A 72089-nucleotide genomic window follows, 5' to 3' on the forward strand; every position below is an offset into this window, starting at 1 on the left:
CGAGGAATCGTGTGGATTACAAATTTTATTGTTACAGGGATTTGGTGCGTGAGTGAGAAGGCCATAATAAAGCCTGTCCGCTTACCAACACATAGTATATAAGCCAGGAAAGTCTCGAAGGGACACCTGTGAAGACGAGCAGGACTCCATTCCCTGCAGCCCTCACATCCTGGAAGCTGAGGCGCCTTCGCACGGACGAAGACTGAGGATGACGGCGAAAGATGTGCTTTTGATAGTGTTTATTTATATGTGTTTTTATATTCAGGAAGGTAGAGGTACCGACACTCCTAGCTGTGAGGTATGCATTAAGACTACGAGAACAGGTAACCATATTTCCCAAACCCTAATTTGGCATTCACAATACGAGTGTAAAGGAGATGTATCGAGATGTAGATACTTAAATATAGACTATAGTGTGTGCCATTTAGGAGTAGGAGAACCTAAGTGCTTCAGTCCAGAGTATCAACCTCGTACAATTTGGTTGACTCTCAGGAATGGAGATCCTCAGGGGACCCTAATTAACAAGACGGTGTTAGAATCCGTACATTCTTCGGGTGTTCTGCTATTTGATGCGTGTAAAGCGATATCGAGTGGTAGAAAGCCGTGGAATGTATGTGGGGATCTTAGATGGGAGAGGACGTATGGGTCTAATGATAAATATATTTGTCCCAGTAGTAAAAATAAATATGTAAGTCCTAGATGCCCAAATAAAGACTATAACTTTTGCCCATATTGGTCTTGTGTGGGGTGGGCGACTTGGGGACAGACAGTAGACAAAGACATGATAGTGACTAAGTTGCCGACTAGCCCATATTGTAAGTCTATGGAATGTAATCCCATCCATATACTTATAAATAACCCCGATAAGTTCTTAGACAAATATGGCAATTTATTTGGGTTTCAGATATACGGGACGGGTTTAGATCCTGGGACATTATTGTTTATAGGGATAGAGACTGATACGGTATCCTCCCAAACTCATCAAGTATACCATTCCTTTTATGAAGAGATGAGTATAGATAATAAGATCCCCCATAATGCTAAAAACCTGTTTATCGATTTAGCCGAAAGTATTGCCGGTAGTCTTAATGTTACCAACTGCTATGTGTGTGGAGGTACTAACATGGGAGACCAATGGCCTTGGGAAGCAAAGGAGGTAATGTCCGGTTCTGAGGCAGTTGACCAATTAATATCTACACAAGCCGATTATCATATGAGTGTTAGAGGTAAATCTGAGTGGAGATTAAAGACCTCCATCATAGGTTATGTTTGCATAGCAAGGAAAGGAATAATGTATAATACTTCTGTAGGAGAATTAACTTGTCTAGGGCAAAAAGCTTATGATGATGATACAAAGAATACAACTTGGTGGTCGGCTTCAAATGTCTCAGAACCATCTAACCCGTTTGCTAGATACGCCAATTTAAAGGATGTGTGGTTTGATTTATCCATCACATCTACCTGGAGAGCCCCAGCAAATTTGTACTGGATCTGTGGTAAGAAAGCCTATTCGGAGTTGCCACAGGACTGGGAAGGGGCATGTGTGTTGGGTATGCTCAAACCATCCTTCTTCTTGTTACCAATTGAAATAGGTGAGACTTTAGGTGTTAAAGTGTATGATGTGAATCATAGGAAGAAAAGGGGACCCATAGAGATAGGCGCCTGGGAAGATAATGAATGGCCTCCCCAGCGTATCATAGATTATTATGGGCCAGCCACGTGGGCTGAGGACGGTACCTTTGGTTACAGAACCCCTATTTATATGCTCAACCGTATTATAAGATTACAGGCGGTGGTTGAGATTATTACTAACGAGACATCACAAGCGCTCAATCTTCTAGCAAAGCATAACACCAGGATGAGGACAGCAGTCTACCAAAATAGATTAGCCTTGGATTACCTTTTGGCAGTAGAGGGAGGTGTATGTGGGAAGTTTAACCTGAGCAATTGCTGTCTTCAAATAGATGACGAAGGGCAAGCAATAGCTGAGCTTACTAGCCATATGGTTAAACTAGCGCATGTGCCTACTCAGGTATGGAAAGGGTATAATCCAAGTAGTTGGTTTGGTAGCTGGTATGAGTGGTTTGGAGGGCTTAAGGCAGTGGTAGGTGGAGTCCTACTGATTTTAATGTTGTGTCTACTCCTGCCGTGTCTTATACCCTTAGTAGTTAGGTCTGTGCAAAGCCTGATAGAAAATATTGTGTTGATTGGTTAAGAGAATGTGCGGGTGGAGCTTAATATGGGAGGAGTTATGTGCCTATATAAGGAGCCTGCACTATTGTCCGGGGCTCAGAATTTGCTGTATTTTGGTGACGCTAGTCCCTCTGAGTCCCGATCGGTGATCCAATAAAGAATCTCTTCCTTCCTGAAGAAACCTGTGTCCATCTCTCTGTGCTTGGCTTCCGTCAGTTTCTCCGGTATCAGTTTTTCATTAAAATGAGAATTGACACGAAATGAAAGTGAAGTACAAATTTGAGACCAACATAGCGAAATTGGAAGCAGAGCGGACTTGGAGAATTTTTCTAATGCTCATATGTTTGCCTTCTATTTAAAATTCACTTTGAGGTCCTAACAATTCTCACTTAAGTAAATAACCTTGTTAGAGAGAACTGGACTTTGTGGGTATCTCTGTATTGCAGCTCCGTGTAATCCTCAGTGTCTCTTGTTGTGAGGGATAGTTATAGGTACCTCCTTATTGTGCTTAGCTGTGGGGGTCATATCTCTATATTTTACTTATCTCAGCCTGTTCAAGAGATATTTTTTTTAATCTACCCAGCTTTATGTAATTAATGGCGATCTTTGTATTGTGTGCAGCTCTTCATTATGTAGCTCTGTGTTTTGGTATCTCGTTAATAGATTTGAGTATTGTATGGATTTTTCTATATTAGAGCAAGTTCTGAGTATTATATGTGTAAGGGAGTGAAGTACGAGGTTAAGAGGACAGGTGTCACAGGGAGATGGTTGCTACAGTTAAATGGTGGAGTAATATTAGGGGGCAAACATGCAGATACAAACACTGACACACATAGCTGCTCAGACACACATGCATATACACAGATAGAAACACTGACACACATGCAGATAAAAAAAATACACACATACAGATTTACAGATAGAAACACTGACACACATGCAGTTGCACAGGCACACAGATAGAAACACTGCCACAGATACAAATATATACACATACCTACACATCACAATTTTAGCCACTCTCCAGTTTTTGGTGCATGAGGGTGGCTTCTGCTGGTGGGAGTTAGGGGCTTACTCCTTTCCTGGCCCGGGCCCCTTAAAAAATGTTTATCGGGTGGCCCTGAGAGCCTGGGCCACTTGATGCGCCCTCTCACCCTGTGGTTTCCAACGTGAAGCGCCATCACTGACCGTGACTCTTATTGTTCAATGACACAGTTGTAGGTGTCAAGTAAACAATAAACCCTGCACACAAGTACCGTGTTAATGCTCAGGCCATACAGCACGGGGGTGCTCCATGCCAGACGGACACCACTGAATCCATCGGTAAAGTGTTCCAAATGTTGTATGTGCCATCTGGAAGCAAATTTTTTAAAGCCTGGTGATTTATGTTGAATGCAGTAACTTCAGATCTGAGTATCTTCTGTGTTTTCTCAGTCTGATTCGGCAGTTTTGGGCTATATTTAGAATTTACCTGTATTACACATTGATAAGAATAGGTGGATTCCAGCCTGGAGTACCCTTATAAAAAAGAGAGTGCATTTAGATATGTTTAAGTCAAGGTTTAACAAATCAATTTGTTGCCATGCCAACAAAGAAATGGCTCCTGTCTCTGCTGCCAAGGAAATGCAGAAGCAAAGCACCCTTTCCAAATGGTTTAACCAAAATGTGCGTGCAGGACTTCAGGAAAGCACATAGGCGAACCGTTGCAGGATTTTCTTTGGTCCTCGGCGTCTGGTCAGTATACTCTATATAACACTAATGGTTTTAAGTATATGCACCTTATTCATATTGTTGTTGTAATGCACTTCACTGTCGTGAATAAAATGAATGTTTTGCATAACATGGTGTTCTATGGGTTTCTTGTATAAGGTATGGATTGTCCTAGTGCGGTAACAAGCCTTATTCCTATTTAGCGCCTGACACTACGTTCATGGTTTTACTAAATAATTGAGAGCTTGCTATATTTTTCTTTTGTATCCCTCTTTACTACAAGGAGGACAGCCATTGGCTCTACGGGGCCCAGATACATTATAGAATACACACACACACACACACACACACACACACACACACACACACACCTATATGTAGATCTATATATGCATACATACACACACAGTGAAGAGGGAACCCAGCATTCTCCCCCCCCCCCCCCCTCCGGCAGATCAAACTCTGACAAACTCTGGTTGTCCGAATGTTGCCGCAGGATACCATGGTAATACTCCATGTGGCAGATATGCCAGGCTCGCTAGGGAGGACATGCCAGAGAGGGAAGATGGAGTTCGCAGGGCCACCTCTTCACTATAAAAGCTGGTGTGCCACTGAGACACTAAGGAGTGTAATGCCCCTTGTCCCTGCTCACACATAAGAGGCAGGACAAGTGGAATGAAACAAAAATAATCAAAACTTTAAATTAAATTTAAAAAAAGAATACTTACTGCCCACAGAACACAGTCCCCTACCCTAGCCAGATTTACACTTAAACACACTGCATCCTTGTGGGCAGACTCAGGGTATGCTCAGTGGGCGGACTCAGGGGTGTGAGGGCCCCAACATTTCTGATGGCAGCACTGACTACAACCAATACAATTCAGAATATGTTTTAATTAGGGTTAGACAGATTATTGGTTTTACCGATATCGGCCGATATTCGTTATTTTCTGCAATATCGGTATTGGCCAGTAGAGATACCGATAATACATACCAGGACCGCCGGGTTGTCCTGGAGGGCCGGCAGCAAGCTGTTACTTACCTCCCAGCAGGTCCTATCTCAAATCTTGCGAGTCCCGCGGCCGCAGAGCGTTGAGTTAGGCAGGGAAGCTGAAGGGAGCTGCTGGGAGGTAAGTAACAGCTTGCTGCCGGCCCCCACGGCTCAGTACATGCTACTGGACCACCAGGGACTGTCATATCCCCCCTTTCTGGCCAGATAACAAGCAGGGAGGGGGGACAAAAAAATAAAAATATTAAAAATACAATTAAAATAAAAAATGCATCCCCTGCCCATTTTACACAAATTACATCTCTTTACTACACACACACACTACACACTCCCTGCATTCACTATATACACTACACACTCCCTGCATTCACTATATACACTACACACTCCCTGCATTCACTATATACACTACACACTCCCTGCATTCACTATATACACTACACACTCCCTGCATTCACTATATACACTACACACTCCCTGCATTCACTATATACACTACACACTCCCTGCATTCACTATATACACTACACACTCCCTGCATTCACTATATACACTACACACTCACTGCATTCACTATATACACTACACACTCACTGCATTCACTATATACACTACACACTCACTGCATTCACTATATACACTACACACTCACTGCATTCACTATATACACTACACACTCACTGCATTCACTATATACACTACACACTCACTGCATTCACTATACATACTACACACAAACCTCCATTCATTACATACACACTACACAAACACACGACATCCACTACACACACAGCTCCCCTGTCTAAACACACTGCATCCACTACATGTATCATGTATATTTTGTGCATTTACCTTTAGAATTCGTTTATTTTAAAAAATGGTAAATGTACAGAATATAGGCAAGTTATCGGCTATCTGCCTGAAAGTTCACAGATTATCGGTATCTGCTTTACAAAAAACAATATTGGTCGATCCCTAGTTTTAATGATATGAATGACCATTAATAGCGCATGGAAATTGCATAAAGTGTCACAATGGCATGGATTCACTTTTACAAAGAAAGGCCTTGTTTGGCTAGTTGAAACCTGTGATGTTCCTACTATATGTTACTAAGCATTACACGGTTGTAACATAACCGCAATATATTTAATTAAAACCTGTTATGTGAAATTCTTTGGATTAGGTTAGTCACTTATAAACACTGACCCTTCAATTTTCCTACAAAAATGCCCACAAAACACCACATTTTCCAGAAAAAAAAAATTAAACAGTATCTAGTTTATTAGGTATAGAAAGATTTTCCAGAATTTACAAACAACCACATTGCTCATTCCAGGGAAATTTGATTTAAAGAGTTCAGCCAAGTTCCACTTTTTTTTTTCTTTTCTTTTATTATTTTATTTTTTTTTTCCCCACAACTTTTTCCCCATTTTTTTGTTTTACAATATGTACAATGGAAGACTCTTGATTTCATATTTTATTTTTTCTTGTACCTGTGCAATAAAAAAAAAAAAAAAAAGGTTTTCAAACCTGTGAGTAGCGTGTAGATGGGGTCTTCAAATACATAAAATAATCCCTTTAAGTGTGCTGTAGCCGTGTCTGGCACTGAGAGAAATAAGAGCATCACTTTAAGGCAGAGGTAGGCAACAGACACCTCTCCAGAAGTTCACCAACTACCGCTCCCATGATCTTGAGCAGCCAAAATGATTCACGGGATTTGTAGTAGGCCTACAGCTGGATAGGCTGTAGTTACCTTTCCCTACTTTAGGGAGTGCAAAACTGTTAGATCATTGTTATAACCGTCACTAAATAAAACTGAAAATAACAGCCCTAGTAATCTAGGACACATTTTCAATTGCAATCTTAAAAAGGAGAATAGTACCCAATCTATATAAGTATTAGCCATGTTTAAGCATTTACCCCAAATCTGTTTACAACAGAATAGCTCAAGGTCCAACATCAAAATGATGTGCTCTAGCAAAAGGGAAAAAAATAAAAATAAAAAAATACATGTATAAATCAAAAACCTATGTTAAATATTTAAATTCTCACCAAACATTATTTAACAGTTTTTTCTTTAACGTAATAATTTACAATGACTTGTAATACAGTTTTTTTTTCTTGTAATCTTCAGCAGCAACTTAAATTGAATGAGTTGTGAAAATATGCAAGCAGTAAGTCTGTCCACACCAAGGCCCGGTGCAGAGTGTAGTAGAGCATTAAGATTGACTGCATGGGTGAAGTAGATCAGACTCTTCGTTGTCCAGACGTCACAGTGCTTTTTGATTGGCACAACAAGGAAGGTGCGGTTCAGTCAATTGACTCCTGAGGTTTGCGTGTAAAGTAAACAAAGTGAACTGGATACAGCATACCATCTACTGAGGAAGAGGATGTGAGGTCTTGGTTGTGATGTGAAGGTTGCGGAGTCTGTAATCCCGTGAGATTGGAGGGGAAAAAAAAATAATGTTCTTTTTCTGAGATTTCAAAGCTTGTTATTCTAGAATTAAAAAAAGAAAAGAAAAGAACATTTAACTTGGCAAACACAATAAAACACAAATATAATAAATACTAACAAACCAAAAACATGCAATAGAACAATGACCAAAACAAAAACAACGCATCAGATTACACGTATGAGCTGAGCAAAACCTGACAGATATCAAGATATTCTCATCGAAAAACAGGGTTTAAAAAACAAATACTGGGAACATTTCCCAAGACAAATCTAATGGCTTTTCCAATAATGTCAGAATCTAGTTTTATCATTTTTACCTAAAATTCATCCTTTTCACCTTTGTGAAAGGTGAAGTTTAACATATTAGGACATTTACCAAGAAAAGATTATTTATTATTTATTGGGAGCAAAGTTCTAAACTTTGAGAGGCATGTATTGATTTCTATAGAGACTGCTCTTTATATAGCACTATGCCCTTGAAGAGCACCTGTGTTGCCTTCATATATGTGTCTGCTGCAAACTCTAGTCAATAGTCCCTTCATTGTGCAAAGATTGACCACAGTTTATGGGTTGATCTTCATCCTGCCCAGTCAGTTTGACATGCAAAGGATCTTGCACAATTCCAGTTCTGAAGGTGCAAGCAATACAAAATCGAACATCTAATCTCTGCGCCTTTGCATTGCCTTGTCATTCCTCCAAATGTTAAAGGGTTGTGAAGCAAGTTGGCTTTTCACACCAGTATGTACTTCAGATGCAGTGCCATCTAGTTCTCAAAATGTTACTGAAAATGGATTCTGTGGACCAATCATTCACAACACCTCTATTAGCAATGTCTGCTTCTGAAGAACGGTTATGCGCTCACTGACATTAAACTGTTCATAAAGCTGGCAATAAAGTCCTAATGATTAGTCACAAAATACATTTTGAACTTGTATTCAAAGTATGATGCATGTCAAAGAAAACTACTGTAAGCAGTCACAAGAAAAATGTCAGTGAACTGCTGGAACATAAAGGGTTGCCAATATACAGAAAGTAAGCAACAAATCTATAATCCATTGCACACTATCACTAGGGGTTAATCACACGATTTCTAATCACACCTAGAAAACATTAAAAGAACAGATCATTGCAGTGAGCAGACATTTCTGAGCTAGTGATAGTCAATTGAAGCAAACAATGCAGGAAGGAAAGCAAACAAACAATTGCTGCTGTCACCAGTGTCAAACACTCCTTGAGAAGCACTAGGTATAGCAATCAGAGCTCTGTCTGCTTAGATCACAGTCTGGACACACCATTGTTTCTCATCAACATTCAGATTTCCTTAACAACCTATAAACCAGCGCTCAACACAACAGGGCTTAGTGCAGAGAATCTGGTGCTACAGTGAGCTCAGCTAAGGATCATTTAATGTCACTGACATCACTTTTTGGCAGACAAGGAAAAAGGGAAAACCTGTGTTTAATCTATTTCCCACTTACAGCCAGCATTCGCTGGAGTCCCCAATAATACTGTTTTGTGGTCGGGGCAGAACATTTTTGTTGGATTACTCAATCCTTCCTTGTAATAAGATCATGTAGCCGTGAATGTTATAGTGGGGCGAAATGTTTGCATTTATATAGGGCCAACTTATTCCGCAGCGCTTTAAACAATTATAAAATGGGAAAACAAATGAGACAATTACAAAATGTTACAGGAATAGGTTGATGAGGACCCTGCTCAAATGAGCTTACAATCTAGAAGAGGTGGGGTATAAAACAACAAGAAGGGCATCGAAGGGGATTGCAACTAAGCAACAAGGTGGGAAAGTAGTAGAAATCGAAGGTGTCAGTGGAGTGTGGCTCTTTAAGAGAGACAGGTTTGTGAAAAAGAAGTTACTCTGGAAGCCCATAAGCTTTTCTTAAGATGTGGGTTTTGGTGGAGGGCATTCAATCAGACAGAAGAAAGGGAAGTGGTAACATGTTCTATGAGAGCAGAGAAGAGATCAAGAGAGGAGAGATATCTGGGTGTCATCGGCGTACAGGTGGTAGCGAAATATAAAGAAATTAATACGTTTGTCAAGAGAGGCAGTGTAAAGAGAAAGAAAAAGGGAACCAAGAATTTAGCTTTTGGGGACTCCAAACAAGACAGGATGGGAGGATGTGGTGTGATTAGAAAAGGAGACACTGAATGAACATTAGGAGAAAGTGGATGAGAACTACAGAGACCGAGGGAGACAGGTCAAGAAGTATTAGCACAGAAAACTAGCCTTTGGTTATAGCTGCGATAAGATTGTTGGTTACTTTAATCAGAGCTGTCTCAGTAGAGTGGAGGGACGTAAGGCAGGTTGAAGAGGGTCAAGGAGAGAGTTGGAATTGAGAAAGCCAAGTGGGTAAAGACAAGTCTTTCCAGAAGCTTTAAGGAGAAGGGGAGCATGGATATGGGATAATAGTTGGAAAGGGGAGACTGGTCAAGTGATGGCTTTTAAAGTACAAACGTAACAAGTTTTAGGGGAGAGGGGAAAATGCCAAAAGAAAGAACAGTTGAAGATATGCGTTAAGGATGGCACAAGATGGGGGAGAGAAATATAATAAGGTAAGATTGGGAGAGATCAAGTGGACAAGTGGTGGGGCAAGAGGAAAGGAGAAGCATATTCACCTGCTGTTGAGTAGCTGGGGATAAGGCCGGAAGGGTAGGAAATGCATGTACAAGTGAGGCTAACAGAGAGAGAGGAGTAAAGGGGGAAGAATTCTTTCCTAAACCGATTAATCTCGTCAGTAAAATAGCACACGAAGCCATCAACTGAATGTTAACTTTGAAGGGTAGCCTCAGAATAGCAAAGTAGAAAGTTGAAGGGGATTATGGGAGCATGAATGAATGAGAAGAAAAAAAGTATGATAGTATAGCAAGGGTGAGAGCTGTGCTGTATGAACGCAAGATGAATTTATGATGGAGAAAGTCTGACACTGTGTGATACATCCCTGCAGATACGACTGGCTAAGCATCATGGGAAATTGAATCAAACATATGCAGTGCCAAGATTAACCAATGCTATAAAAGTTCAAAATCACGTCACAGAGAAAGGCAATTTCAGGACTTAAGATGCAAACTGGAAAAAAATAAATGTATTGCTACTGGTTTTAGAGAATTATAAAAATGTTAGATTCTACACTTTCACAAGAGAATGCAAAGGAGAATTTTTTTTTTACTGCAGTACAGGTTTCACAGAGGTCTGCAGGAGCACCCCCACTATAAGCTCATGCAGTATCCCAGCATTCCAATGTGCTTGGTGGTCTTAGTCCTGTGTAATAAGAACATGAAGGATGGAATCTGCTAAATCATTTAATCTTCTCACAGTGAAAATTGTTGCCAGTGCTTAGCTTGCTGTTCAAGTGTTAAACCAAGCCAGATAGGTGAATTCCATCTAAGACTTGCCGGTAGATGAAGAAAATAAAATCTGGTTTCTGTGAAGGAACAGGTGTACAAGCCTCTGGGCAATAATGGTAGGTGTAGAGTCATTTGACAATATATATATATATATATATATATATATATATATTTTTTTTTTTTTAAATGAAAAATGCAAAACACTCAATTACAAAATAAGTTCAGAGTGCAGAATAAGTATTGAATGCAATAAAGTATAGATGAAAAACTTGGCACTCTGCTGAACACTAAGTGATTTTTTATGACACCATCAAATGAGTGGTAACATTTAAGCCCTTAAAGCATGCAGCATATTCCTTTGCAATCTAGGCAATATCAGGACTTTACTAGCCCCAGGAGATCAGAGATCTAGAATTACTGCTGCTGGGGTCATAAGCAAGTTGGTTACCCATAAAGGATCAGTTACCAGATCTCTTGGGAACCTACATGCTCACTGGCTGAAGAGAGATGCTCGCCAATACAAACATATATTCCTAACGCTATAGAGTTCTCCTCCAATCAAATGCGCTCTGCTTGAAGAACAGAGTCTCACTTGGATATAGCAGCAGAATCACCCTCTAGTGTGGCAGTCAGGAAGGGAATCTACAAAATGGCAATGTTTTGTACCCAGACCACTTTATTGAGCTTAAGTGGTCTGTGTGCCTACAGAGTACATTTAAGGATAAGAAGTGCAGTACAACGGTTATATGAGTATACTTTCTAACTCTCTGTATTGTACTCCCTAACCATAAATCTCAGTGTATAGAAGCCTTGCAGCTTCTGGTCAATCGATAACCAACTTGGACACTTAAATTTAACATTTCTATATACGGCTTTACAGAAAAGAATGTAAAATTATCATATGTACGCAAGTATCATAACAATCTGCCTCAATACAAAAAGGCCAGAAACACAGCTGCAACAACACTCCAACAAGCAAAGTGAAAATAAACAGTATGCTTTCCTCTTTCCGAAGAAGCTGTAAAAACTAAAAATATACATTTCTTGAACAGCAACAAACGTAATGGCCTCACACCAATGACATTACGGATCTGCTGTAGAAAAAAATAAAACATTTTTTTAAAATACACACACACATATATATATATATGTATATATATATATATATATATATATATATATATATATATATATATATATATATATATATATATATATATATATATATATATATATTTATTATTTTCCATTTTACGTTAAACATATCTGCAAGTGGTGTTTTCCATGGATCATTCATCAAGCCTTTTTTTGGAACACACCAACATGAGAAGAGATACCTGCTGAAACATCAGGGAGGTAATCATTCATGCAAATATTGGCACAGATATCATTGCAGCAGTAGGGATATCATCCAACTAGTAGCAGTTTGGTTGAGAGGACTGGCTTAATGAACCTTAGGCTAGCAGACTAAGACAATGTTTGCAATATACCAAAATCTCAATGGAAATAAAACTGTGTAATCCATCTGTCAGCAGCTGACAACTATAACAGGACCAAGGAAAAGTAAACAGTTTGGCTTTGAGAGTAAGAGTTAAATTGTGTATTATCTGTGAGTCACCAGACATGCATGTAAAATGTGGGCTTCCACTCTGCCCCACAATTCGGAGAGAGAGCTAACGTCATGTCTGGTTTCATCTGGATATCTTTAGAAGTCTTGCTAAAGTGATTATTAAAGCAGTAGATCAGTATATGGAAAGCTCGTTCTGAGCAATGGTTTGTAACAACCACTACAGCAGGATTTAGTGCACGTCCAGAGATAATGTCTGCTATTAATGGAGAAATGTCTTCAAAAGCACAATCTACTAGCAAGAGCACTCTCCTCTGTATATAGAAAACTCCAGAGATGCTTAACCAATTGACTACAAAAATAAAACTCAAATCCGTGCATAAACGAAAAACTTCTGTATTTACCAAAATAAAAGGTTATTTGTATAAGTTACATGGTATACCTGGACTTGGAATCCTGAGAGGTACTGAATTATAAGCTACATGCCCACAGTATATTTTACATAGATCATTCAACCAGGTTACATATTCACTCTGGTTCAGTACACAGCCTACGGTCAGCCATGCTACATATTCACTGTGTTTCACTACGTTCGGCAATGCTACAAATTCAAGGTGGATTCAGTGCATTGCGATCTACGTTCAGCCTTGGTACTCATTTACCATGGTTTCAGTACATTCGGCCTTTCAGCATTATTTGGCCTACATTCGGCCACACTTCCTATTTTATTTCAGTATATTTGGCTGTGCTACGTATTCACTATGGTTCAGTGCATTCGGCTACACTACTTTAACCCCTTAAGGACCAAACTTCTGGAATAAAATGGAATCATGACGTGTCACACACGTCATGTGTCCTTAAGGGGTTAATGAACCAAACAGTAAACCAAGTTGTCTGGCAAGGAGATTGCTACCTGTAAACATTATATGATACATACCCTCCCAACTTCTCTTTCCTTTTGGTGGGGTTTGCTCTTCACACTAACAGTGAGCTGTGCAAGGTGTTGTACTAAACAGGGAAGGGATGGGAATTTAAGTAATATGCAATCCTCAACCTGGAACTCTATTTTGCAATGTCCACCTGCAGACTCTAGACACCATGACCAGTTCAAAACAGTGAAGTGGTGGTGGTGCTCAGAGTAACCCTTAAATAAGGATTATGTTTATTTTGAATGGTGCAAATTGTTTAAGCACCAACATAACCCCAATGACCTTAAAACCACTAATAAAGCTGTTTTGGTACATAGAAACTGTCTCTTTTCTCAGACAAGGTGAAAACCTGTCATTTCTGAGACACTATAATATTTAAATTTGGCTGAAAAACACCTCATATGGGGGTCAGTGGTGCATTCAATCTAAAGGACCTTGGATTTTCTTTAACCCCTTAAGGACACATGCCATGTTTCCCTTTTATTCCAAAAGTTTGGTCCTTAAGGGGTTAAACATCTCCACGTTTAGCGTCAACGTTTAGTTAATAGCAGATTGGTCAAGTACAGCAATTGTCATGCATGTGGCATAAGGTCCATAAGGTTTCTAACAGAAAATGTTAATGGACTTAACCAGAGACGACCAGAATTGATCTCACTAGGGGTTGATTGGGTTGCAGCAGTAGTGCGACTTGGCATTGGATTACAGGTTATCTGCTTCCTACAACTTTTTTATTTTAAACAAGTTTTAACCATGATCTAAAGTAAATATAACATTTATTTACAACGTCTGTGTTTCTTTAAAGTTTAAAATTCTCAACGGCTTTCAAAATGCATTTATCAAATTAAATCAAATGTTTTGTAACCACCAGCCACTGAAACAATACAGGTGCTCGCTGCAAAACACTGGTTTAAAGACATCAGTAGCAAGATAAACAGAGAACACTGACAGGCAACAATTCAGCTTTAATTGCTCACAGGAAATTCATATTTCATCCTCATAAAGAGGGCAATGACCATGGCACTGGAGGAATAGTCATCTCAGACTGATGTATTACACATCGGTGCAGCATTTAATATTGGACTGACGTGCTCTCAAAGCATGTCACCAATTCAGTGACAGAAGGTGAATTGTGCAAAAAGATAATTCACTTTAATTACAATTACTCACATTTCAGACTTTATCATCAAGCACTGTGCATTTTCATATGGAAAATAACGTGCAACCTCCCATGATTTCTGTAAGTGCTTTATAGATGGGGTCAACTCATCTCTCTAAAAAGTCATCAGTCATTGTCATACTGCCTCCTTTATTGTGCTGTGATGTAGCCGACCCAAAGTGCCATTCTGGCATTTCGATATTATACAGTCCCTGTACGTCATGCTTCTGGAATAATGAAACAATTATTGTTTTAGTGCAATTGCACTATAAATTCACTAAGATACTTCCGAAAGACAACTTTAGAGCTAATAAGCATCTGAAAAATAATCTTTAACCCCTTAAGGACCAAACTTCTGGAATAAATGGGAATCATGACATGTCATGTGTCCTTAAGGGGTTAAACTTGGGGGCTGTATCTAAGGTATGCATAAACCAATAACGGAAGATGTGGTTATATGTTAAGACCTGCTTCAGGCAATGAGGGGTGTGTTATTGTGCAAATTCTCTACATATTTGTCAACTGTACAAGGTACATTATGTCTCCCAGCAGGCCAAGGAACCATTAAAAAAAAAATGTCAGCTTGCGCATCTCAAATGGAAGTGATCAATAGGACTATAGATTAAAGGAGTGTTTAGCCCCACAATGTAAACATTGCCACATCTACAAAATGGTAATATGTTACACTGCTGGAGCGAAACGCAGAGACATGGCACCAAGACCACTTAATTAAGAGATGAAGTGGTCTGGGTGCTTAGAGAGGACCTTTTTAATATATAAAATACAATCTGCAGTCCTTCCTAGCTGTCTTTAAACATATAGCAGGGATTTACAAGCTTATGGTATATTAAACTTTAATAATGGCATGAAGCCTCATGAGTAAGCTGTACAGACTGGCTTTCACTGGATGCACTACTAGAGAAGAGATTGACCTAAACATCATCCAGATCTCACATATTTATGAAAGTTCAAAGAGGCCTCATTTTCCTTTTCTCCCACTGCCCATCATAAGAAAAACAAAAACAAACAAACTGTATGAACGTAAATATAAAGTGGAAGTTTCAGTTGCATTTAAGAAACTTGAGTAAAGTATGAGACCTGGATGGTCAAAAATGCTTCCAAATCCATATTCTATTTACCCACAACATGTATATCGCCTTTAGATGACATGTATATTTTAAGGTGCTCCACAAAAGTCAGCAATATGTTCTATGTAAGGCTTACGGAGTAAAATAATTGACAATGCACGTAAGCACCAAGCTTTTTTATTTTTTAAAGTTTACGTGCTTTATTTTTGCCTTTTTTTCTCTTTTCAAACTGCCTAGAATGCATGTAAAGCTTTCTATAGCCACTAATCACAACATACTGGAAAGAAGATACAGCGAGATCTGCAAAGCTTGGAGCTAACCACACACACAGCCTGTTCAAATGAAAGCTTCGTTGCCAGTTGAAACTAGAGGCATACAGTCTATATATAGAAGTGATGCCTCAGCACCAAAGCTTTGTAGCAAGCAGCATCATCTTCAGAGCCAGCAAATGGAAGGGAAAACCCTCAGAGGAATGTTAAGACTGATGGATGCAGTACAAACAACACTAAACAAGAATGGTCCAGTTTCCAAATGCAGATTAGCATTTACTTTGATTTTCTTTCATTCTGCTTCAATACCAGTTCTTGCTTTTCCTGTCATTAAGCAATTTACCTAACCACACATTAGAATTACCAACAGTACAATGCCAGGATTTGTAATAAATATAAATGCAATAAATTACCAGGAGGCAGCATTGGGCCATTACGTATTATAATCTGTGCAGAATGGTAGGAAGGGTGGAGGCTTGAGAGCAGGGAAAATTGTGAGAGATACACAACAGTAAGCGCGAGAGAGATTTTGCACATTTCTTAAAAGGGTTTAAGATGTATCCAAACTACTAGAGTTTTGAGGAATACAAGAAAAAAACAAAAAACAACAAAACGTATATTCTCACACATTTTAATAGTGGTTTTATATTGGGGAGAAATTGTAAGGCTATCTTTGCTGATAAAACAAAACAACAAAAACTACTGCTTACTTTACAAAATCACTCTACAAAAATGCATGTTGTATATTTAAAAGGAAATTGAGGAGGGGCAGGGCTGACTACCATGCTGATCAGTCGCACCTCATGAGAGCAATGCAAGAAAAAAAAAGTTACTTTTATTTTTTGCTGAATTATCACTTGCAATAACAGAATATATGTGTCTAGAAGTCACCTGGCATTCTTGAAGACATCAGACTAAGCTTTTCCAAAGAAGCTCAATTGTAGGGTATTTTCACCTTCCACATTTAGGACCCAAATCCATCACCACAAACCCAAGCTACTCTCATGATTAACGCCGTTGTCATTTTCTGATCTTTTTATTTTCATACAAACTGTCAGGCAGTGATTACCAATCTGCAACCAGTGCATACGTTATGCTTTATTTCCTTTTTAAGAATCCAGTAGCAATGTGTTCTCTTTAGATTATTATTTATTTTATTATTTCAAAATTGTGCAATCATATATGCATGTTGAATCTTTAACTGTAGGCTACCCTATATGTTATAGACCAATACTCTGATATTTTATAAAAAAAAAAAAAAGAAAGAAAGATCTCAGCCCGCAAATGCTCACAATTCTTCACTCCTCATTTTTGAAGTACAAAATACAAGAGGCTGTGAAATGAGTACCAATCCGTTTTCATCTTTCACTATATGCTACCTTATTACATAGTGTAAACATTCTGTTGAGCTTTTGTACATTACATTAGATAGTGTAACATTAAAAAAATATTTCACTTATGTACCTTCGATAAAACATTTAGATTTCTACGTGCACACATTAAATAGACTGACCGGAAGGTTTTAAATCAATTGGTTATACGTTTTGCATACCAAGAAGAGAGCACATTTCTCAAGTCACCAGTGTATGTGAGATCATGAGAATTTTCGAAAATGTAGCTTGGCAAATGCCGAGTGAATAAATAGATTAAATACACATGGAAACACTTGTTTGTGCTGGACATTTATAACACAATCCAATGCATTCTTTCCTTTACTCAGAAAATTGTACAAATGTATATTAACGGAGTAACATCTGTATGCAGAAATGCATACATACATGCAGAAACAAATAAAGATTTCAATGTTCTTGTATAACTCGAAGTTACACGTATGTTACACTTTAATACATGCAAAAGAAAAAGTGAAAAGAATCCACAAATGTCTTAAACATGTCAAAAGACGGAGAATGATTATGCATTTAAAACAGGTCATAGTGACCTTGAACCAGCACGTGTTCTTTAGGACACAAGACTCTTAAGGACAAAAAAAATTCTCTTGTTCTGCATGTGAATAAATCATGTTTTACTTCTTAACCAGGGAAGATCCGGTTCTTGCTTGTTGAGCCAGCATGGTTATTTAGAAAGATAGATGTTAAATACCAATATGTGTCATCAATTATCAACTGTGTCTTATTTCACCTTCTTTAACAAGCATTCTACACAAAGAAAACAGTTGTGTTTCATTGAACACAATCTGTAAAGAGAAGTGACCGGAGAAGTATTTTATGGTGGCTAATGCCTTAATGGATCCTCAGCACGCAGGTTTTATGTTGGGTCTGCAATGTGGATGGAATGAAACTGGATTTACAAACTGTATACATGGGGTCATTAGAGGACATTACTTGTATTTAATTCATCAATTTGTTAAAAAGTTAAATCTACACATATAAAATAGAACTAACAATGTAGCTCACGTGCAGCAGATGCAAAGAATATACAAAACTGTATAGAAAATATACCAAGGGAAGGTATACTCAACCCCTTTTTTTTTTTTACACACTCAGATCAATGGGATAGAATGGATGCTCAGTACAGCCATTGCACTTTTAAGACAAAACAAAGTTTAGTTCAATAAAAAGATTTATAGATGTAAGAAAAAACAAACCAGTATATAAAGAAGAAAAATTAAGATACAGTTGTAAGACATGAAATAGAGGAAACATATTGTCCCAATACAGGTATAATGTGGAGAAACTTGATCAGTGTGGTAGATGAAACACTGCTCCTCATAGAAAAAAAAAAAAAGGTGGAATTATAACAGCACATCTAGAATTTAAGGGTTAAACATTAACCCTTTTGTTGACCGTGTTTAGAAAGCACTGCACTTACCGACTCCAGGACTACATCAAATCACTTAAGTGGTCATAGTGCTTGAAGTATCCCTTAAATATGCATATTCACAGCTAAATGCACACAATTCTGAAAATTACATTTGTACTTAGGTTTACAGCATGTTGAGCAGTGGAAATGGAATTACAGGTATGTATTTTGGCATGAGATCAATTCTAGTGTAGCACAACACAAGGGAGGGTCTGGGGCAGAAAATGGATTTCCTCAGAAACCCTTCCTCATTCTTAACTACAAATAATGCATTACACGTCTTTGTTATAACCCTTTACATACCCCTCCCCCATCAGAATTAAAGATTTTTAACAAAATGGTGTTCGTACTTACAAAATAGTGAACATGTACTATGCAATGTCATGCTCTCCTTCAAGGAGTAAAAAAATATAGGAATCTGTTGAAAGAAATAGTACCTCAATTCCTACCCCAGAGGATAGCTCCATAAACAAACACTTGGTTTAGCACTTGGACATCACAAGAGGGCTCCATTCCAGCTTTGACTTTGAAAGGAGTTGAAGGGCTCTTGGGATAAAGTTACGTACAAAGTAAAGCTGGAGGTGTTGTGTGTGTGTGCGCGTGGAGAACGCCTATCATTTGCCTGGTTTGTTAACTGCCTTTTCGAAAGACCTCAGCTCTTGGAATTCTGCCAATTGATGGAACACGACATACACACCAGCCTCAAACATATGCAGTTCAGAGTGTTCGACAGTTTGCCTTATTTTTAAACCACTAATACAGATGGTGAAATAAGGGAGGGATGAGTTGGAAAAAAATTTAAAATAGACAAATTAACTACATCTAGTTATTATACTAGTTATATCAGTAGATGCAATGGATTTCCATAACATCTTCTACAGCAGGAATAAGGAGCCTTCAGCGCTCATATGGTGATGTTGAAACAAATATTTACAGGTTTAATTCTGTTCATATCAAACAAATGACCCTTTAAATATCTACCAGCCTATATTTTCAAACACTATAAATAAATACTGCAAAATCTAGGGTATGGATGATTCAAATAAATCTTGCTTGGCTTTACCAATCATCAAAAAAATAAAGTATCTAAGTAAAAAAAAAACAAATTAAAAAAAAAAACCTAAAGGTATAATACGATATTACGTTTGCAACACATTAAGCCATCATACTTGAAAAGCCATGGCAGCTAAAATATGCACCAATGCATTAACACCAATTAGCAGATATATCAGAATCATATTCTGAGGCTTTTCCGCACATCAGCCATTTCCTGACGTTGTGGTGTTCTCATTAATTCTTAAACGGATCATGAATGGACGAATCACATGGTCAAGCAGGCACGTGTTAAGCACTCTTCACTGAGGGAGATTGCATTCTTCAATCGCTCATTTCTATACAGAGCTGCAGTCACGCTGGGTGAATGATACCGCCTCTCATAGCTAAAAGTGTGATTTAGAAATGTAGGGCAGTTTAACAAAATACATCAGTTTATTGTTTTATTTTTCTGGTTAACTCCTATCAAATCCCACTTACATGTGTAAAGAAATTTGCAATTAAATACCAACGTTTCTACTCACAAGAACTTTGGTAATATCACAACTCTGCATTTCAGAGGACTGAACAAGGTTGTGGATGATGGTTGTCTGGTTTCAAATGTACGGGGGTAAGAATTGACGAGGTGCCAGAAACTCTAGTTTCAGTAAAGTATTTTTACTTTTACGTAGACATGATTTCCTGCAGGGCAAGCTATACAAAAACATTAACAACTAGATTGAAAGCTTGTTTGAGCAGAACCTTCATCTTCCCCCTGTCAACATTATTAAATAAGTATGATATAAAATGGCGCCTCCGAAAGCGAAACCCACAGCAAGGGCGCAGACCCAAGCGGCCCCAGCCACAGACAGCCACCTCCTCAAGCACTAACAAGTCGTCCGCACTCAAACACACCACCAAGCTTCGGCCCAACAAGAGACCCACAGACCCGACGGCCCAGAGCTACACACCCTCTTGCATGCCGAGAGCTGGAAGTATCCCTCGCCCTGCTGCGCTACAGTCGAAACAAGCGGCCTACGGCACTCACATGCTACCACCCTCCCATTCCTGTACATCGGTTGAACTGTGCTACCCATGGACTGCACTTGCACAATACAGGTACACAGAGCAGCGCGGTCCATGCGGAATGACCTCCCCGCGATGGAGGCAATGTCTCACAACCTCTGGGCACCTGATGAGTGGACACTGAACTTTGCGGCAGCCTGGCTGATCTTGTGAGGTCCCCGCAGGGCATACTGCCCGATAAACTTGTTAAAATATGTTTTATTTTCCTTTTCTTTTAAGCTATTATAGATCATCGAACGGTTGCTATACCCTACAATGATACCTGCCTATTGCATATGAAGTAGTTTTGGTGAGTAAAGTGTCATACACAGTTAATTCAAAACACTGTATTTTCATTTTGGACTGTGTTACAGCAGACCTGTTATAAGGATGCCTGCCTCACTTTCATAAGTCTGGAGCAAGACTTACAAGCGGAATTGGCATTTAAATCCAGACAATCTGCTCTTTATGCGGATATTTATTTCCTATATGCACCACTGCACTGAAAGAGACACTAGAGACAGACACATACAGAAGGAAATTTCCATCTGTTTGATGAAGACCATATTTTAGATCATATTTTTACATATGCGCACAGAGACAGACAGACAAGCAGGCAAACAGCAAAGATAAAGGCCCAGGTGGGGCTGAAATATTGATTTATTTTGATGTAACCACAATATCATTTCATGAAGCACATTTTTTCAAAAGCTCTGTAAGTGTTCCACTTTTTCCAGTGTGTGCGCACGCATTTTTTACACGTACATATACAGACATGTATGTGTCCTGCACGCCAACTCCCATTATCCACACTTAAATAAACACTTAATGTAGATGGTTTGAGATATCCAGCACTGTGAGGCTTATAAACCAATATGATTTTTTTATTCCATCAAAACATTTTAAAGAGTCAAGGTTTCAGTTAACTTTAGATGTTTTTTTATCTCCTGCTCAGTCAATTGAACTGTAATCACACAAAGGAGGCCCCTGCTAAGTCTAGCAACCTATTAATGCAGGAGGTATGAAATTCTAAATTAAACAGACTGTGCAATAAAACAAAGTATAAACATTAGACCTCACTTTACAGTAAGTGTTTAGGAAGGCTATGCATGTTACATGCAGGGAGATGTAACTAGGGCTGCATAAATGTGATTTAACTCCTAAATGGCAGAGAGTAGTGAGACTGCAGATTAATTATCTATACACCAAAATGCTTTATTAGGATAAAGGTTTGGTGATTATTGGTGTCCCTTTAATATTGGGCTTATTGTGACACTTTAAGAGCAGTAACACACAGGACTTTGTTCGCTAAAAAGGAATTATAACAAACATCTTAAGTCACAGTAGTCAAGCATGGAAAAGTAGTTGACTATTTCAATCTATATTAGATTGCCTTAAACAATGATGATGCTTTTATCAATTTATTGTTTGGTTAAAAGCCAAAGCATCCCTCCCCCAAGCACCCAAAATCAAGAATAACCTCTTGGTCACCGCTCTGGAAACCCACGATTAAGTGATAGAAGGTTATTCCATAGAGCACAAAATTATTAAAAAATAAATGTAAACAGATTTCTACACAATGTGTTTCTTATATATAGGAGTCGTTAATTAAAGCTTGCTTTAGGATGAGTTAAAAGGTCAATTGGCAATATATACAGAAACCTGACATGGATATATCCTGCTGGTATAGATACAAACACTTGGCTGCAGTTTCCAGTGCAAACTAATACTACAAGAAAGTGTGATCCTTTCTTTACCCGCTCCTACTCCACCTACCCAAGATTTGCTCAGTTCTTTTCTTGCCTTGCATTACTTCTGTCTGTCAAACCCAATACTTTTAAAGTTATCTGTGTTTAAAAGCAGCTTAAAGGGACACTGCAGGCATCCAGACCACTTCACCTAATTGAAGTGGTTTGGGTACAGTGTCAAAATTGCCTAGTGAAACTGCAATGTTTACATTTCAGCACCAAGTCTTTCTCCAGTGACTGTCTAGCTGTCAGAGGCACTTTATGGTTGGTAACGGACACTAGACATTCTCACTCTCTGCATAAGGACACCCGGCATCAGCTAATTCATTGATTCAATGCTTCCAATAGAGAGGCCTAATGCGCGCAACGCTCACCACGCATGTGCATTAGTGCCCACTCGTCGTGGGACATCAGAGGAGGTGGGGCCGCAACCTAGCGCCAAGGGATCAGACAAGTAAATGTTTTTTTATCCCTTTATTCACCTTGGAGGGGGGTGAGAGTGCAAGGGAGGGTGGAGGCAGAGAGAGCCATAGTGCAAGGATACAGCTTTGTATTCCTGGCACCATAGTATTCCTTTAAAATAAATCAAAATTGCATGCAGTTATAGGATATGATACATACTGAACTAAGAAATGTGAGTTTATAGTAATCCAAAAAACACACATACATATATTAAATACATACACACTTCTCTATGCATACACAAACACCAATCGGTCTTCCCTAAAGGCGCCACTAAATAAACCGCTTTTATATGCAATATTTTATTACTTAAAGACACTGTATGTGATACAAGGTCAGCTCCCTGCACAATGTCAGATTTGAGGAGGAGTCGGCAAGATGTGAGTGGTCACTTGAAAGCTTTTAGTTCACACGCTGTTGGATACATTTGAATGCACAGCTTTGGTTGTGCTTTTACAGTTTCCTTATCTACACTGCTTCGTGCGTAAATACATTGTAGCATTTCAAATAACAGTCATGCTTTGGCAAAAAAAAAAAAAGTTTGCAACCCAGGTTTGGGAGTTCATGGAGATAAAGTAGATTATGGGACTGTGGGGGACTTAGAGCAGCTTCCCATACCTCAAAGTAATTGTTTAGTTACATTTCTAGAATCTGAAAGATTTATGCAGTAATACACAGTTTAGAATAACTAAAAAAAAAAAAAAAAAATTATATTATACACTACACACACCCACCCGCAAATGTATAGAAACAGCTATAGTGTGAAACCGATTGGAACGATTCAAGGTATTATAGGTTATACTAGTTTATATTCATTATACCTGTAGACATTCAACGTTCAGACAAATCTAGATGTAGAAAATCCTATGCTGCACACCAGGGACATGGAGGTGCAAGAGCATGTCTATGAAATAAGTATCACTGATTTGGGCAATGACACCTACTTTTCCCAGGACATACAGAAAATACAAACAAAAACATCCTGCCAGGAAAATAAAAAGTCCATTTGATAACCAACATGACACATACTCTGTCTAATTCATGGGATGCAGATGTGGTTTGAATCTGAACAGAAATCAATGAGTGAACGGTAAAAACCCACTTATCTGCTTTGTTGCACTTTAACCAGCAATAACCAGAGTAGGTAGAATGGTGTGCACTTGGGACCATTTTAGGATGCATTGCCAGATCCACAATATTTTCCTGAAGACATAGTTTTGCTTCCTTATGGTATGCAGAATTCCATTAATTAACCAAGCAATGAATTTGCAGAATTTGATTTCTACATACTTAAGGTCAGCACATTGTATGTACCACCCTACAGTATGCTGAAATAGACAGTACTGTGAATCTAGCAGTCTAGGTCCACCCCATTAACCATTGTGCTCAAAAATCTAGGGAAAAACCTTAACAAGAGCGCTTTTCAGTACATAAAAAACTAAAGTGAATAGTTTCATCCAAATGCTGGGTCCGTTACATTGAGTTCCCAACAATTTTATTTTGCTCCAGTTTGTCCTATTTTTAGCTTCTTTTCATCGTAAATGCTGCATTTTCTCAGTGCTTTCCTTTTATATCATCATCTTGTGGTTTTACAGTTTTAAGAAGTATGCAGTGCTTTGAAAGCTTTTTTTCCCTGGGAAGAATAGACCATGAGACCGTGCCAAAAACATTACAAGCAAAACCACACAACAGCATGGTATATGCCACGCGTCAGATACCCATGGTGAACAACCTACAAGCAACTGCATAGATAAAGTTTATAAAAATGAATAAAACAAAAATAAAAAAAATCTGTATTATACAACTCAACACTGTTAAACTATTTTTTTGTAGCACATTTTTGTGACAAGAAAAAAAATCCTTTATAAATATACTTTTCCTATTTAAGCAACCTTTAAGGGACACTATAGTCCCCAGAAGCACTACAGCTTAAAGAAGTGGCTCTGGTGTCTATAGCATGTCCCTACAGACTGAGCAATGAAAACGCTTTTACATTGCTGCCTGGTAAAACCTCTAGGTACAGTCACACAGACGGCCACTAGAAGTGCTTCCTATTGCAGTGCTACACTGTGAGCAGCACTGGTGTTAAGAATCTTCACACTCAGGATGGAGATGCTGAAAGCTCCCTGTAGAGAAGCATTGATTAAATGTATCTCTATGAGGAGATAATTGGTGCAACATGGCATTTTTGTGCACGTGTGCAATAGCCTCCCAATGCTTTCCTTTTTGAAAGCATTGGATTGGCTAAGATCGTCAAGATTGAGGATCTCAGCCATGGAGGCGGACCTATCAATGGAGAAAAGGGAAGTAAAAAAAAATTAAAGAAAAAAACAAAAACACACCATTTAACTCAATTCTGGTGGAGCCAGGGACATAAGCTATGGTCCTTAGGAATACATGTTTATATTCCTAACACTATAGTGTTCCTTTAAGAATGGGTTGTATACTGATATTTTAGGACTTGTGTCCCAGGGATTTTTATGGTTGATATTTCATGCATTACTTATGTCACTATTTATTGTAACACTGCTTTACCCGGTTTCTTGGGTGAGCAAGTTCTAATAATTATACCAGGCTCTAAATTTCCGCTAGCGAGTAAACATTTAGCCCTGGCAAGTATAAAATTTAACCTGGCGTATATGCTTGCAGTGGTAAATAATTTAAGGCCTGGCTAGCAGCATAGGACTTCACATTTTAAGCCCTGATTATGCCTTAAAAAACAGCTGCAATTTCAGGAAGAAGGATGAATTTAAAGGGACACTAGTGTCACCCAGACCACTTCAGCTCAATAAAGTGGTCTGGATGCCAGGTCCCTCAGGTTTTAACCCTTCAGATGTAAACATACCAGTTTCAGAGAAACTGCTATGTTTACATAGCAGGGTTAATCCAACCTCTAGTGGCCGTCTTCCTGACAGCCACTAAAGGCGCATCTGCGACGCTGTATGCGAAATTCGCATCCAGCGTGCAGAACGTCCATAAGAAAGCATTGAGAAATGCTTTCCTATAGACAGTTTGAATGCACACACGGCACTTGGCGCGCATGTGCATTCCGCTCCACTCGGGAGCCAACGTTGGCGGGTGAGGAGAGGTCACCAGCGCCAAGGGAGCCCAGCGCTGGATAAAAGTAAGCTGCTGAAGGGGTTTTAACCCCTTCAGTGCCACAGGAGGGGGACCCTGAGGGTGGGCGCACCCTTAGGACACTATAGTGTCAGGAAAACTGCTTTGTTACAGAAAGGTTACAATCCGATACTGGCAGCTTTGGATCTCCATCAACAATGACTTTTTAACTCTGGAAAAGATAAATATGTGCATATTTTAGGCAGCTATCTTAAACTTTGGAAGTCACTGAAATTCCAACAAGAACCACTGCTAGTCAAATTGCAAAGTGGAAACATTTACAGATGCGGAGGAAAATTCATGCAAGCTAACATACTGAAATCCCATTAGATATGGTTATAAAATCATCTTCCTACTGATTCGTAAACCGATATAACTGCACATTTCATTATGCTAATTGTGGAAAATCGCAGCACAATGGTAAAAAAGAAAAATACACAAACAAAAAAAAAAACTTAAAATGCTAACAAACATATCACCTATATACATAAAGAAATACAAATTCATGCAATTTTCAGCACCTTTCTCTAAAGCTTACTTCAACAGTTTGTATATTTAGTAGGGATCGGCTGATTATCGGTCTGGCCAATATTATGAGTTTTCAGCAATATCAGTATCTGCCTATAAAGATACCGATATTGCCGATAATGCAGACCAGGGCCGCCATCAGGGCATGACAACCGAGATGGTTGTCATGGGCCTGGCGGTCCTGGGGGGGCCAGCAGCACACGCTTACTTCCCTTCCCACTCAGGCCGCAAGAGTTAGACAGGGGAGCTGCTGGAAAGGGAAGTAAGAGTGTTGCTGGGCCCCCTCTGCAGAGTCCATGCCACCGGACCCCCAGGGAATGCCATAACCCCCTCCCTGGCCAGGTAAGATACAGGGAGGGGGGACTAAAACAAAATGTGAAAAAATTGAATATTTAAAAAAAAACAAAAAAAAATGACACAAAGACACACTGCATCCACTACACACACACATATTTATTCTTGAAAACAAAATTCTGATTGGCATGTATATTTTGTGCATTTACCTAAAAATAAAATAAAAAAAAATAATAAACATGTTCAGTTAACAGTAGATTTGTGTAGATATTGTTTATTTTTTCAAAATGGTAAATTTACAGAATATCGATATCTGTAAGTTATCGGCTATCGGCCTGAAAGTTCACAGATTATCGGTATCGGCTGTAAAAAAAAAAAAATCAATATCGGTCAATCCCTAATATGTAGATATGGGATATAAATAGCCTTCACAATGTTACTTTTACTCACCTATGGCTACCCAAACTACATATCCCATGGTGCTTCAAATGACAAATATAGTTAGCCACCATTGGACTAGTGTGTGCATAGCAAATGTGTTTTATTTGTTCATTCCACATACACACAAATTATAATGTTCTGAAACGTGTGCAGTCAGACGAGGAGTTAATCAGCAATTTGTTTACAATAACAGCGGTCACACAAGTTTCATTCCAAAACAGCAATGCTTCTAGGGAGCAACTTCTTTAAAATAGTCTCAATGGGATCCCCTCTTCACGAAGATATTTGCCTCCGCAGGCAGAGGATCTTTCTGCAGAAGATTCAGTTTAAAACCCCCAGCTTTGTGGGGGCGGAGGGAGCTATCGGATAGCTGTGAGCTGTGGCCCAAGGCCATTAAATTCTTTTCTGCTCCCTGCTTTCACTGCGTATCGTTTTCCGATCGCACAGAGCTTCCATCAGCTGCGTGACCTCACGTTTAAGGACACATTTTAAAAGTAAAGCCCTCTTGGGGTTCCAGCTCACAGCCATCGTGGCTATGCACAGAGCCAAACATGTGCACTCCAGAATGATGTTTACAGTCTAAATTCCAGTACAGTTTAACTGTACTAAATTATCTTCCATTTCAATCACAAGTTACTAGGCAGTGGGACGTTTATATATATATATATATATATATATATATATATATATATATATATATATATAAAAACACGACGGAGGCAAATGGGTTTTCCCTGCTGCATTATTAGACTAACAAATTACATCTTCGCTGCTTTTGTTACCAAAACATGGATTTAGAGATCAATGGATTACAGTGAAAATATAAACTGCTTTGAGAAAATAAGAAACATTACATCCAGACCACCCCATTACAAGACGAAAAAAGAAAAAGTAAAGCATTATTAAGCCTTTATAGGTTTCAAACAAGACTCTTCAGAAAGGTGTTGCAAGAACTTTGTTCATGTGTGGCCCACCCATACCTCACAGATCACTGAAGAGGACAGAAAAGAATGTCTGATCACTTCAGGGACAAGCCTAATCTGATAATCACAAACACAGTTATGAGATCAATGCACAAATCAGGGAAGGGTGAGGAGATCTCAATACCCAATTCCAATCATGAACAGCATAATCAACAAAATATATATGAATGTGTGTGTGTGTGTGTGTGTGTGGGGGGGGGGGGGGGGGGGTTCTGTGGTCACTGTTAAGCAAGTTAGTGTGAAACTTCAAAATAAGCAGTGCCTATGACACATACATTTATTTTCAAATAATACAGTCCAGAGCACAGCCAAAACATTACATGTCTCCATGAACAGAAGGGTTTCTGAATAACTGCCTTAGTCTCATAGAAAAATACTGCCCGCAAAACAGGACAACAAATCATTGTAGACTCTGGGTAACTAGTGATGAAGTTAAAGCCAAGATGTACACATCTTCGAACACGCAACTGTTGACGAACGTCTGCAACATTAACATTCAATCGTGACTACATGATTCAAAACAATAATAAACAGATAAAAGCTTGGCTAATCTCTCCAAGCACCCCCCGAAACGCAAATAGGCTTCCATATTGAAGAATCTATAAGAACTTGACTGCCAAGCCAAGCTGCCTCATAACTTAAGATAGCCATTGCTGATTGACTCTGGGACAATAAGTCAATTATGAGCCTACAGTGATTGTAATATTATATACAATATTCTTGCAAATACATGACTTTTACAACTGTATCTGGATCATGGATGAGGCATAGTGCCAGTTTGTGCAAATGCAAAGGATGTGTATCCAAGAGGTGTAAACTTGTGTATGCGATGTGTGTAGGTGGAGAGATTATGGGTTTGACTGCAGTAGATGCTTGAAACACTATTCCTCCATATTTTACGTAAGTGGAGTAAATGAATTAAAGATGCAATAATGAAAAATATAAAAACAAAAGTAGCAGACGCCAATCTTAATTACCTATACCTGTCAATTACAGGAACAAAGAGGCTCTCTTAGTTTATATCTTAACCTCCAGGAAGCAGAACTGTTTGAGAACTCCCCCTCCCTGGCTTTTAGAGACTTACCGTAATCTGGTAGAAGCTCCCCTAATTCCATTAGAACATCCCTGAGCTAATTGCATCCTCCATGTCTACCCTGGCCAGGAACTAGACTGTTTTCAGCCAAGGTTTGGAGTCAAGATAAATTGAGGACACAAAAGAAGTCACAGAAAATGTGGAAAGCATTCAAGGTCAGGCTGATTAGCAAGGGTGGGAAGCACCGAATCCTTCACTTTTTCACACTGAATGAGATTTGAAAAGGAAAAGTGAGGTTGTTTAAACAAAATAGGAATCGGTGCCAGAAAACTTGGAATGCAAATGCAAAAATTACTTTAACCATTTTGATGCCAAAGATGCTTTTAGTGCTGGTACTCAAGTAGAGAAAGGGGGGTAAGGGAGGGAGAGGGAACACGACAACAAAAAACAAAACATACATACCTGTCCAGGAATAAATATAACACAAAATTATTTATAACTGCTAACAATAGGGACATCAAAATTGTATTACCACTCAACACAAAGTAATCTCAGCAACAAATAAAATCTGAGTATCATTCTTTTTCATACAGGTCCTTAAAGTGACAGCTACAGGACAGACTGTTGTCTCTTGAAAACACACTTTAGGATATCTGGGAGGCAGAGGTGTAGAGTAGTTACTGTTATCCAGAATACCATCACAGAAAGACAATAGAGGCTGGAATGTTAAGGTGTATTGGCTCTAAGCCACTGCTGCAGTTGGCAAGGCAATGACTCACTATCTTAGCCTTACAGTAAGTTCATGCAGCTCTCTGCAGTGCTGCCTGCTTATTTCAAAGAGAAATGCAATTTTAAAATACATCAATATTCATTTATGATCATTTTGCTTACAGCCTCAACATATACAATTCCTAAACATAAACCACAGCAATATATAACATACGACGTTTAAACAGTAAGAATGCAAGACGGATGAGACCATTTCTTTGGTTAGCCAAGTATTAGCATGCGTTCTACAAAAGACAAAATCATAGAAGATGACTCATTAAATCAGATTCCAATGAAAGGTTACACTGAATATAGTGTAGGAAACCTAAGTAAGAATAGACATCACCACCCAATTAGATCAGAATGGAAAGGCTGGAGGGGCTTTGTGTGTGCCTGATAATAGCCAGCCTCTGCCCCATAGATCCTGCCCAACAAAGGCCTGTGTGAAATAAGCTTTGAAGACAATAGCATTCCTCTGCTGCGTTTCAAGCCCCCACAGGCCCAGAAGCACCAAATACAGACACTTGTTCCCTGGCACTTTCCTTATTGAAGCACATTCCAAACCCAAAGTTCAAAGGCTTGTGAGATAACATGCCAGAGCTGCACCTTCATGATGGGTGCCAGATCAGCAAGATTAACTCCTCCTACGCCAAAAAGGACAAAAAGAAAAAAAATCTAAAAAAATGGTAAACACAATGCACCACATAATGCACTCTGCAATAAGCTTATTTTTTTTTTATCTACAAGCCAATTCAATACAAGAAATTATTTGTTCTCTTTGTGAAAAATCTGTTTTATATTTTCTCTGTCATGTAGAAATTTATAATAGAATACTAAAAATATATATATATGCACATTTATGCATACACACACACACATCCAAACACACACACAAAAAAATTCAAAAGCAATGGAAACCACAATATTAAAACAACTGACAGGTGACGTGAATAACATTAATTATATTGTTACAATAAGATCTGTCGTGGGTGGGATGTATTAGGCGGCAAGTGCACAGTCAGTTTTTTAATTTAATTTGATGGAAGCAGGAAAAATAGGCACGAGAAAAGATCTGAGTGACTTTGACAAGGGACAAATAGTTATGGCTAGACAACTGGGTCAGAGCATCTCCAAAATTGCAAGTGTTTTGGGGTGTTCCTGGTATACAGAAAGGAAAACAGGTGAACGACATCAGGGCCATGGTTGCCCATTGATGTACATGGGGAGCAAAGGGTAACCCACATGATCCGGTCACACAGAAGAGCTAATGTAACTCCACTGCGGAAAGCGCCTTCAATGGGGGAAGTCAGCATCAGAATTGTACCATGGAACAATGGAAAAAGGTTATCAGGTCTGATTAATCAAGTTTTCCTTTAGATCAGGCAAACATGTTCTGCAAAAGGTACTACATAAAATTTGTCTTTAATAACAAATTCATCTTGCTCTTCTAAGGATACCAAAATAAATAAAAAAAAAAAAAAAAAAAAAAAAAAAAGACTGGTGGGGCAGACTCACTAGATTTTGACACAGTACTGCCCCTACTGTGTGGCTCAAAGGTATGGCTTATTTATTTTAAACCTATTCAAAATGTGCTTTAATGAATGTACAGTATTATTGTAGTATATACTACAACAATTTCAGTAGTGATATATTGAAAAACAAAATATTTGAAACAAATATTTTGGTTATTAGTGACTGGGGATCAATTTGAAATTTGCTTTGTCTATGGAAGCAGCTGAGTTTGTCTCAAGGTGTGTAGCTGTAGTTCCAAGGGCCGACCTTAAGTGATTCTCCAAGCAGATTAATTACTAAGAGATTAAATCTTTTCATCATATCTACAGCAATAGGTATCACTGCTGTCTGCCTGACAAGCGTGCTGCGGCAGTGAGGGATTTTCTCTGGCGTCTGGGACATTGCACTAATTAGAAAGCTGCATGTGGGATGAAAATCTGCAGCTGGCTGTCAGCGTTCTGTAGCCCTGATAAAACGGTCATGTCTGAAACACGTGCTACAAACACAGGCTGAGAGGAGGAAAAAAACAAGTTAATTCAATTCTTAGATCAGAAAGTGTTCAACCTAATGTAAAGAGCTGTGAACTCACATTTTATGTTTAAGACAAAAATGGAAGTGAAAATGGACTGAAATAAAGGACACCAAATACTCACCTCAGTACATACCCTCTTAATTTATCGGACTTTATTTTTATACTTTAAATTTGAGCATGCAAAAAATAATGTTAATGAGGACAAAATCTATCAAATGCATTAAAGTTGCATTGGTGCTAACGGAGCGCTAAAGCATACAATTGCTACAATTCCCTCAACAATGTGCTCCTATTTCCCTGTGAGTTCTGCCTTTCAACTTATTGATAGAGATAGTGACACTAGGATGCAAGTTAGAGACATGTCAAAGTAAGTGCACATCTCTAATTTGGAGTATTCACTAAGAATCCCGTGGGGAAAAAAAAAAATTGCCATACATCATGTATCATTTACTAACCGCCACCTATAATACTGGTCAGATTTATTTTATTTTTATATCTTCTACTTCGTCTTAAAGGGACACTCCAGGCAGAGGATTTTACTCACCTGGTTCCAGCGCCGGAAGCCTCGTGAAGCTGCGCCCTCTATTTGTCAAAATAGGCGGGCGAGAGCAGGGAGCAATCAGGCGCTTCCATTTGGAAGCGTCATTGCTCCCTTGTGCGCATACGCGGCTTAGCAGCACATTCACACATACTTCATAGGGCAGCATTCATGCCGCCCTCTGAAGTCCCGAGCGCACTACCGCGCAGTGTGCCTTTGCCCGCCCCCACTCCTCTGCTGACAGGCAGGAGAGAGAAGGCGCGCACACAGTTCCTTTCCAGTATTAGTACAGCAAAGAGAGGCTTCTAGTTATTACTAGTTCTAACAGAAGTGGTAGGCTGCAATCAGCAAAGAATAAAATAAACTTCCATAAAACATTAAATTAAAGCTCTTTGCTAAATCTATAGGTTAAAGCTAAATAAAAGAGACTCTCCAGGATGAGGTTGGCTTTGATTTTCCCAGCAGAAATGCAACTCTCAAACATCAGTGATCAGACCAAGCAAAACCGTATTACAGCAACAAAAAAAAAAAATGACACACCGAAGGTCGTGATGGACTAAAGAGTGGACGTAATCACATTGCACGTGTGAATTAAGTGATAAATGTGAAAAACAGTACTTTCTTACTATACATATTATAAAAGCAGAACAGCCCAGTGTTGGCACTAACTTCTTTAACCCCTTAAGGACACATGACATGTGTGACATGTCATTATTCCCTTATATTCCAGAAGTTTGGTCCTTAAGGGGTTAAAATCCAAGCCAACGATTTTGTTTTCTTTTAAAGGACCACTCTAGGCACCCAGACCACTTCAGCTTAATTAAGTGGTCTGGGTGCCAGGTCCAGCTAGGGTTAACCCATTTTTTTTATAAACATAGCAGTTTCAGAGAGACTGCTATGTTTATAAATGGGTTAAGCCTTCCCCCAAATCCTCTAGTGGCTGTCTCATTGACAGCCGCTAGAGGCGCTTGCGTGATTCTCACTGTGAAAATCACAGTGAGAGCACGCAAGCGTCCATAGGAAAGCATTGTAAATGCTTTCCCATGCGACCGGCTGAATGCGCGCGCAGCTCTTGCCGCGCGTGCGCATTCAGCCGACGGGGCGGAACGGAGGCAGAGAGCTCCCCGCCCAGCGCTGGAAAAAGGTAAGTTTTACCCCTTTTCCCCTTTCCAGAGCCGGGAGGGAGGGGGAGCCTGAGGGTGGGGGCACCCTCAGGGCACTATAGTGGTCCTTTAAAGTACAATTTTCGACTCAGTTTGGCCAAGTGCTTACTCTGGAGTGGGAACAAAATGACAATTCAGAATCTTTAAAGGTAGATTCTTGAACTGTATGGATTTGATGATGGTCGTTCTATACACAGCACATTTGAGAAAAACAACTCTTCGAAGCGTGTCAAAATTGTGATCGCTAATGCCATAAAAATAAATCTCATTGAGCGCAAAACACTGGGTACTGTACAAAAAGAGAACATCTCCCAGCTACTTAAGGATAAATCTCTAAAGACATCTTCGGAGGAAGTGACCTAAATATGTCAAGCATGATCAGAAAAAATGTACATCAATAATTCTCCCAAGCTCTACAGCATGTAAAATAAAGGAAAGGATTATATACATTTTACTACAATTTGTGTGTTTACATTGTAAAGAGCAATTTGTAAAGACACGATTAATGGTAAGTGATGTAACCTACATATTAAATATTTTACGAGTGACTTAATGTTATATATGACATACATTTAATCGGTCACCCCAAAATATTGGATACAATGCATGGAAAGCTTCAGAATCAATCATGGAGGTTTCCAAAATTGTCCCCCAGGTTGAAGAAATAAATCTATTTAAAAAAAAAAAAACAACAAAAAAAAAACACAACACACCTTTTAAGCGGTTACATTTACACTGATGCCTAAGCGGACAGCAGCTAACTGCACAATGGGATAACCAAAATTCACTATTGAACATATAATTATCTATGGCTCCTGCTCTTTCTTTGAGCCAGTTAGTGGAGGTGGAGACTTGAAAAGCATTCAACATAGACTCACATCGGATATCTAGCACTGATGGAATAGGTTCATTGCTGCAAATATAAACACCTGTGTATAAGATTTTGATAGGCAACAACCTTGAATTAGAGTGAAAAAAAATCTAAGGCTTAAAGTGACACGGTCACCTCAAACATCTCTTTTGCGTACATAGTCTTAAATTAGAGGGACAAAGGTTTAAAAATAATATCAGGAAGTATTACTTTACTGAGAGGGTAGTGGATGCATGGAATAGCCTTCCAGCTGAAGTGGTAGAGAATAACACAGTAAAGGAGTTTAAGCATGCGTGGGATAGGCATAAGGCTATCCTAACTATAAGATAAGGCCAGAGACTAATGAAAGTATTTAGAAAATTGGGCAGACTAATTGGGCCGAATGGTTCTTATCTGCCGTCACATTCTATGTTTCTATGTGTCCTCTTCTCTTCCTCTTTCATAACCTTTGGGTTTATTTTTATTTTTTTTCTTAATTTCTGATCTATTTCTCTTTAAAAACATTAGAAAGTCAGTACACTACTTTATCTTATTTTTCCTGTGCTTGAGATACAAAGCATATACATTGATTTTTTTTTTTACATGTCTCTCAACATATTCGTAATCAGTTATAAAAACCAACAGCACCAATGGCTCATAACAAAACGTGCATAAAAATGAACATAAACAGCTTGCTGTCAGCAGACAGAAAATGATAGTACTGTTACTTTAACAATAAAACACAGAAGTCTGGGAATTGCACTGCATTCCTTTGGTTTAATTAAGTAAGAAATACTCTTGTACATTGGCCCAGGCATGGGAAACTGATATACCATTCTCAGCAGTCAATCATGCTGGGACTGCACTCTTTAGCTGGCTTGGAAGAAGAGGTCCTGGCCTGGGAACAGAGACCGTAAAAGGATTGCAAAACACAGAAATACAAACACTATGAAGCAAAACAGCATGCCGTACAGGTTGAGATCAATAACACATGATCAAGCAACTGTTCTTTAGATCAAATGCCATATGTTTTAATAAGCTTTAATAACAGCTCACATACTTAACAGTCATTTAGCCCTGTACTCCACCATCAGATATTGAGGAAGGCACCAGAATTGAGATACGCTACCTATGCCCATTCTGCTGCTTAGCATTCATTTTGCCCAAATCAGCAAAACTGATTAAAAAAAAAAAAAAAAAACTTGTGTCCAAAGAATTATAAGCATTATAAGGCTGTGTTAGTAATCAGTGATCCACAATGAGGAAGAAGGACATTTGATTGGATGCCAAACAGTGAATAGCTGAGCTCATTAAAAGGACAACTCTTTACATTTACCAAAAGTATGGGATTGCCTCAGATAAAAACCATTAAGAAAACCAAAACCCGGTCATTTATATGTGGTATCAGATGCCTAGTGTTTGAAGAGAAAGAGGAAAAGAAAATAATGCTTGTTACATAGATTCACCCCATAGTGCAAGAAAAGTAAAATTATGTTTCCCCATAAACTGTTCCACAGCATTTTTACATTTCAATGGTTAGTCTTGGCACTATAAAGCATAGTTATGAAAAAAAAAAAAAAAAAAGTGTCAACAACTCCTTTTCATCTATTTTTTTACAACTATTTTGCACAATTTATTATATCTGTCAGATTTTCTGTATTTACTATACAGAAAATGACCACTTTTTCGAACGTTTGATAAATATCCACCATAAATATTACATTATTGCTAAGACCATGGTGCAGAAGTATCCTGCACCCACAAAGGTGTGAAAGTGGCTTACAGCTAAAATTATAAGCCATACGTTAGACATAGCAGAGACGTTTTAACTTTTTCCTTAGATGCGTCAATTTTGTTCTGCTTCTACTTGCTACTACTCCCAATGCTGCTGAACAAGATATTTTTGTGACAAATTTAATCACAAGGAAAACAAAAACAAATTATTATTTTTTTTTATAATCAATGACAAATACATTTCATGTCCCAAACAAATGACCAAGTGTCCTGTATAATAAAACTACTCATGACTGATGAGTCCAAACCGCTTCAGAGACTTTATGAGATACACATAACTATCAATTGTCATTTCTGGATCAGAGAGGCACGGATATAATGATATAATATACAACCACAAAAAGCTTGACAAACACTAGACAAAATTATATAAAATAAAATTACTTCAGGTTAATGCAGACTTTAGTGAAAGTAATATCGTTTAGTGTAATACTTCTTTAAAAACCCGACTGTCACACTACAACAGCACCTGACTCAACGATCTCCCAGTAAACTTATAAATAGGCTAATTGAAACAAAACCATTTCTTAAATAAGAAATATTTTTCATTGTGACTGTTTACTGTATAAACACAGCTGCAGTTGCCTTCCACTGGCATCAGATGAAGGCAGGTATTTCCAGTGAAATTAAAGCGAACATAACACTTTAAGACAGTACCAAAGTGTTCAGTACAAGACTAACCATGCCTTCAAGCATTTTAAATGGGAATTACAGATACATGTACCGTTTAATAGCAGGGTTATTATAAAGGCAGTCCGTTGTAACTCAAAGTAAATGTAAGATTAAAGTGTAAATGTATGGTTTTATTGGTTTAATCCAGTTTAAAAAAAAAAAATGTTATTCTTAAGAAAACTTTAGACTTTCAATCTCAAGTTTTGAACTATCCTTCCCCACCCCCCACCCCCCTTCAAGGTAGTACAGTAAGATAAGTTAGTAAATAAACCTAACTTAAATGTGTTTCCCCTCTAGCAAAAAATATGTTAAACTACTCGCCCATTACAAAGATAAGATTGGTCTTTTTTGTTACTTGTGATCTATAATACCAAAAACATATTCTGGAATAATATTTTGAAAAAGAGCCTCAAATTATGTTAAAGCTATTAAGAAAGAAGGAACAGAAACCCACAAGCGATGTATCTGTAAATGTTCTTCCTTGCCCATTGTAGTATTAAACTAATGGCGTGACACTTTCTCTCAATGAGGTAATGTACCTTGCACAGGATGTAGGGAGAATGTTACCTCATGTGACATGTCTAATGCATTTTATCCTTTCACCTGGTACGCAAAGTATTGTCATCGTAGATAATTGCACAACATATTGGCTCATACAGCATAAGATTTGTTTATACAGAGTGAAATACACAACTTTCTTCAGGGAAATTGATTGAACTATGTTATCAAACACAATAAAAGGTCACATCTCTTGTGATAAAATTATTGACACAGATTAGCAGGGCATTCAAGATACAAAATGTTCCTCAGGTACAACCCAAGGACTTTGCCCTTGTAAGGAACAGATTGAGTGCGGTATCTCAAGCATGCATGTAACAAACATACACCCACAGAAGTAAATATCAATTCTGGAAGTTATGTCCCTACCACCTTAAAGACAGATACCGCCAAACCCTAAGCCACCTTATCCAAAATCACTCCTAACCCAAAATCACTATACTAACCCCAAATACAATTTTCAGAGACTGAAATAGAAAAATGTTTTTCCAAAGAAATCAGGACTTTGTTTAAAGGGATGTTGGTACCACCACCTGTATTACTTATTTGTAAAATAAGGGGCAAAGAACATCTTGCTTTGTGATGAACTCTCTGACACTATTACAGAAACATTAAAGGAACACTATAGGGTCCGGAAAACAAACATGTATTTTGACCTCACTATAACAAAATGTACCTTATTTCCAGCACCACATGGGTCTGCCGCCAATCCACCTCCTTGGCTGACATCAAAGTGATTATCTCAGCCAAACACATTACTTTCCCATAGGAAATCAGCATCTCTTCATAGTGAAAGTTCAGTGTCTCCATACAGAGCTTGGAGACGCTGAAAGTCATTTTGAGGAGTGGCCACTAGAGCAGTTCCTAGACTGCAATTTCTCTAAAAATACCGTGATTTCAACAAAAAGCCTGCAGGAACTGATTACACTCACCAGAATAACTACATTAAACTGTAGTTGTTCTGGTGACAATAGTGTTCATTTAACTCAAATGGTGCAAGTCTGCACTGCTTGAAAATTACACTCCTCTCATCACTGCAACAAGCAGTTCCCATAATATGTTATGTAATCACATTACAGGGGAGGGGAAGTCATGTGTGTGCCTTTAAAGAGTACGCAGAGTTAATTCAATAAAGCCAGCTCTTTACTAAATGTGCAAATGCCATACAGCTTCCTAACTGCACAGACACAGTAATGTAACTCCTAAATAATGCAATTACCTGCTGCTTCCATTATACACCGACTTTACAGCTACAGAGAGGGGGGGAGGGGGCAGACCTTGCACCATCTAATCAGATCAGACACAGGGACTGTGTAATCAAAGGAGCTATTTGGAAGAAGAAAAAACTAAGAGTTTAGTTTTAATTTATATTAACCATGAAAAAGACGACAAATCCTAACCTACATAGTTAAACAAAATAGTTGCTTATATTTATATTATACTGCCACAGACACACACACACAAACACTGCCTTTGTCTACGGTGGAGTAAACATCAATCGCCTATATAGCAGACACAAAAAGCAGACAGGGTGTCTCCCAGCAGAGAACAGCAGCCCCCAGATCCAGATCTGCCAAGCAGTTAAGCATGTGCAGCAGCAGCAGCTGGATCCATCACCTTGCGACCATGCAGAAGAAAAAAGGAAAATAAACATTTACCTGCCAAACACGTGACCAGGGTAGGAAGCTTTTAATAGCTAAAGAAAAACAAACTATAGGGGACAGACCGCCCTCTAAGCCAGTACACATCTCAACAACACGTGCATTTAAAAGCCGTTTTGGTGGCAAATAAGATTTAAAAAGCAGAGCAAAAAAAAGTATTGTTGTTGACATGATTTCACACTTGAAATTCTAGACTACAAGGGACTATGCCAGGGGTAGGCAACCTTCGGCTCTCCAGATGTTGTGGACTACATCTCCCTTGATGCTTTGCCAGTAATATGGCTGTAAAAGCATTATGGGAGATGTAGTCCAAAACATCTGGAGAGCCGAAGGTTGCCTACCCCTGGACTATGCATTGCTGTACTAATCTCATATTAATATCAAATATCACAGCGCTGTACATAAACTGTGCCAGAGGCTAAAGACGAAACTGTTTTTTATGGTCAATAACAAATTAGAGAAATTAAGATCTGGCACCATTCTGTGAATCCAAAGCTGGTTTACACATCTCTAAACTGTGATGGACTTGTAACACATGCTAAACTAACAGGGAGCTATTTGCCACCTTTGCTTATTTTAGAGAATGCAGGTCTAACGCTAGGAATAGTACACAGTGTGAAAAACAGGATACTTTTGTGTGGCCATAGTATGCATGGTAACGAACACATTATTTGAAAAGACGAGCTTGCAAATTTAGCTAGAGTGGTACAGATACATCAAAAATATTTATATTAAAAGAATGTAACAAAGTTTAGCACCACTGCACAAAGTCACTGATAAATTTGTGAAAACGTGCACTGTTTTATAGAGGACCATATGGTATCTAATGGTAATGTGTAAAAATATATTATTGCAGCATGTAGTTCTACCGGTAGATGCATCATTTACTGCGTGGTGTGTGCACTGATGTCTATATTGGTCAAGATAGGAAAACGTTCTGAAGGCAGAGGGTAGGAGGATGCAGGATATATGAAGACATACTATGTATAACTACCAGTTAGCATACTAACAAAAGGCACTCCAATGTTGTGCAAAACTACCTAAAGCTCCCACAAAAATCAGCTATTGCATAACATTTTAGAAGCTTGCTTTTATTTACATGTGAATACTAAAGATACCCATCTCTCACATGGCATAATGTAGGCGTCATTTTCATCTGGGTTGCAAAATCTCAGTAGCTAGATAGCAAGAGCTTCAAAGTGTACTAGTGGCACCTTCTTTATTTACACTTTCATGTCATCTAAATTCTACATAAATATCTTTAGCACGGATTTCAAGTACAGAATACCTGTGAACATTTACTTTACACCCGAGGGTGCAGACAAGAATGCCATACATACTATCTAAAAATTGAGCGTTTTTCCCCTACGGATCAAATTAAGACCATTATAAAAGTGCAGTTTTGTTCAATATAAACTGATATTAATTGCACCAACATATATCCAAGCAATATAACTTGCTATGATATAACAATTAGTACGGTTTAAAAACCACAAATGGCGTAAAAGTTGCTTCTGACACAAAACATGAGAATTTGTATTCTTTTCACACAATATCCCATTATCTTTACAGGAACACAGAGGACAGTCTACTTTTAGTGGGAATAAAGGGGGTTAACTAAACAAAAGAATGTAAATATTTAACACTAGTTCATACCTAGTGTAATTATTATTTTATTATTTATATAGTGCCAGCAAGTTCCGTAGCGCTGTGCATTAGTAATTCAGTCAAAACAAAAATATTTGTTTTAATTGAAATTTTAAAGGGTTACTCCAACCATTATAAATCCCTACAGCCCTGGGGCCAATCCTCAGTATTGGGGCAAAACCGTTTTACAACAGTCTTCCCTCTTACATGGGTCCTCTGAGGATGCCAGGTCGCCTTTGCAGTAGACTTACGACAACCAACTTCTAGAGAACGCTTGTTCAGGGATGGCTAATGATGCCCCAACAACATCCCCTGAGGTGGGTTTACAACCCAGTCAGCAAAGGGGATAAAATCTGTATTTGCAGCAATTCATAACAAAACTCTGTACATACAGATTTCAAGCACCACGAACACTTCAAATCACTGAATTGGTTATGGTGCTTGACGTAACCCTTTAACATATTTGCCAGCACACATGAAGAAAGTGGCCAATCACAATGTACCTGATAAAGTGTCGTATTTTAAATGATTGACGGGGCTGACCTTTATTAAATACATTCACATCACTTAATTGCATAATTTCACTTACACAGTGCCAACGGCAATGATTTGCAAGATTACAATGTTAATGCCTTAGCATACTTTTTACGGTTCAACATGGTGACAGACTGCTGGTGTAACAGTAGCCAGTAGATAAAGCAAGTGAAAATCCTGCTTAACTAGTTTAACCATTTGTGAGCAAGATTATAAGAAGTGAAATTTTCTCACACCCCTCCAACTCAAGGGGCTTATTGTATAGGGGTGATAATCCGTTATATTATTCCGTGTATAAACAAAAGTTTTAGGACACATTGTAAGATCTTTAAATTCTCTTCTACTATTCTTTTTGGTTAATAAAGCCGTAAAAAAAAAAAAAAAAAAAAAAAAAAAAAGTGTTCAGGAGAAAATGAACAGAAATGGAAAATTAGTACGTGCGCCTTTCACATTTAAAATTATCTCCAGATACGGACAATGCAGGAGGCTGAACTCTGCAGGGGAAATATGTTAAAAGCAATTATGCTGGTGAGTAGGTGCTCGGATGCAAGTTGCGTAAGACAATGTAATAACATCTGAAACATATGCTGCAGAAGCAAACCCTGTTGCTTTAGGAGAAAAGTAAACAAGCATACAGAAAGGCTCTCAGCTGCCAAATGGTTATGGAAAGGCAAGGGGGTTAAGCGGATGTGTGTTAATAAGGAGGAAGAGAGGGCGGGATAATAGCAATGAGCCCATGGAATGATAGATTCCCACGCTCTAATTCATTCATTCATGAAGTTGCACTAGCCACGTTGTTCCTTTTTCTCGATGGAAAAACATAGCAAAGCCCTGTAAACATGATATGCTGAGACAGTGAAAGCACGTACATCGCAAACTGTGTACTCATTAACACATGCAAGCTGAAATAAGCCCATTAAGCTCTAATGTACATATAGCACACACTACATATTATTCGAGTGCAACCATTCTACATATACTCTTTAGATATGCAAACACTATTTATCCATATAAGCACATACCACGTTTTATACATGCACGCAAGTTTTTGTTTTTCTAACATACACTAAAACTAAACAGCCATTTAGTAACCTGGAACTTGTTAAACCAAAGCACACGCAGACTACATGGAAAAATAAAATCCATTAAACTTTGATGCTTTACAATGCACGAATTAAGAGATTGAATGGATTAAAAAAAAAAAAAAAAAAAAGGGTTATATGTTCTGCTTGGATTACAATGCTCAGAGTCAAGCTTACATATTTAAAAAACTACAGGCATGTCTCGTGTAGTGTGAGATATGATTAAGTTTGCAACATGCAATTAGTCTCCTTTGAGAGCAAGAATATGATTTCAAGCAAGAACCATTAAGAATTAATTCTCAATAAATGACTAGTGCATCGCTAAACACAACAGTCTATATAGGGAGTTTTAAGTGTGTGAAAATAAGCAGTTGTGGGTTTGTGAAAAATGTAAATGGCAACAAAAAAAAATTTAAATTATCTACTTTTTCCTCATGCATAATGAAATGTATACGAGATGTGAGGAAGGGAATCATCAGTCCATAAACGTACGCTAAATGCACACTACGGACACAAAGTACAAAGAGTATCTGGTTGGCACAAAATGAGAACTTCAGATTAGCTTGACCTTGAAATTCACAGAGCACAGAACAGCTTAAAAAAAAACTGGTACAGTATTCTACAGCCACCAAGCACTATACAAGAGATTTCCTTTATTGGGTCACCCTTAAATGCACATTGCTTTGGATCTCAGATTGTAAAAAAATTAAATAAAAAATGTATCAAATGTCAGGCAATTACTACATTGGTTGCAGTATATACCAATACAATGCAAACCAATACAGACTGTCAGATTAGAAAGTGATTGATTGGAATTATGTGAACAGAATTTTCGGGGTTTGGAAAAGCTGAACATAAAACAAATTACTCGTAGTTTGTCAAATATACGAAATATCAGGATTAAAAAAAAAAAAAAAGGTGCTTGACTAACTATTATACTGTACACTCTCCTAAAAGCATATACCATGTTGCCAACTGTCATGTCATGCGACCACTCGCCTTGCTGCAGTTATAGACTGCTAGTTCAGAGGCTAGAAATTACACAGATACACCTATTTTTTTCTTTGACCATCCTACTCTATAGTTAGAGGAATTAAACCATTCACAAGCAAATAGCATTTTCTGGGGTATGTTCAAAATTTAATTTAATATTCAATCTAGGGATCAAAATCACTCCAAAAGCAGTCAATGAACTCTGAGAAGAATCAATATCTGCAAGTGGTAAAAAAACAAATATAGTTCTTAGAACAAAGTCCTATTTTCTGATCAAATGACAATTAAAATATAACAACTCCGCATAGCTACTGAACTGCAGAATTAGTTGGAGAGCAAGTTCCGCATTGACAGGTGCATATATAAAGCCCCCCCCAGCACTAGCACATAAATTATGTGCCAACGCAAATGATGTCTCAGAAGGTACAACAAATGGACCACTACAAACATGTAAAGAGTAGTGTGGAAATGAACAAAAACCCAAAACCTCAACATAATGTTCTGGTTTAAAAAAAAATGTAAATAAAAAAACATTTTAAAAACAAATACAATTAAAGCCCAGAAAATTGTGATATTGTGAACTGCACAATATGTTAAGAAACCATTAAAATGTTTAAAATAGTATGAACACATTTAGACGCCCATCTAGTTAGGGGTTCCTTACGGACAAGTATGAGAATCAGTAGCCTAAGGTTTTTCAACACATGATTTCACCATGACCATCTCAGAACTACTGGGTCATATAATGTTTTGCTTTGCAAAGTGCACCTCTGGACCTTAACCCCTTAAGGACACATGACGTGTGTGACACATCATGATTCCCTTTTATTCCAGAAGTTTGGTCCTTAAGGGGTTAAAACTTTGAGAAAAAGAAAAACAAAAGTGCCATGTGTGTAATGTATGTGCTTTCATGATAAATTACCTTCAGTTTCTGCCTGGCTCCGGTGTTCATCCAGCTTGTGAAACGTGATGCTGGCATAGGCGCTTAGGTCATCTGAGGGGTGGCTTGCCCCTGTCTGATGGGAGTTGCAATGCTCCAGGACACTCAGATCCTTGGCCAGATCCAGATCAATATAATTGAGGCCATTATGGAGGTGGTCTGAATGCTGAAGAGATTCCCTCCTGGCAGTGTCTCCAGGTCTGAGCCATACATTTTCAAAGGAAGCAGAGCTATGTCTTTTAACATCCTCCCCAGAAACTGGGCCAGCACTCATTCTGGAGGTGGTAGGGGTAGATGAAAAGGTTTCCGAGCTATGCCGCCTCCTGCCTTGTGAATCACCAGCCCGAATAACTTTGGCACTCTGGTTACGGCTAGGACTTAAGCTCACCCTGGTGAAGGCGCTCGGGCCAGATCCCTGGCCCAATAGAGAAGAATGAAGAGTTTCAGACAAATTTGTGTTGGGAGTTGAGAGCACAGCAGAGCTATCTTCAGGGACCCCGCCAATAGACATTTCTGCATAATTACTTTTACTAGAAGAAGAGGTGGCCCTGGCTGTGATCCTGGAAGGTGTCATTTGGCTATAATCTGAACAAAGTGTACCATTTTGCATGCTCATTGAGTCCCGGGCAACCAACTTTGCTCGGACAGGTGGACGGCTGCTACTGCATATATCAGGAGAGCACAGTGAGTTAGCAGGCTTACATGTAGGTTTATAGGTTGATGCACATGACGCATAGGCTGTTTTGGCCCTCCACACTCCAAGATCCATGTTCATGTACTCAGACAGGTTCTCCCTCTGTGGTACCACTCTACTCTGCACATATGGCAGGGAGCACATGGAAGACAATGAACCCCCAGAGAAGGCTTTGTCACTGAATTCTATATTGACATATTCTCCAGGGCTCTTGGGCTCAGGAGGCAAGACAGGTTCCCTTGCCCTGGGGAGAGTGCTAGCTTTGCTGGTTTCCAAAGAAAGTCGCGTGGGCCTTGTTAATCGCTTGCCTGGGAGACATGTCTCACCCTTCCGTGTTTGCTGTGAGTCTTGACCTCCCAAGCTATCACTGCTAGTGGAAGAAGAAGAGGAGTCCTCCGCATACAGATGATGTCCAGCATTGGCAGACACACGCAAATGGCTATTTTCATTCTTCCTGTGAGCATGCTTGAAGGACCTGGGTAGAGAGAAATAAGAATAAACTGGTTTGGGGGGCTCTTCAACAGTATTCAGGTAGCAATCTGGAGGGGTGCTTGTAGTGGAGCCACTAGCTGGGGACATGTTAATGTAGTCACTGCAAGGCAATTTGCCATCATTACTTTCCATTGACAACTTAGGATTTGTACCATTGGTCCAGATCTTGCAGTAATTTGCAGTATCGGGTGAGCAGCTACCGCTCGGGGACATCATCATGTAGCCATTTGAGTCCACCTGAGAATGTCTTCTGGGATTAATAATCTGCTGTGGGGCAGACACACTTTTGGGACTCATAGGCATATAGTCATTACTTTTGGGAGGCACAGGGGCAACACCAGGTGACATTGGCATGTATCCATCATCCGTGTGATTAATTCTGTTAGCCTCAAGGTGGAGATCCAGGCACTCTTCTGGATAAGAGTATGTGGGCACAAAAGCAGAGTGTCTGAAAGACGACAGACGGAGAGGATAAGAAGGCATCATCTCAGTGTATTCTTCAATAGAGGATTGTGACGGGGTCTTCTGATGTGATACAGTTGGTGGGGATGTTCCTGAAGAATGGGTCCGCTTTCTGAAAACCTTGTCCAAGTCATGGTGTTCTTCTCCCCGACTTGAGTGGTACCTTTGTTGAAGGCCTTTTTGAATTTGACTGCTTGGTTTTCCCATGCAGATGTAGTTACTCAAATCTTCTTCTTGGGCTGGTGGTGTGTGCCCTAGAGAATCTGGAGTCACACTGCGGAAAGAACTTCTGAAATCACAAGGGCTCGAACCATATTCATCCGATGAAATGAATCCGCCATCACTTGGCGAACCAGAAACTGAGGCACTAGATCTTCGTGGAAACAAACAATCAGAGGTAGAGCCATGCCCACTGGTACTGCTCGATGATAGGCTGACAGGACTAGTAGCTGATGGAGAGCAGTGAGCTGCCGGAGTAGGGATAGACCGGCTATGGTTAAGTGGTGGATGTAGACGAGCACTTCCTCTATGTCTATGTGACTGAGCTCTATTGGCACTAGGGCTTGCAGGACTACCATCCATTGAAGCTGGTCTTGACATAGTACCCTCACCATCACTGGATGCCCGAACCCTGAATGAGGACGATGTTCCATGTTTAGCCGTACCCCCTGCTGGAGACGTGGCTGTAACACTCTCTGTGCGTGCTCTCCGGTTAAGCCCTACTTGGCTGGGTGGTGGGTGGTTAAGGTGATGTCTCCTAAGGGGAACAGATATGGGGTTGGAGCAGTTGGATGAAGACTGGCTTTTACTGCGAGGTCTAAAATCCTCGCTCAGTGCTTTCATAGCCTCTAAGATTGTCTCATGCATGTTCTGTGCGACAACGGAATCGTCGACTTGCATCCAGAATTCACCAGATCCTGTTACTGCAGAACGACCAACCTCAATGAAGAAGAAATTCTCTGAATGGCCACATCTCCGAATATTCATGAGCTGCAGAACTACAGCTGCTGCATCAGAGTTCAGCTTCACCAAACTAATAGTGCGGCTGGTCAGGCACAGGCGGTACGTTCCAACAACATTTTTTATTTGCCCCAATCCTTTGGGTTTCATTATCACTTGCCATACTTCTTTGAAGGCCAGGCCTGGTGGAGTCATTTCTCCATAAACATCTTCCCCGTTGACTCCATCTACCCCAGTAGCAGCTCCATCATGGTTATTGTGGTGACTGTGTGTTTTACCACGATTATGAAGGTCCACCAGAGCCTGGTACCATCCTTCCTGTTCTTGTTCACAATCAGCAGCAATTGCAAAACACTCATCTTTTGTATACAAAGCCACCAAATGCTTATTCTTAGAATCCGCCCTCTTGTTGATATTAAGGCAGTTCTCCAGGGGAATGGACCTCTTTGGGGCCCCAGACTTATGCCTCCACTTTTTCTCATTCTCATAGTACTCCAGTCTGGCTAAACCCGAATCACTGGCAGCCCTGAGCACGAAAAATCTTTTGTGCATAGTCTTGGGCTTCCTAAGGTAGCCCACCTTCCTAACATCGGAGAAGTTTTCCTGAGGATAAAGGTCTGTTGGGCTAGCCATCGGTACCAAAAAAAATAAAAACAAAATTATATATATTAATTTATTTTTTTTTAATTAGAAAAATACCCAAATAGAAAAAAAAAAAAAGTCGTACCCAAAAAAATATTTAAAAATAAAATATATATTTCCACACACCTTCTTAGTCCTCCTCAATAAAGTGTATGCAGAAGACTGCAGGAAAAAAAAAAATCACAGATCAAAATCAGCACCACTTATTTAAAGTGATGAAGTGGAGAGAGACCCACTTCACAAACAAGCAGAGTATTATTTATTGTATGTATTTCCCCTTGCTGGGCTCAGCACGTTGCTGCAGGTCCTTCTTCTCTTACATCCCAGAAAGAAGCCACCGAGTGATGCAGCTCCCCCTCAGAGACCATAACAATCCCGGCGAAATCCCAGGGCAGCAATGGGAACGATCCCCCTGGGCATCTGCCCTCCACAGCCCAGCCCGAGCGGCGGTCCAGGAGCCGGGCACAGGGCGAGGTGATCCTCCGCAGACCCCCCCAGTGCAAGGTCAGAGCTGGCTGGGAATCACAGCCGGTCCGTGTCCCCATTCAGTCCCATTGCCAGTGAGGGCAGGCAGTGCAGGTAGCTGCGCTCTCACCCTCTCTCCTTCCTCCTCCCAGGCCGGCTACCAGGGCAGTGACCCCAGCAACTGCCAGCGAGCGGGGGTAACTGGAGGACGGTACCAAGGAGCCGGTCAGCGCGGGGAGGTGAGGGCTTCCCTGGCTCGTGCAGCATCCAGGAGTTGCTGGAGTTTCTGACCAGAGAGCTTCCCCTCTCGCGCTCTCCGCGTCTCTGTCTCCCCCCCTCCTCTCTCCGACTTCTCCTTGAGAAATAAACCAAAACAAGCTGTGTCTGTGTCTGACTTCTCGGGAGCGCTGTCCGCCCCCTCCCAGCTCCAGCCGCCTCCGTCTCCCTCTCCGCAGCACGTGACCCCAGCAGCAAGCGGCTTCACCACCACCACACACACACACACAGTGCGTGGAGCACGGAGCCGCCGCCAGGGCTCACTCTAACCTGCTAACTCGCACTGCAGACAGGCCACGCCCACATTGTAATCTTTTTGCTAAGCTGAAAAAAAAAAAAAAAAAAGGAGGCTTCGGAGAAGGAGGAGGGAGGGAGGGGCGGCGATTCCAGCCTTGTGATTGGTCAGCGCCGGCTGCCCGTCACTTGTTATTCCTGTCCGCCCTGAGCCTGAGGGAGAGGTGAAGTTCGGTTGAGGTGCGGGTAGTAAATGAGGCGTAGACGCCATTCAGTGTGCTGTTATTTACAAAGCTCGGCGAGGTTTCTCTCCGGGCTGAGCTCGCTGCAGCAGCTAGGCTGCTCCCATGTCAGTGCGGGGGGGTTATCTAGCTATAGCAATGGATCGATCAGGGTCACTGGCAGCCACAATAATACTAATACTGACAATAAACCCATAATAATAATAATAATAATATGTAATAATAAATTAATGTTACATTATGATAGGCTGGGTAGGTACATTGGAGACCTATGGACAGAGAAAGAAGAGGTCAACCCATAATATGCTGCAATAAATATATATATATATATATATTAGGTTCAAGGATTAGATTAGATTGGTTAGCTGGAATAGATGAAAAATTAATGGCACTTCGGTGAGAAAAATAATGTCAGCACATAAATTCATAAATGTGCATTCACAGTCAAGAAGGTGACGCAGAAACAAATAATAACAATTGTGAAAATTTATTGCAAAAGATGTTTAAAATATAGGTGGGAATGCGCGCTGATTTTGTAGACGAGTCTGTTGCGCTGTATTTTTAATACCTTTTTTTGCCATTATTGGGTATATTTGTTTTGTAAGGAAATGACCAGAGGTTTTGCATTTTAAAAACCAAAAGTAGCCAATATGGAACAAAAAATCCACCTCAGGAAAAATGGAAGAAGGACCTTTTTTTTTAACCGAGACAGGTATTTTTTATGTAGTTTTGAAAGAGCTAAATATTTTTTTTATAAGGTATGTTTGTGTATTTGTTTATGCGTAATGCACAAACTCTGCTTATAGTAACATCAATTTTACTATAATTGGCTGTTGCAAGCCTGATGTCTGTGACATCAGAAAGCCTTGCATTATTTGTTTCTTTTTTTTATTATTAAAATCTGACATTTAAAAATCTACTTTCAGAAATAGAGAAATTTAATTATCTATTACAAAGCTACTGATTCTCCCTTAGGTCCCATGTTAACTTTACAAGCCACACATCCGATTTATATTTCTGTCTCTTTAAGAACTGTGTACTATGTAATAAAGCTATGTGAATCAGTAAATATTATGCAACGTACTACACATAACACTGGGATCATGGACTTTTACATAATTGATTTGTAACTTTTTTTTTTCTCTCTCTCATAGTAAACGTCAGCGTATCTTTCCAGCACTGCAAACATGCACTGAAAGTACAAAGTGCTAGGAATGCACATTATATAAGAGTTTGATTTAGAAAAAGGGACCTGATTGGTAATAATTAAATCATGCATTGGACATATGTGTGTGTTTCCAAATCTATTACATTTAGTCTAGTCAATAGATCTCTACTTGAATACCTTTAAACTATTTTCTAATCTCTGTTTGCATTGCAGAGCTATGATAATGTGCTCATAAAAAGAGTATGGACTGGAAAATCAGGAAAAAAAAATGTTCAGCAGATATATTTCTACCAATGTTTCTTTGAAGATTTTTTTTTTTTTTTTTTTTTATAAAACACTTGCGAGTTCACCCTAAGAACATATAAAATATTTTTGATATTTCAGTGGCAGCTTGAACAGATTGTGTAGAATTGATTGTGAACTTAGCTTGAATTTGCTCTTATTGACAAAGTGACACACCACACACTGCAGTCTTCAAAACAAATCCAAAGCTAGACGTGCTGACTGTCAAGCTGGCTAAATCTAACGTTGAATTATTTAAATGTACATTTTGCTTTGTTTAGGTTATTAAAGTGCTGCAAAGTTTCAATCATTTTTAAACCATTACATATCATTCTCATGTAAGGAACACATACATGGCTCATCCAAATACATTCTGTGTGTTAAAAGAGAGCTTGTTAGTGGGCAAATTCATACACTTTACATGGACACTGTTACCCCTTTAAATGTCATTCTTATGTAAGGAATGCACGACTCATCAAACTGGTACTGTGGGTTATTAGTGAGGCTATTTATGGGTTAATTTATTATCAATGAAATTCACCATGCTGTTCATCATAAATGGAATATTTATTCCAAAACAAAACCTGTGTATTATTCGGGTTACACACATGTGCATGGAAGATTGTGCTAAAAAGCAAATAATTTAATTTCATGGCTGGTTTGGAGGAAGTATACTCCAGGCGTTTTTTAACTTTGATCTTAAAGCTGGAGGTTATACACTAATGGCATGGGTATTCAATGAAATCTAAATGTTGATACAAGTGAAAATGTATTAAGACAAACTTTTTTTGTGACATTAATCTAATTAATGTGTTTGGCTGGAGATCTTTTTATGTCTTTTTAGTCCCTTCACTATAAAGCATCGCTTACATATTTACGTCTAATTGATACCAGTAGTGTTACACTAAAGATCGTTGGAGTATGTGTACACCTAAAGAAAAGAGTGCTGGTGTGCCCAGCCCTACAGTCAAAAACTGAAACAGTAAGTGTATATTCTGCTGTGCATGGCATGGTGCAGTGCTGGTTAGAGTACTGCATGAGAAACTCTATGGATTTTCTCCAGAGACTGCAATAAATTAATCTCTCTCCGAAACATAGGCCTGCTCTCAGGAATACAGGGAGTACCGTTTGCCCTATCCTGAACAATCCGTTTTGCCTTTCCCCTAAACGCGCACACTTTTATACACGTTTTACTCACCTTCATTTTAACAGTATCCATTAAAATTTAAATGCTAGACTGGCAAGCAATTTCTCTTTGAGCGTTAAGACCACCCAGATCCAGTCCAACTCCTGAAAGTCCAAAACACACTTTATGTCACTGTTGCATTTATGTCGTTTTATTTGTGAAATGAATCTCCATGCTCCAAACATGTTAGAAATAATATGTATACATCCAAGGTACATTTCTCCTTCACATACCAATGTGAAATGCATTTTAGCTGTGAATTGGAAAACAAGCCAAATGCTGCCATCTGTTGGTCATGTTCAATTCAAGTCCAGTCCCACTAAAGAGAAACCATTCAAAAAACAATTCTTGCTAAATCTAAAACAATAATTATAATAATTATGTGTAAAACACTGAGAGGAGTTAAACATTATTTTCATAAGTGGTGGTTTTGTCTTAAACTGTCACCTTTTTAAAAGGGAACTGTAAGAGTAATATCAGATTTTATAGAAACCAATTCCATCAGACACCTAGCTCTTTCAATTATCTAGAAATATCTGCCCTATTCTCTGTCATAGATCCTCGTCTGCTATCCTAAAATATACACTTAAAGGAACGTTCCAGACACAATAACTATATAATTGGTATTAAGTTGTTATGGTGCCAGGAAGTCCCTGGCACCGGTTTACCTTGGGTGAGGCTGTTCACTAATGGTTTAACACCAAAGTCAGTTGACTCTCTATGCCAGCCAGTCCCCATTCACAAAATGGCTTGAGAAAAATACATATGTTTTTCAGACGGTTTTGTGAATGGGGAATTACTGATTGGCTTAGAGCACCAGCTGACCCATTTATTTTAAATAGCAAGCAGCAATGAATGTCCTGTGATGCTATATATTTGTTTATTTTTTTGATTGACCACATTGCTGCCTGCTACATCATTATGTTAGAATGTTTTGTAAAATCTAGGTCCCCTGGATCACAGATATTAAAATTTAAAGGGACAATATAGTTACCAGCACAACTACAGCTTAATGTAGTCGTTTTGGTGTCTAGTACCCGACCCTGCAGGCTTTTTACTTTTCATTTTCAAAGAAAACGCATTGTTTACATTACTGCTTAGGGAAACCTCCAGTGGCAGTAACTCAGAAGGACACTAGAGATGCTTCCTGGGTTTTTCAGTCTAGGAACACCTCTAGGGGCCACCCCTCAGTCGGCCACTAGAGGTAGTTACTGTCTCAGATCTGCACAGCTCTGCATGGAGGCGCTGAACGTTCCTCATAGAGATGCATTGAATCAAAGAGGAGATGCTGATTGGGGCAGCATGGCATTTTTGCTGCACTTGTGCAATAGCCTCCCAATGCTTTCCAATTTTAATGATCTCAGCCAAAGAAGTGGAGTATGGGCAGGGCAACTCGCTACCGGACCCGTTCGGCACTGGAAAAATGTACGTTTTATAACTTTTAACAGGGGCAAAGGGGGGCTGGACACCTAAAATGTTTTTTTACAGCTATAGTGTTAGGAATACACGTTTGTATATGTGACATTATACGGTTCCCTTAATGTTTATTGCATTATTTAACTTTTTTGCACAACTGTGGTGTCCTTTCGGTTTTACAAGTGTTCCTGTTATTAGTTACTTTTTTCTCTTTCCAGGGTTTGTTTAGTAAGTTGACCATAGTGTTTCACAATTTCTAGATCAGTAGTCCAGTTCAGAACCACTGCATTGGAGAGAAAAAATTGAAAAAAAGGGGGAGAACAGCAATAGAAGAAGTAAAAATCCAAATAAAACAGAGTTTTGGAAAACAGAGAACAAGGGAAGAGAAGATAGAGAGCAATGAAAAGTAATGGGGGTCGAGCATCAAATATGTGGAGACCAAGGGAAAAGAGTTGGATTAAGCATCATATGTAGAAAGCAAAACAATAGGAAGGAGGGAGAGAAATTAAAATAAAAAGGAAGAAAGAGTTGATTTTATCTACGTGAAAATGTTTAAAAAAAAAACAATGTCAACATTGCAGCTTCTTGTGCAGTGGCCTGGAGGTGCAGCAGAAGTAAGTTAAACATGAAGCTGTCTGCCATGGGCTGCAAGAGCTTCATTGTCATGGCACAGCCCGAGCCCTGCAGACAGCAAGGCGTAGCCAACCCTTTAAGAGACCTGGCTGGGTTTGAACTCACAGCTTCCGCATCCCAGGCAGGTTCTCTGCCATGACATCCACCATGGGGCTTCAGTTTCTGTTTGCATTTTTTTCTGCTTCCTGACCCTTTGCCTGGATTAAGCAGCACTGATCCACCTGCAACCCTTTTCCAATTAGGGTCAGCTGCATCTAATTAGCAGGCTGTAAAAGCCAGCCCTGCCTAAAAGCTAGGATCTGGTCATTTTGCCTGTTTGGTGTTTCCTGGCGGATCTTTGCTACACTGCTGACTGGTTTCCTGGACTCTGACCTCTGCCTACTTTAGCGACTACGTTACTCCGCTGCCAGCCCTGACTTCTGCTTCTTGTCTGACCCTGTCTTTGGATTACCCATTTATCTGTACTGTGGTTTTGGATTTTGTCTCCTCCTTGTGCCATCTCCTGCAACTGGGTTCCAACTCCTGGTAAACTGTTCCATAAGTCTCCAGGTAACTGTTACATTCATCTGCCAGGAGCCTACCTCACTGCTGTACTCTCACACAGTCTGTGGTAGCCTCCATAAATTATGTTTTGCCACAATTGAGACAATACCCGAATCCCCTATTGCCATTGCTAAAGGCCTAGGGGCTAGAACCAGTGACCTATTATTTGCTTTTATATCTTTTCAACACATTTGGAGCTAATAAATTCTTTATACCTCCTGAACTGGTTCCTGATTGCTATCTGGAGTACAAACAACATACAGAGGATCCTGACCTCCCACAGAGGGAAGGCAACCTTAAGGCGCCTTAAACATTTGGAGTCTGTGAGTTCCACAATTAGTGGGGGCACCACTCTTTGATTATCAACAGTGTTGCACTATTATTTGTTATCTTTTTTTTTAGATACTCAGCTGTATCCCAATTTCTATATTGTATCATATTTGTATGAGGTCAACAACAGGGAACGGACCTTGGGAAGCTGCAATTTCAACTAAGTAGCTTTATCCGTGTTATACAGTGGTGTGGTGTGAAGGGATAATTTGTTGTACATAACATCCCATGTAGAATTATATCTAGGGCAAGGAGGGTGTTTGAATCTAACGCCCTTCATAAGTCTACAGACTAGAGGGTGTTTGTCCACTGGAAAAGATTCAATCAGATTATGGTTCGCTGATAAAGCTGAACGATACACATTAATGGTTCGGTATGCTTTCCCTGAGTCAAAAGTGGAAGAAAAAAAATTAAGTACATTTGCTAAATCAGAATGTAAGGGATCCACAGCCAGTTCCATGCACTAATTAAGCCAAACTTTCCAACTGATCCGTAACTTCTGAGAGAATGTTTCTAGTTTAATCTGAAAACTCTCTATTAGAGTCGTGTGACCTGATATAAGTGATGCTATTAGTGGTAATTGGTCTGACACCACAGGTGGATGGAGGTTCCCGTCCGGATTGCAAAGAGAATCCCGACGCATTAGTATGAGTCTCGGATAATCTATCAGCATGCTGAGAAGTTGAGGGAACCACGGCTGTATTGGCCAATGAGGAGTCACTAACACTAGGGTTGATCTTTGAGACCATGCTTTCAACAGAACCCGAGTATCATCGCAAACAGTGGGAATGCATAGTTGACTCTGTTGTTCCAGCATTGAAAAAACGCATCTAATGCTTCTGGGTCTGGACGCCAGCTGAAAATTTCTTCTAACTGACGATTGAGACGTGACACAAAAAGGTCGTATTGCAATGGGCCCCATAGAGAACAAGAGCATTGAAAAATGCTAGGATCCAGCATCCAGTCGCTGTAATTCACTAGAAAATGGGATTTCCAATCTGCTATCGTATTGGACAGGCCAGGGAAAAACTATGTTGCGATCGAGGCAAAAATGCCAAAATTATTTTTCAATGTCTGCCAGTTGTTTGGATTTCATGCCTCCTAGTCGATTCACATATTGAACCGCTGAAATATTGTCCATCTTGAGAAGGACGCAACAATTTGATTTTTCATTCGCAAAACTGCGTAAGGCAAAATAATCCTGCCATGAGCTCCAGGCAATTTATATGCATACATGTCTCTGCCAGAGACCATTTGCACCCTGTGGAATTTCCTCTGCAGTGGGCACCCCAACATATCTGACTCGCATCGGATTCTTTTATTCGATCTGGAAACAATGTGAAAATGGTTTTCCCGTTCCATGTTTGAACATGATCTAGCCACTAGAACAGTTCTGTTCTTGTATCTGGAGTCAAGGTGATTTTGTCTGAATAACACAGGCCATTGTGTAAATGTTCTCTTTTTAGCCTTTAGAGGGCTCTGTAATGTAGAGGGGCCGGAAATATTGCTTGAATGGAAGACGATAATAGGCCTACAGGCCGTGCTAGAGATCTGATGTAAATCAATTCCTTGTTTAAAATTAATCTGATCTCTTTCCGTATTGTCTTTAGCTTCCTTGATGGAAGACTGAGAGTGGCCAATTTAGAGTTAACTAGAAACCCCAGAAATTCTATCTCTTGTAATGGGGTTAAAATTGAATCTGAAGCGTATGTAAACTCCGTGACATGATTAAAATATTGTCTAAGTATATTATCATCCTCACGCCTCTGCTCCGAAGAAGGGATACTATTGGTTTTAGTAATTTGGTGAAACACCAAGGTGCAGAGGATAAACCAAAAGGCAATGATTTGAATTGCCATTCCTTCCCTTCCCATATGAATTTTAAGTAACTCTGACATGATTGGTGAATAGGTACTGTGAGGTACGCATCTTTCAAGTCTATTTTTATCAACCAGTCATTGAATATTAACAAATCTTTGAGATAATAAATGCCTTCTATCTTGAAATGATGATATCTGACAAAATTGTTTAGGTATTTTAAATTTATGACTGGTATCGGACCAGCATCTTTCTTTTTTACCAGGAATAAATTGCTTATGAAACCTGAACTGTTAATGGGAACTTGGATAATGGCATTTTTTGAAAATAAATTTAATATTTCTAGTCTGGTCTTGACTCAAAAATTTTATTGGGAAAGCTACCTGTCTTTGAATGGGATTTGAAATAAAATCTATTTTGTATCCTAGAACTGTATTTAAGATCCAGGCATCATTTGTAATCTGACTCCAGACATGGAAATAGTCTGCCTCACAATTTTTCTGGGGAAGAAAGGGGAATTGTCGTACTCACCAGATGATGATCTGAAGCAAGACATTCCTCGATGACCTCTGGATCTCCATGGTCTGCCACAAAGTGGGAAAACTGGAGATGTCTGTTGTGTGTTAAATGAGGATCTGTTTGCTTGGAATGAGCTTCTTGGAACCTTTCTGTTTTGAGAGAAGCGGCTGGAAGAGCGGTTCCGTCCTCTTCCAGCCCTCCTGAAAACCTTATGGCTGAAAACTCTCTTCAGTGAAGTTTGAGCTTTGTCTAAGGAACTTAATAGGTTTACATATTAATGTCCTTAATAATTGAGTCTCCAAACAGGAGTCCTTCTGCCGCTGGTCCTGGTTCTGTAGTGGCTAGGTTAGCTAATTTTGGGTCAATATTTTTGAGTATTGACCTTCGTCTTTCTGTGGTTAGAGCTGTATTAGCGTTTCCTAGAAAACATACAATTCGTTGTGTCCATCCTCTAGGGATGTCAATACTTGGGGAACTCCTTGAAGCAGAAGCTTGTTCTAGGACTTCAAATATTTTTGCCACGGGACCAGAAATATCCATTAGCTTGTCCTGACAGGATTTTAGTGACCTGTCAAGTCCTTTGTTGGTATTCTTCCCTGATTTTGTTAGAAATTGTATTAAAGTAGGGCCTAAGTCAGGGGTCTGTGCGACATTTTTAGCCGGTCTAGGGCATTCAGCCCGCAGCTTATTTCTATTTATTTGCTGAGGTAAAGTCGGCGGTAATGGGCGGATGGGAAAGAGCTAGCTGGCAACCAACTAGCTGTGAAAAAAGCCCAGGAAATGACGTAAGATTGAATCTGAGGTAAACTGAATGTATGAAACAACCGAATGGTTAAACCCGTTCGCGCTGCGAATGAGAGGGAAAAAAACACTGAATTGAAATAAACTGAATAGCTTTGAACCGCGAAAGGGGTGTAAGAGTAAATAATTGAAGCGCGAATAGCGTTCGCTTAGAAACGCACAAAGATACACAAAATGACTGAACTGTTCGCAAACGAAAATAAGGAGCAGATAAAAGGTCCAGAGTTCATTTCAAGTGTGCTATTTGCATTTGGAATCTGTTGCTGTCAACTCTCAATATGAGAACAAAAGAGCTGTCACAGGGGTGGAGCCTGGCAGCCATCCTGTTCAGACGCCATCTACACTAGCTCTCCAGAACCGGGAGAGAATCTGGAAAATATCATCCAAGCAGAGCCCCATCGAACACCGACACCCACCCAGCACGGGCCAGCGGCGAGTACCGCATCGATTGATGCCTTTTTTTCAGGCACCCAAACAACCGAGACAGAGGCGCAGGTCTGCGGCCTACGGCGCGGCGCCAACCCAAAGCCTAGAGGCCTACCTTGGCGGACGCCTCCTAGAGCACTACTCACCTAGCCCGGAGACGGATACCACAGCCATGGGCCGCCGCTCACAAAAAGCCACGGCTGGCCCCAACGCACAAGGTAGAGACATGGGGGAAATGTGGTTTAGGCCCGCACAATCAGAGCCAACCCAGGCCACGCACCGACTCTCCACTGACCCGGCACCCGAAACTGACAGAGGTGACCCGGCCATGATAGCAGCCCCCCTGACGGCACACCAGCTGATACCTGTAGTCCAAGATGACTCTGCCCCCGCGACCAAAGGGGACCTAAAAGCCCTCCTGTTCAACATCGAAAAACTGCTGGCGGCAGATGTAGCAATGGTTAAAGCAGACATACAAAGGGTCACAGAGAAGGTTGTGACAGTGGAGGCAGACGTTGCCAACATCCAGACCACAATGTCCGCCCACGAAGACTCGATCCAGCGACTCCAAACAGAGCATAATGTACTAGCGGGCCAAATTATGTCCCTGGTGGACAAGCAACGCCGACAGCACATAAAAATCAGGGGAATCCTCACCACGGTCACGACAGAGGAACTACCGCATTATATGCGACGGCTACTCACAACCGTAATGCCCTAGGCAACCGCTAAGAAATTATCCATGGACGGACTCTACAGAGTGACAAGTTCCACACATCTACCATCTAACATCCCCAGAGATGTTATACTATGCTTGACAACAGTCACGGACAAGATTCAAATAATGTCTGCAATTAAAGGCAAAACACCGCTGACATTTGAAGGCGCTCAGCTCTCCTTCTTTCAAGACGTCACTAGAGCCACCTTGCTAAAACGAAAGACCTTTGGACCCGTGACAACCGCGCTGCGCCAAGCAGGCATCACATACAGGTGGGGAAACACTGGCGCCCTCCTTGTTCACCACAATGGGACGGCACACCACCTCACAACGCCAGTAGGGGCCCCTACCTTTCTTAAGGCACTGGGACTACAACCACCACAACTCCCCTCCAAGACGGCAAACCGACCGGAGAACGGGGAACATGAGGACAATTCTATACCGGGACAGTCTACGCAGGACCCACAGTTTTTGGTCACTTGATTTTACACAAGGACTAAACCCAGGGACGGTAAGCTTGGCACGGACACATCTGCCAAAGAGACAGCCCAGACCTCTTCCAGTGAGGAGAAACAGTCCTGAGGAATATCACCTTCTCAACTAGACTTTTGGTTTTCTTATTTTTTTTTGCACCTTGTTATCTATGCGGGACTATGGCAGATTACTCACCTCATATCACATCGCAAAAATGTACATCCCGATATTTCTGCCTTGATAAGCACCTGTTTGGATACTTATAAGCTTAATATAACCCTACTCTCCCAAGCCAGAAAGATATAGCACTCTGGCGCCCACTATGATTATCGCCTCTCTGCTCACCCCCCCCCCACCACCCCCAGGGATAAGGGGATAGATGAGATGCCACACGAGGTACAACGCACACTAGAGCACCTCACACACATATGTCTTTACAGCAAACATGACCCAAATAAAAGCTCCACAGGCGAGTACACTCTGGCATCCAGAACTACAACTTAAACCAGCCTGCATCATCCATGTACATGCTCCCACACACGCTTACACCTTGCAGCCCAATCCAGGGAGCACACCCATACTTCCGCACTTGTAGTACACCAGGGGAACACCATCCACAACACCACACCTGTAACAACCTTGCTAACCCCGGGTATGTCACCAAACTTGTTTAGTTATAAGAAAATGTGCTTCACAACTCTGTAACCTCAATGTTGACAATGTTAAATTGTACCGCTTGAAAGTGTCATACCATGTTTTAAGTATGAAAATGTTAACTTGCTAAACCAAGCGCACAAAAATAAAGAATAAAAAAAAAAAAAAAAAAGAGCTGTCACTATCAGTGAAGCAAGCCATCATTAGGCTGAAAAACAAAACAAACCCATCAGAGAGATAGCAAAAACATTAGGTGTGGCCAAATCAACTGTTTGGAACATCCTTAAAAAGAGAGAACGCACTGGTGAGCTCAGCAACAACAAAAGACCTGGAAGACCACGGAAAACAACTGTGATTGATAACCGAAGAATTCTTTCCCTGGTGAAGAAAACACCAGTTGGCCAGATCAAGAACACTCTCCAGGAGGTAGGTATGTGTGTCAAAGTCAACAATCAAGAGAAGACTTCACCAGAGTGAATACAGAGGGTTCACCACAATATGTAAACATTGGTGAGCCTCAAAAACAGGAAGGCCAGATTAGAGTTTGCCAAACAACATCTAAAAAAGCCTTTACAGTTCTGAAACAACATCCTATGGACAGATGAGACCAAGATCAACTTGTACCAGAGTGATGGGAAGAGAAGAGTATGGAGAAGGAAAGGAACTGCTCATGATCCCAAGCATACCACCTCATCAGTGAAGCATGGTGGTGGTAGTGTCATGGCATGGGCATGTATGGCTGCCAATTGAACTGGGTCTCTTGTATTTATTGATGATGTGACTGCTGACAAAAGCAGCAGGATGAATTCTGAAGTGTTTCGGGCAATATTATCTGCTCATATTCAGCCAAATGCTTCAGAACTCAATGGACAGCGCTTCACAGTGCAGATGGACAATGACTGGAAGCATACTGCAAAAGCAACCAAATAGTTTTTTTAAGGGAAAGAAGTGGAATGTTATGCAATGGCCAAGTCAATAACCTGACCTGAATCCGATTGAGCATGCATTTCACTTGATGAAGACAAAACTGAAGGGAAAATGCCCCAAGAACAAGCAGGAACTGAAGACAGTTACAGTAGAGGCCTGGCAGAGCATCACCAGGGATGAAACCCAGCGTCTGGTGATGTCTATGCGTTCCAGACTTCAGGCTGTAATTGACTGCAAAGGATTTGCAACTATGTATTAAAAAGTGAAAGTTTGATTTATGACTGTTAATCTGTCCCATTACTTTTGGTCCCTTAAAAAGTGAGAGACACATATACAAACTGTTGTAATTCCTACATCATTCACCTGATTTGGATGTAAATACCCTCAAATTAAAGCTGAAAGTCTGCAGTTAAAGCACATCTTGTTTGTTTCATTTCAAACCCATTGTGTTGGTGTATAGAGCCAAAAAGATTATAATTGTGCCAATGTCCCAATATTTATGGACCTGACTGTATTTGAAAAGAAACATTTGTGTTTACAATAATGATATAAATAAAACAATACAATTTATAATCTAAGCTAAAACTAAAGATTAAATAGATGGAATAACTGTAACATACATATGTTACCTATCTCCACTGGAGCAGCAATGGAAGAGGATTGGGGGTCATTCCCTATTGTCAGGCTTACCTTGCTGGGAGTCCAACATGCAGAGATAAATGCTCACCCTTGCAATTAGACACAGGCCGAGGTGGTCAAGGTAGAACTCACCTGGCCTGTGAATCTGTGCAGGTGAATGCTTGAAGTCGCAGTACAGAAAAGGGAATCCAGGAGAATAGTCGTAGGTAAGCCAATGGTCAGAGGGTGCCAGAAATCAGGAGATACGAGTAACAAGCCGAGGTCAAGGGATGCCAGAGGACAGGGTACAAAACGAGTAGCTATCCAAGGTCAGAACAATACTGGAACGTGGAGTAGCAATTCTCTAACCAGAGTCATTGAACTGACACTGCCCTTAGGGAGGGGCAGTGTCTTATACCTTGTTGATTAGGTATCTGATTCAGCTGGAGAGTTACTGACAGCTCTGAGCCAGGTGAAGTCCAGCCCCCTAGTGCTGCAGGCAATTCAGGTATAAACGGGAGATATCCAAAGTCCTGAAATGGTTCAGAGGTAATAGAGCAGGTTCAGAACTGCCAAGTACAAAGGTTCAAATCCCTCTTCGGGCAATAAAGGGGCGACCCCGTCTGGCAGTCTGGAGGTCACGGAGTGAATCCTGACACCTATATATAGTCTACGCCGGATGCTGATTGACTATTGGATATTCCATTGCAGCTACTTGTCTGTTTTTTCTTACATTGTTTCACTAAACTTTACTGAAATATTCTTTGCTGCTGAGTTTAGTAAAGAGAGTTAATGCATAATATGAGCTCCTGTTTTGTTATAAAATTCTAGGTTATGGCTGTTATAATATATACCTAATACACCCCAACAATATAATTCTAAAATGCTAGGTTATGGTTGTTTTTCTTATCAATCATGGCAGCATTTACTCATGGGTTAGCTCCTCCCCTCACAGCAGAAAGGACAGGAAATAGAACTCTGACGTTGGTATAAATAGATGCTCCCCTTTCCCATCAGGCAGCATTTTTTCTTGTCCTTCACAGCAGTTTGGAAGTAGTCTGCTTAAGCAGGCCTAGAATTCTTTTTTATGCTCACCAGGCCAATATTTTTCTGGCCCTGCCAGGTTTCCGCCTCTAAGCCCTGAAGACCCAGCAGCAGCACATCTCTGAGTTTGCCAGCCTGGGTAACCCCTTTAGTGACATGGGGTTGGACCCAATCTCTCCCTCAAGGGATGAAAGCGGTCCACTGCATTCATGCCATGGTTAAGCCTCTTATAATAATAATAATAATAACTAGTATTTATATAGCACCTTTCTCCCAGTGGGATTCAAAGCGCTTTTCAGCGCACGCTCTCTTAATTAATCAAATCAGCAGCTGAATAGTAATAGATGTTAACTTTGGATTTTTGAGCACTCCAAGCTCAGAAGCTGTAAGTAGAGATTTGGAAAAAGCTCTTAAGAAAAATTTAAGTAATAAATTACACAGTGTTACCATAGCCGAATATTATAAGACCAAACGTATTCCTAGGGGTATGCGGATGCATGCTCAACCCACTTTAGTCAAAGAAAATTATGAATATTGTTCAAGGCTTGAAGCCATCTTCAATAAATGCTCCATGGACTGGATGCTATTAAATTTGGAATTTCTACAGAGTACAATTGATAAAACTAAGAATGAGGTTATGCAATTAAAGACGGAATTGGAAAAGATCCTTCAAGGGGAAAAATTAGCAACAGTAAGGACTAAGATTGATTCAAATGTTGATAATTTAAGGAAAATGATTGAAGAAAGAAAAAGAGGGCAGTTTCGAAGGGATTTATTGGATTATGAGAATCGAAATGTGTATAAATGGCATAAGATTAATAACTTTTATGGTCATCCCTTTCAAAGACAATTCAAAAGTAAAGCTCCTCAGAAAAACAGGAAAAGACCTACAGCTGTTATTTCCTTTACTTCATCTCAAGGAAATCAATCACAAAGTGGCTCTGCTTATTTTTTAGGGGGTCCCCCCCCATCTAGGGAGGCTTCGAGCGAAGAGGCTTCAGAAGAATCCGAAGGAGTCGTCACAAGAAGAAAAACTTTACCAGCCATGTGGAAGAACAAAGCTCCACAGAAGCGAACGGAAATACAGTAATCAACTTATCTTCAAAGGAATTGTCAGAGGAGGAACTTTCAGTATTGGAAAAAGGTTTGACATTTTGTCCAGTTTATATTCCTAAACCCCTTGATATAGACATTGATCTTTGTAGGTTCTTTCGGAACCTAAGATTAAAAGTTTTCTTTAACAAGTCTATTTTTCCTACTAATGTGACATCACCTGATGATATATTGTTGAAATTATGTGATACTAAGTTGAGAAATAAAAGTAACTTTAATCCATCCAATATAGATCATGCTACAGAGACATATGTGAAATTGGTGAAAAAAAATATAGATACTCTATTCCAATATAGCCACTTGAAAAATAAATATAGATAGCCGTGAAATCTATCTAAAAATCAGGTGAACGTTATTAAAAACCCTTCAAGAAGATCATAACTTAGTAGTGAAACCAGCAGATAAAAGGGGCGCTAGAGGAAATAGAAAATGTACAAAACATTTTTTTGGTCATGTTTGATGTAAATAGTCTATATACCTCTAATCATCATGAAGGAGGTATTTTAGCAATGGATATGGCATTTCAGAGATTGGGTTTTGAAGATCCTTTTGTCTTTTCTATTACAGCTTTTGACTTTTGTGATGAGTAAGAATTATATTCTGTTTAGAGATGATTTTTTCATTCAGAGGAGAGGGACTTCGATGGGTTCCAATATGGCTCCCACTTATGCCAGCATATACATGGCCCAAATGGAAGAAAACATAATTTATGAGAATTAATTATTTCAGAGATATGCCCTAAAATGGTGGCGCTATATAGATGATGTGCTGGCATTGTGCTGTGGCCCATTGGAATCCCTCCATGAATTTTTCTCTTTTGAATAGCTGTTCTGAGACGATTAAGTTCACTATGACTATGGATTTTGAGTCTTCAGTTTTTGGATATTCTTGTGTCTAAAGTAAATGGGATATTGGAGACCAGTATATATAGAAAGCAGCTGGATAGAAATACAATCTTGCACTATAGCAGCTTTCACCCTCCCTCTACTTTCAAAGCTTTACCTAAAAGCCAATTTATGAGAGTCAAGAGATTCATTTCTCGTACAGAATTAGCTGATCAACATTTAGAAGAGATGACTGAAAGATTTAGCGAGAGAGGGCATCCCCCTATAATATTGCAGGATCAATTAGATCAAGTAGACACAATTTAGTCATACCTAAACCAAAACGTGATATAGGCAAGAGAGTAAAATTTATTTTTTGATTTTGCACTTTATCTATTGATATAAATAGAATTCTGAACACACATTGGAATATTCTATCTGATTGTCATCCAGATATTGAAGAATTTAAAAGTAAACCAATGTCTGTTTACAAATGGGCCCCATCATTACGTGATAAGCTGGTAAAGGTGAGTTACCTAAATTACCCATACAAGGATTACAAAAGAATGGCAATTTTCCTTGTTACAATTGCATGTGTTGCAATTCTATGATCAAAGGATCCGTTTTCTATGACCCACATAGTGGTAAAAGATATTCCATTGCACAATTTGTGACATGTACAACTACATTTGTGATATATACCCTCACATGTCCATGCGGGTTGGTATATGTTGGTCAAACCATGCAAATAATTAAGGATAGATTTTCAAAGCATAAATCAACGATAAGAACAGGTCTGTTAGAATTACCTATACCATTGCACTTTGTTGTTTCCCTATTGAAAAAACAATGTTTCCCAATTGAGGTTTCAGATAATTGAACATATTTAGGAGAGCCCCAGACGTGGGGATAGGCAGAAGAAATTATTGTTGAGAGAAGCATTCTGGATTAAAGAACTAAATACCCTTAACCCTAAGGGTTTAAATCGGGAATATGACCTCATCTTGTTTATTTGAAATTTGTTTTTAATATATGTTTTTAACTTCTCAAATCTAATATTTTTTATTTTATTTTTTTACAGATTTTTCTCAATTGGAGGTCCTGGTGTTGGTGATAGTTCTTCAGATACACTTTACTTTTCTGATTCCCAGTGGTACATTTTATAAAACATGCTCTCAATTATTTCTTAAACTAGGATAAGTAAGTAAATAAGTAGTCTTTTCTGTTCGTATTAAAATCAAAATAGTTTTGAGCCAAACAAGAATGAAAAAGATTTTTTATCTTTAGACATACTGATTAGATTAGCTATACACAATTAGTTTTCATAAATCATACACATGAAACAACTATTATGTATGGATATTTGAATTAGCACTTTATTTGTATTTTTTTTCTTTTTATTAGATTGTCAATGCACTTTAAATTAGTTTCAGCACTTTACTGCAAGAATTGATATATTGATGCACTTTAGATTCACTTTTGCACTTTAGTTATATTTTATGTATATCACATACACTTTAATTCATTATATACACTTTAAATACATGTATGTACTTTATGAAGTATTGTAATTGACTATATGCACTTTATACATGATAGTTTATGATGAAATGAGTGGTGGCACTTGAATGATTTAGAAAAATAAAGAAATATATATATAATGTCATACATAGTGAATTTTTTTTTAGATAATAATGATAGATATTTTAGTATTATAATGCTATATGTCTTGACATATTTTGGAATATCAATATGTGGGTGTATATAAGGGGATATAATGTATATGTTCAGAGTGATATGCTTTGATAAGTATCCAGATTTAGCAATATGTCATTATATATTTTGTTGCAATCAATTCCTTATGAATTAAAGGACCACTATAGGCTCAATTAAGTGGTCTGGGTGCCAGGTCCATCTAGGGTTAACCTTGCAGCTGTAAACATAGCAGTTTCAGAGAAACTGCTATGTTTACACTAGGGTTAATCCAGCCTCTAGTGGCTGTCTGACAGCCACTAGATGCGCTTTCGCGCTTCTCACTGTGCTTTTCACAGTGAGAAGACACAGCGTCCATAGGAAAGAATTGAGAAATGCTTTCCTATGGACTGATTGCATGCGCGCGCAGCTCTTGATGCGCATGCGCATTTGGTGGAAGAGGGAGGAGAGTCCCTAACCAATTCCTCCCCCTAGAGCCCGGCGGGAGGGGGACCATGAGGGTGGGGGGGACCTATTAACATTATAGTGCCAGGAAAACATTTGTTTTCCTGGCACTATAGAGGTCCTTTAAGGACAGGACAGTGTGCTCGCTATTCTAATATAGTAATTGAAGTATTGATATTTGACTTAATTGTAGGTGTGTTTATATGTGCTCTGGGAAGGTTTTTCTATTTGTACAAGACAGTGACGGTTGATGCAGTTTTCAGCCAAGGTGTGCTATTATTGTATATGATAATTAAATGCAATTTTTTTTTTATATATTGATTACCGTTCTTTAATATAATTTCCTATAAAATTCCCTTATAGTATCTTTTCAGGTACTGCATGGGTAAATTTAAATTGGATTTCCCTTTTTCCATGAAATTGTCCCGGCCGTTATAAGGTCTTTTAGTTCTTTTTACATGCGCTTTGGTAATTGGAGACTCTTTGAGTACATGCGCATGTGTGGACAAGCGAACGGACTAATCGCATAGCTGCGCTTGTATAAAGCATGGTGAGCATGCGCAGTGCTTAATCCTTCTGCGCATGTGCAAATATGATATTATGGATCTGAGCGTGCATTCCGTGGTGATGTACTGTGCATGCGTGGGTGACTGCATTGATTCACATTTTGGCGGTTTCAATTTTGAACGGTTAGTAGCTCTTTTCTTTAGCTTAATTTCCTATTTGTGCAACAGCTGTCACTGCCTTTCTTATTATACATGTTTTAAATTACACATGTGTTTAATTATATGAATCAGTGTACCTATATATTTGCTGTGAGTTGTTGTATTTGTTAGCTTGACAAAGACCGTTAAGGTCGAAACGTTGCTGTGGGTTCCAATAAAGTTGCCTGCTCTGATCCAAGGAGTGCCTGAACCTTTTTTATATTCTACATAGTTGCCACAACTCTGACCATTTTTCTAGTTTACCTAAATCATTTGCCATTTGGCTTATCCCTCCTGGATCATTAACCCTGTTACATATCTTAGTATCATCAGCAAAAAGACATACCTTACCATCAAGGCCTTCTGCAATATCACTAATAAAAATATTAAAGAGAATGGGTCCAAGTACCGATCCCTGAGGTACCCCACTGGTGACAAGCCCATGCTTCGATATACTCCATTGACTACAACCCTCTGTTGCCTATCAGCTTGTTGTTATAAAACCACCCAATGGTAATATTGATGAGGACTAACACATGTTAGAGCAAATTGGGTAAGCTGCACATCTGGATAAAATGTTAATTATTGGAGATTTTAAAATAGAGTGACTAGGAGCAAGGGGAATCAGGGTTTTGACACTTTCATGTCACAACAGGTACAAGCACCAAATGGAAAGTTTGCTTGTCTGTACCTGGTTATGACAAACAATGGTGATCTTTTGTCAAACATGCAAGTATGGGACAGCTGGGGGCGTGGCTAACCACTGAGAAAGATGGACGCTTAAATCTTTGCTCTGGCATCTGGGCTCTGAATAAGGAGCAATAGAGAGTCACTCAACCTCACAATTATTATTATTATTTTATTACTTATATAGCACTATCAGATTCCTTAGCACTGTACAATGGGTGGACTAACAGACATGTAATTGTAACTAGATAACTGGATGTACATGAACAGAGAGGTGGAGGGCCCTGCTCAATGAATTTACATTCTAGAGGGAGTGGGGTATAGTGACACAAATAGTAAAAGTAGGGGTATGAAGTATTCACTGAGGGCTTAGTAGGTAATTTTGACAGTTGCAGGAAAGGAGTCATGGGGAGATAAAAAACAGCTAACAGTTTAATTGATATGCTTTCTTGAAGAAGTGAGTTTTCAATGATTTTTTTTAATGAGTGGAGACTGGGTGAAAGTCTTATGGAGAAGGGAAGGGAGTTCCACAGAGGAGGTGCAGCCCTGGAGAAATCTTGGAGGCGAGCATTAGAGGTGGGAGTACGGACAGAGGATATACGTAGGTCTTTGGCAGAGCATAGGGGCCTCGACTGGACATACTTGTGTATTAGGGAGGATAGGTAGGTTTGAGCAGCATTTTGGACCTCCTTTCGGCCATAATAGTCCTCCACAATCCGTGTTTATACCGGAACTGATATTTACACATAAAAACATGTAAAAGGCAGAGGTAATATACTAGAGAGAAAACAATATGAGGGGAAAAAGGGAAAAAAATAGAATATGTTGCTTTTATTATCATTTGGAATAGAGCATTAGAATCATTTTTGGTCACTATGATTAGGATTATTATTGAATAGAGAACATCCACCTTAGAAAAACTAAATCTAGCCATTAAAAGTATAATAGAAAAACTAGACTCATTTGTGGGCTCAAGAGATTTTAAAGATTTATCCACTGAAATTACCAGAAAATTGGATAAAATGGAACAGGATATTTTAAAGACAAATCACAAAATTTTTTAAAGGGATATAAATGATTATAAAAAGGAAAATATTAGAAAACGATTTAGCAAAGAAAATTGTAAGAATAATGAGAGGAAAAATGAAAGAAAAGAACACCGTTCTGAAGGAAAAAGAAATCCTGAAGAGAGAAATTCATTGAGAGAATATGGAAAAGACAAACGGTATGTGAGGGAGAGAGAGAGGAGGGGATATGGACTAAAGTGAGGAGAGAAAAATAAGAAAATCAAATGTCACTTCACCTAGACTGAATAGAGAATATAATCTGTACAATAGAACAAATAATTCCATGCCCAACAAAGATACAATATGTAACAACAGACCAATTATTTCCAGGAATATGTACAAATCTTTTACGTTCAGTAGGGAAGGAGGATTTTTTTTAGAGACTCCAAGATCAAAAGTTACCCACTCACCTCTAAAAAGAAGGAGGGATTCATTAGAAGAGGATAACGAATAATAAGAATGAGAGGGAATTAACAGACAATGCAGAACCTATAAAAATTGTAATCTTTCTAAAAAAGTTTTACATTTCTAGAAAAGGGTTTTAAGTTTGCTTTTAGTCATAGTTTGAATAGATTTAAAACTTTTATCGATATTAACCGTTTTATATGAGAAAGCTTATGTTTAAAGAAATGTTTTTCAAATATTGAAAGGAATGAGCATGTTAGTGAGTTTAGATTTTTAAACATACAAGAAATATGCCAATGTAGGTGGAGCACTCACTACATACCTTATTTGTTTTTTTAAACATACTGATCTTAAGCCAAAATCTGATTCCCCCCCCCATCATTTAAAAACACATAGTGTGAAAATCTTCATAAAAGCCCTATTGAAATTTCAACAAAATTAATCAAAAGAAGACAAAGGACTTAAAAGAAAAGAAATTAGTTCTTAAACCGTCCGATAAGGGTAGTCATCAGGATAGATCTTTTTATATTGAAGAAATTTTTAACCACTTACTGCAAATTAAAGAAAAATTCAAAAGATAAAATGAAGAAAAAAATTGTACAGTTTCCAAAAGACTTTCCAAAACGGTATTTAAAATAAGGATGAATATAAGTTTTTAACTCAAAATAATTCTATTATACCAGTCATATATATTTTACCGAAGCTATATAAGAACCCAGTATTCAAACCAGGTAGGTCAATTGTGGCAGGGATAGATTCATTGTTATCCCCATCACACTATATAGATTTTTTTATTACAACCCCTAGTTTTAGAAACAAAGTCTTATTTAAAAGATACTATGAATGCAATGCAAATTTTAGAAGCTTTTGAAAGCAGTAGTGATTGCACACTAGTCACTTGTGATGTGGCAAGTCTCTACACCGTTATTGAACATCAAAGAGGCTGTGAAGCAGTCACGTTTTTCCTGGAGGATTCAATGGATTTAAAAAAAGATCAGATAGATTTTATTATTAAAAGAGTTTCAGGGTGATTTTTATTTGCAGAAATGTGCCACGACTATGGGAACCAAGTTCGCACCTAGTTATTCAAATTTGTTTATGGCATATTGGAAAGATTTTTTATTTATGCAGGACATCACTGGATTGTGAACTTGGTCCTCTATAAGAGGTTTATTGATATATTTTTATATGTAAAGAAGACAGTGCCTCATTGGATCAATTTTTTTTATATATTTAAACACTTATTCCTGGGATGTAAAGCGGCTGCAAAATGGCTGTTGGTTACTTTCCGGCAGAAGCCAGAAATTATTAAAGGAACACTATAGTCACCTAAATTACTTTAGCTAAATAAAGCAGTTTTAGTGTATAGATCATTCCCCTGCAATTTCACTGCTCAATTCACTGTCATTTAGGAGTTAAATCACTTTGTTTCTGTTTATGCAGCCCTAGCCATACCTCCTCTGGCTATGATTGACAGAGCCTGCATGAAAAAAAAAACTGGTTTCACTTTCAAACAGATGTAATTTACCTTAAATAATTGTATCTCAATCTCCAAATTGAACTTTAATCACATACAGGAGACTCTAGCAAGCTATTGGCATAGCAGGGGATAATAAAATCTTAATTAAACAGAACTTGCAATAAAGAAAGCCTAAATAGGGCTCTATTTACAGGAAGTGTTTATGGAAGGCTGTGCAAGTCACATGCAGGGAGGTGTGACTAGGGTTCATAAACAAAGGGATTTAACTCCTAAATGGCAGAGGATTGAGCAGTGAGGCTGCAGGGGCATGTTCTATACACCAAAATTGCTTCATCAAGCTAAAGTTGTTCAGGTGACTATAGTGTCCCTTTAAATATACCCATGGGAGTAGTAACATGGCTGCACATATGTCCAATAACCTTGAACTAACTGTTTGAGCACAGATTAATGCTCTCTGTCATAGCCATGGCCAGCACTTAAGGGCCCATACTGGGAGTGAGGCCCCTACTATTTTATACTACACTGTGCTACTGTATGGAGGCATGCTGCTACAGCCTCTGTTAACTGGTGGACACGATTTCCAGGACATACTGTGTTATAGATCCTATTCGATCTTTGTTATATTCAGGGGAACCCAAATTGTATATATCAAGTGCACTTGGAGAAGCGTGACTTAGACACCAGACGCGTGTTGGTTATCAAAATAAGCCTCTGACCTTTACTTTGTCAGTTGTGTTTTTATACATTAAAAAGTAAGTGCTTAGGTGCAAATACTCATAGAACAGTAGTAGGAAGGGAGTGAAAGGGAGGAGGGAGTACAGATAAGACATAGGGATGAATGTCATGTACATATAACAGACAAGTTCTGGGAAAGAGAAGGAACAGACTGATTTAGGAGAGACAGCTCAGGTGGGGGCTATCTGCTCCCAGAACTAGACATATATGGTCTTAAGTGTTGTTTTAAGCATTAAGCATTTCCTGAGTCCAAGTAAGCCAATTTTGATATAGGCTATCTAATATGACACCTATAAGCCTGAACCTTGGAATCAAGGTAAATTATTTCACCATGGCTTAAAGGAATATCTCCCATAACCTTGAATTAACCTTTTGAGCACAGGTTAG

At 39.2% G+C, this 72089-nt stretch overlaps 1 protein-coding gene across 1 annotated transcript; it reads right to left on the reverse strand.

Annotated features, from left to right (window-relative positions):
• Window positions 1-6325: 6325 nt before the first annotated feature.
• IRS1 (insulin receptor substrate 1) lies at window positions 6326-47766 on the reverse strand. The gene is made up of 2 exons (XM_063442517.1): window positions 44489-47766; window positions 6326-7409 (listed from the first exon to the last, which is right to left on the reverse strand). Exons 1-2 carry the CDS (start codon window positions 47745-47747, stop codon window positions 7405-7407), a joined length of 3264 nt encoding a protein of 1087 aa, XP_063298587.1. The 5' UTR covers window positions 47748-47766; the 3' UTR covers window positions 6326-7404.
• Between the last annotated feature and the right edge of the window lie 24323 nt (window positions 47767-72089).

This window comes from Pelobates fuscus, chromosome 2 (genome assembly GCF_036172605.1).
Source record: "Pelobates fuscus isolate aPelFus1 chromosome 2, aPelFus1.pri, whole genome shotgun sequence".
Classification (NCBI taxonomy): domain Eukaryota; kingdom Metazoa; phylum Chordata; class Amphibia; order Anura; family Pelobatidae; genus Pelobates; species Pelobates fuscus.

Coding starts and splice junctions, on each gene's coding strand:
- IRS1 (XM_063442517.1), bottom strand. CDS start 47,747: ATGGCTAGCCCAACAGACCTTTATCCTCAGGAAAACTTCTCCGATGTT.